At 50.3% G+C, this 72,089-nt stretch overlaps 2 protein-coding genes across 2 annotated transcripts in view; one reads left to right on the top strand and one right to left on the bottom strand.

Moving 5' to 3' along the window:
- Positions 1-20,851, top strand: part of LOC145361578 (galanin receptor 2b-like) — a 22,864-nt gene extending 2,013 nt beyond the window's left edge. Inside the window, exons 2-4 of the mRNA XM_080217417.1 lie at positions 7,093-7,350; positions 11,699-12,099; positions 19,423-20,851. Of these exons, the coding sequence (XP_080073543.1) occupies positions 11,753-12,099; positions 19,423-20,179 (1,104 nt within the window). The 5' untranslated portion in view covers positions 7,093-7,350; positions 11,699-11,752 and the 3' untranslated portion in view covers positions 20,180-20,851. The remainder of the gene's footprint in view (positions 1-7,092; positions 7,351-11,698; positions 12,100-19,422) is intronic.
- Positions 20,852-36,543: 15,692 nt separating this feature from the next.
- Positions 36,544-59,713, bottom strand: gcat (glycine C-acetyltransferase). Its single transcript, XM_080217482.1, has 9 exons — positions 59,480-59,713; positions 57,959-58,089; positions 53,694-53,795; positions 49,921-50,067; positions 49,127-49,281; positions 47,652-47,734; positions 45,505-45,676; positions 40,011-40,132; positions 36,544-37,916 (listed from the first exon to the last, which is right to left on the bottom strand). The coding sequence occupies exons 1-9, from the start codon at positions 59,697-59,699 to the stop codon at positions 37,765-37,767; spliced, it is 1,284 nt and encodes a 427-aa protein (XP_080073608.1). The 5' UTR covers positions 59,700-59,713; the 3' UTR covers positions 36,544-37,764.
- Positions 59,714-72,089: the final 12,376 nt, after the last annotated feature.

Here is a 72,089-nt window from a genome sequence, read left to right as displayed (position 1 = left end):
ACTTCATTGCAGTGTTAATGTAAGTCTTACCTGTGGCTAATAAATAAACTTTAATTTTAACTTTAAATGGCTGGCACAACATTGTGAGTTTGGTGAATCATTAGAAGATTCTCTTCAAGATTGGAAAGCCTTGTTTTGGAGACCACAAAGAAGATTTCTTATTGAACGTGGTTTGACTTTAAAGGCAGCAGTAGAAATTGCATTGTTGATGGAACTGACTGCTAAAGGGGCTTCACAATCTGGTGAAGGAGGGAAGATCCACAAGTTGGGAACCGCCCATAAGAAGTCAAAATAGCAACAAATATGTTACGGATGTGCCAAAATGGGTGATTCAATGTGTGAATGCCAGAGCAAGGATAGTCAATGCAAGAACTGTGGCAAAATGGGTCACATTGCAAAAGATTGTTGGTCTAGATGATTGTTTCTCTGCTGCTTTATGAGTGGGAATGATAGGGAATTAGTTCTAAGAGAAGAAGTGTCTACTGAAGTTTCAAATCATACCTCTGGGATCAAGAACCGTTCAATTCCAAAATGTCATTTTCAACCAAAGAGGAATAGTCAGTGTCCTGATCGACCTTCTCATTGACTGTCTATAATGATGGTGCATACTACTGTGTCTAGAGCGTTACTTCCTATGTATAACATCATAGTAATTTGTTGTCATGACCACAGAAGTGAAGGTGGGGAGGGATGTTATACGCTTAAAAGGATTGTGGTTTGCTTTCAGAGGTGATTACCTGATGTGATATCATTAGGGTGCGTGCTCAGGCTGCTGCTTTGCTTTCAGTTCTGTATTCTGATGCAAAGAACAGCTCTTCAATAAACTCCATTGTCTGTTTGTTTGAATCTACGTATGCAAATCAAGTCTGTTTCTCTGTTAGAAGCCACGGCCCCTCACATAGTTAGGACATTGCACCTTGATCTTCCACCTCGCAATCATCAACTTTTATCTGTGGACCTCATTGTCCTGGTGGATCTGTGGAAAGGAGATTGTAAATTTAGATGGGGAGGCAGATGGGATGGAAGTTTGCAGCTGAGTGATTCTTGGCTGCATCGCTGGTCTGTCACTGTGCCCCAGACGTCACCATTTCCTGTGGCAAGAGAAGAGTGGTAGCCCGTGGCCAGCTCCTCATGGGACATGAGATTGGAAATGTCCCTTTCAGCGCTCTGTCTCAAGAATTGTGCACCATTTCACCATGAGCGACTTGACTTACTAGAGACATGACGGGTGTGGGGGGCGGGGAGGAAGTAAAATAATGAGGGGTTTAATAGGGTAAAACAAAACAGAAACAATTCCATGAGAGCCGTAGAATCCCTAAAGTGTGGGAGGAGGCCATTCAGCCCATTAAGCCTGGACCAACTCTCCAAAAGAGCATCTTACCCAGGCCCATCCCTCCCCGCCCTATCCCATGCATTTAGCATGGCTAATCCCCCAACTCACACATCTTGCTACTCTAAGGGGCAATTTAGCATGGCCAATTCACCTAACCTGACTGTGGGAGGAAACCGGAACACCCGGAGGAAAGCCACACAGACATGGGGAGAACATGCGGACTCTGCACAGACAGTGACCCAAGCCGCGAATCAAACCCCGGGTCCCTGACGCTGTGAGGCAGCCGCGCTAACCACTGTGCCACCGAGTGTTGTCGATTTCTCTTTTTTATTCACTCATGGAACGTGGGCATCTCTGGCTGGGCCAGCATTAGAGAACTGAGATTTAAGATAATTGGCAAAGGTGAGGTGAGGAGAGTTGTTTTTACACAGCAAGCTGTTACGACCTGGAATGCACTGCCTGAAAGCAGTCAGCATTAATAAGAATTTATTTAGTAGGAAATTGTACGCGGCAACACCTGACTGCAATACTGATGTGTGTGAAATGATCTCTGCTGTTTCATCCTGCTTTACAGCAAGTCCATACAAAGCCAATTTACTATTGCTCCTTAGACATCATTTTACAGCCGGGATTTTTCACACACAAGTCGCTTCTGATTTAAACCATCGGTCAGGAGTGTGGAGCATTGTATTAATGAGGGGTACACAGCTACAGTTAAAAGCAGCAGACCACAGTTCGTCCACACACGTTCCTCTTTTACAGCCTGGGGCTTGTGTTCAGGCTGAGAGCAACTTGCCTGTTCTATCTCTCAACTGGGAATCGTATGTAGCCTGGTTTCAGGGAAAAGAAAATATATTTGACAATTGAGAGAGAGGATTTGATTTGATTTATTATTTTCACGTATTAACATACAGTGAGAAGTATTGTTTCTTGTGCGCTATACAGGCTAAGCATACCCTTCATAGAGAAGGAAATGGGGCCTCAGCTATTTACCATTTATATAGATGATCTGGAGGAGGGAACCGAGTGTAGGGTGTCGAAATTTGCTGATGACACCAAGATTGGGGGAAAGGCAAATTGTGCGGAGGGTGTGGAGAGTCTGCAGAAGGATCTAGATAGGCTGGGCGAATGGGCCAGGAAATGGCAAATGGAATTTAATGTTGGCAAGTGTGAGGTGGTCCACTTTGGTAGGAAGAATGGTAGGAAGGACTATTACTTACGGGGCGAAAAACTGCAGCAGGCGACGGTGCAGAGGGACCTCGGGGTCCTTGTGCATGAGTTGCAAAAACCCAGCTTGCAGGTGCAGCAGGTGGTCAGGAAGGCAAATGGGATGCTGGCCTTCATAGCGAGGGGGATTGAATATAAAAGTAGGGAGGTCTTGCTGCAGCTGTATAGGGCATTGGTGAGGCCGCAGCTGGAGTACTGTGTGCAGTTTTGGGCGCCGCACCTGCACAAGGATATTTTGGCCTTGGAGGGAGTGCAGAGGAGGTTTACTAGGCTGATACCGGAGTTGAGGGGATTGAGCTATGAGGAGAGGCTGAATAAACTAGGCTTGTACTCGTTAGAGTTTAGAAGAATGAGGGGAGATCTCATTGAGACATATAAGATGATGAATGGGATGGATAGGACAGAGGTGGAGAGACTCTTCCCGCTCAAAAAAGACAGTAGGACTAGGGGGCACAGCCTCAAGATAAAGGGGAGGCGGTTTAGAACGGAGTTGAGGAGGAACTTCTTCACTCAAAGGGTGGTGAATCTCTGGAATTCTCTGCCCGTTGAAGTGGTGGAGGCTGCCTCGCTAAATATTTTTAAGAAGCGGGTTGATGGGTTCTTGATAAGAGAGGGGATTAAGGGTTATGGGGAGAGGGCGGGAAAGTGGAACTGAGCCACGACAGATCAGCCATGATCTTATTGAATGGCGGGGCAGGCTCGAAGGGCTAGATGGCCTACTCCTGCTCCTATTGCTTATGTTCTTATGTTCTTATGAAATGAGAGGGTCCAGCGTTACAGCCATAGCTAGGGTGTAGAGAAAGATCAAATTATTGCGAGGTAGATCCACTCAAAAGTCTGATGGCAGCAGGGAAGAAGACAGTTGGTACGTGACTATGGACTTTTGTATCTTTTTTCCTGATAGAAGGTGGAAGAGAGAATGTCCGGGGTGCGTGGGATCCTTGATTTTGCTGGCTGCTTTGCTGAGGCAGTGGGAAGTGTAGACAGAGTCAATGGATGGGAGGCTGGTTTGCGTGATGGATTGGGCTACATTCACGACCTTCTGTAGTTTCTTTCTTTTTGTAGTTTCCTTGAGCAGAGCAGGAGCCCATACCAAGCTCTGATACAACCAGAAAGAATGCTTTCTATGGTGCATCTGTAAAAGTTGGTGAGAGTTGTAGCGGACATCCCAAGTTCCCTTAGTCTTCTGAGAAAATAGAGGCATTGGTGGCTTTCTTAACAATAGTGTCTGCATGGGGGGACCGGGACAATTTGTTGGTGATCTGGACACCAAGAAATTTGAACGTGGTGGATCGGACGGGAGGTGAAAAGTTGGTAAAGCTCGAACAAAATATCGTGCTGCAATTCTACTAATGGTTCCCGCTGGCAAGTGGTGCAAATGCCATTTGCATCCTCAGGAACTCTCATTAAAACAGCTGCCTGTTGGTATTCCATCAGACCTTCCAATCTTGCGTCACTCCAGCGGGAAATTATTTTGGCATCAAACTCAATTGCTAATGAGTGGAGCTGCACAGGGCAGAGACTTCACAACTTGGTGGTGCCCATGGTGCTGGGCAACTCCTGATGATGTTCACCACTCTGCTAGTTCCTGCCCTCGATCTCCGTGCCAAGCTGGTCTTCCTGAATAGCACCGTGCGGCTAGACCCATGGACACTCCTGCATCACCATTTCAGGTCAGTACTGCACCTGGGGTTGGGGGAGTACAGGGGGTCTCCCTCTCCCCCGGGTGCCGCACGCCAGTGTCTATCTGGATAGCATTGCGCTACGAGACTCATACAGCCACCGCAACAAAGATCCAAAGTTTGCCCAGTGGGTGGAAGACAAGGAAGGGCAATGTAGAGGGAGGATGAGGGATCACAAAGACAGGCAGAGGGAGAAGAAGATGGCTGAGTGAGGTGAACAGTGGAAGGCTGAAGGGGAGGGAGGCTGAAGCCTGACAAAGCCCCATGAAAAGCTCACAAACAAGGGGCTCAAAAGCATAAAAATTACAGAGCAGGTTCTCCTGACCTGCACCAACCATGCTGCCCGACTTAACTAAAATACTCTACCCTTCCGGAGGCCATATCCTTCTATTCCCATCCTATTCATGTATTTGTCCAGATGCCTCTTAAAAGTCACTACCGTATCTGCTTCCATTACCTCCCCCAATAGCGAGTTCCAGGGCCCCATCACCCTCTGTATAAAAGACTTGCCTCATACATCTCCTTTAAACCTTACCCCTCACACCTTAAACCTGTGCCCCCTAGTAATTGACTCTTCCATCCTGGAAAAAAACTTCTGACTCTCCATGTCCCTCATAATCTTGTAGACTTCTATCAGGTCTCCCCCTCAACCTCCGTCACTCCAGTGAGAACAAACCAAGTTTCTCCAACCTCTTCCTCATACCTAATGCCCTCCATTCCAGGCAACATTCTGGTAAGTCTTTTCTGTACCCTCTCTAAAGCCTCCACATCCTTCTGGTAGTGTGGCAACCAGAATTGAACACCATTTTCCAAGTGCGAATATCACATCGTTTACTGGAAGGGGATGCATAGAGGCAGTGGGAAGAGAGATCCAAGTGGTCATGGGTGCCTCACAAGTAATAGCCTCTGGTGGAAAGGGGGCTGGGTGTGAGCAGTGGTCAGCACTGCTGCCTCACAGCGACAGGGACTTGGGTTCAATTCCAGCCTTGGGTCACTGTCTGTGCAGAGGTTGCACATTCTCCCTGTGTCTGCATGGGTTTCGTCCGGGCGCTCTGGTTTCCTCCCACAGTCCAAAAAAGTGTCAGTTAGATGGATTGGCTGAGCTAGATATGTGGGGTTACAGGACTAGAGCCTGGGTAAGATACTCTGTCAGAGAATTAGTGCGGACTTGATGGCCGAATAGCTTCCTTCTGCACTGTTTGGGGTTCTCTGGATTCTAAGGTAGCTGAATCAGGGACCAGGCCTTTTCTAGAGGCTAGTAACTTTTTTTAACCATTGTGTTGGTGACATGTCGTGAGGTGGACTAAAGTAAAAATTAAAAAAGTTTATTTATTATCAGTCACAAGTAAGGCTTACATTAACACTGCAATGAAGTTACTGTGAAAACCTCCTAGTTGCCGCGCTCCGGCGCCTGTCGGGTACACTGAGGGAGAAATTAGCACGGCCAATGCACCCTAACCAGCACGTCTTTCAAACTGTGAGAACATAAGAAATAGGAGCAGGAGTTGGCCATCAAAAAAGCCCTTCGAGCCTGCCCCACCGTTCAATAAGATCATGGCTGATCTGAAGTGGATCAGTTCCACTTTCCCACTTTCTCCCCATAACCGTTAATTCCCTTGTCTATCACAAACCTATCTACCCGTGACTTAAATATATTTAGCGAGGTAGCCTCCACCACTTCAACGGGCAGAGAATGCCAGAGATTCACCACCCTTTGAGCGAAGAAGCTCCTCCTCAACTCCGTTCTAAACTGCAAACCACCCCCCCGTCCCTTATTTTGAGGCTGTGCCCTCTAGCTCTGCTATCCTTTCTAAGCGGGAAGAATCACTCTACCCGATTTAGCCCTTTCATTATCTTGTAAGTCTCTATAAGATCCCCCCTCAGCCTTCTAAACTCCAACGAGTACAGACCCAGTCTATTCAATCTCTTTTCATAGGCTAACCCCCTCATCTCCGGTATCAGCCTGGTGAATCTTCTCTGCACTCCCTCCAAGGCCAATATATCCTTTCTCAAATGCGATGACCAAAACTGCACACAGTACTCCAGCTGTGGCCTCACCAGTGCCCTGCACAGTTGCAGCAAGACCTCCCTGCTTTTATATTCTATCCCCCTCGCTATAAAAGCCAGCATCCCATTCGCCTTCTTGATCACCTGCTGCATCTGCAGACTGCGTTTTTGCGACTCATGCACAAGGACCCCCAGATCCCTCTGCACCGTAGCATGCTGCAGCTTTTTGCCTTTTAAATAATAATCCCTCCTACTATTATTTCTACCAAAGCGGATAACCTCACATTTGCTAACGTTGTACTCCATCTGCCAGGTCCTCGCCCACTCGCTCAGCCTATCCAGATCCCTCTGCAGGCTTTCCGCACCTTCCACGCAGTTTGCTTTTTTGCTGTGGGGGGGAAACTGGAGCGCCCGGAGGAAACCCACGCAGACGTGGGGAGAGCGTGTCAACTCCACACAGACAGTGACCCAAGCTGGGAATCGAGCCCAGGTCCTTGGCGCTGTGAAGCAGCAGTGTTAACCACTGTGCCACCTGTGCTGCGCTATTATTTACACATGGTGCCCTGCCAGCAGAGGACAGGCGGATGAATCAGCTGCCCACCTACGAGGTGAGTCAGAGGGCTCCAAGCGCGTGAAACCTCTATTCTGGCCACTGGGATGGGCGTCGCTGGAGACACCTGTCACTGCACTGAGTCTCAGAGTGGGAGAATTCTGTCCTGAACCCACTGGCATAGCAGACAGGGCCAGCACTAAAACAAGCTGCTGTTTGATCCTATAGATGGGCTGTGTGGTGCAATGTGCCAGTGAAGGAGTTAACTCTGATCTGCTTTCTTCTTGATTCAGCGCTCCCCCTTCCCGGCACAAGGCAAGCAGGAAAGGTGAGTGCTGCTCTTCTCTGTGGCTAATCCTCAGCCCCGCTTGGGAGAGAGCAGAGGCACCCATTCCTCCTCGTCTGAAAGTGCAGCCACTGAATGGAAGAGCAGGCAGTATTCAGTAAAGCAGGCTCTTGGGATCGAAGTGAAGGGTCTATCACACGGATTGAATATAACTTACACCATATCGACCGGCTGAATTCTAATTCGTTGAAGGACACGTCTGAATGTAAGTTAGATCCCACAGCTTGTGCCCCAGTTGTGATTCTTATCCTGGAGTATCCATCGTTTTATTCTGTAAAGGTACTGATCTGAGGGTTTGATTTACAATTTAAATTGGGCTTTTTCTGTAAAAATCATAGTTGTTTGAATTTGGAGAATTTCATAGACACCATGTACATGTATGTGTGTGTAAATGTGAGTATTCTATATGTTTCATTATAGATATACTAAATATGTATATAGACATTCTGTATCTTTCGATATATGTGTACACTATATCTGCATGTATATATCAGTGTATGTGATTCTGTATGTTTCAATGTATATTATATGTATACACTATAAATGTATATATATGTGTGTGTGTGTTTGCATGTATACCATCCTGTATTTTTCAATATATATATCTACCAAAAATGTTATTTATAGGTGTAATATGATTCAGTATTTTCAATGTATATATACACTGTATGTATGTGTATATCTATGTGTATATAATTCTGTGTGTTTCAGTATATATATTTCCTATGTGCATATGTAGGAATGTTTGTGCATGCTACCTAAATCTGTCTTTGTGGCTGTACCTACATAGATGTGTCTGTGGTTTTAACCAGAGCTATCTACTTGCCGATAGCTGTAATAGCAAAACGTAAGGCTGTGGACCTGGAGGTGGTGAGGGAACTAGAAACAGATTCACTTGAATAGTTAATAGAGAGGACAGAGCTTCCGAATACACATGTAAAAGCAATGTCACTCGTACAGGCAGGTGGAACACTGGAAGTAGTGAGACGGCCGATGTAACGTGTCCAGTAATTAGATGAAGACCAGGGGCTGAATGTAAAATCACGTTTACAGACAGAGATATAATCGTACTGAAGATGGAATAACAAAACGAGGGATTGAAAAGTAAATCTTTCCTTATTTAATTGAACACTTGGGTTTTTCTTACTGCAACTTCCACATTTATCGTTGTGGGGATGGGGTCTCACTGATATTATTAGAGGTGAAACAGCAAAATGGGACTGAATCGTTGGAGGCTGTGTATTACAGAGGAAACTCTGGTTTCAGTGTGCTGTGATTGTCACTCGTAGAATCACAGAATCTCTACAGTGCAGAAGGAGGCCATTTGGCCCATCGAGTCTGCACCGACCACAATCCCACCCACGCCCTCTCCCCATAACCACACATATTTACCCTGCTAATCCCCCTGACACTAGGGTCAACTTTGCATCAACCTAACCCACAGATCTCTCAGACTGTGGCAGGAAACTGGAGCAACCAGAGGAAACCCACGCAGACACGGGGAGACTCTGCACAGACAGTGACCCAAGCCGGGAGTCGAACCCGGGTCCCCGGCGCTGTGAGGCAGTAGTGTTAACCGTTGTGGCGCTGTGCCACCTGCTCATCACGAGCCGCTGGTGTGAAATGCCGGATGAGGTTTGACTGAAGACTGACAGTAAGCCATCAGCTCACCCTAACCAGCTACCGGCATGTGACCTAGTTTAGAAGTTCAGCATGTTTAACCAACGTCATCAGTGGTGGCACAGTGCTGGGAACTGCTGCCTCACAGCGCCAGAGACCCGGGTTCGATTCCCGGCTCGGGTCACTGTCTGTGTGGAGTTTGCACATTCTCCCCATGTCTGCGTGGGTTTCCTCCGGGTGCTCCGGTTTCCTCCCACAGTCCAGAGATGTGCGGGTTAGGTGGATTGGCCATGCTAAATTGCCCCTTAGTGTCCCGGAATGTGTAGATTAGAGGGGATTAGTTAGGTAAGTGTAGGAATTGTAGGGATAGGACCCGGGGTCGGATTGTTGTTGGTGCAGGTTTGATGGGCTGAATGGCCTCCTTCTGCACTGTAGGGATTTTATGATCTATGAACTCAAAGCTGGGCGTGGGGGCTGGTGGTCTAACACATCCTGGACTGACAGTGCAGTGTTACCCTGGTAATGACTGTTAATAATGAAATATTTAGTGGTCAATCTCTTTAGCTTTAAAAATTAAGTTCCATTGATTATAGTTTGTCGTTTCTGCTTGTTTCTTTAGACTCAATGATTAACGACATTTGAATGTGGGGAAGGGGAGGGCCAGGGAAGGAGAGGAAAATTGTCAGTCAGTGAGAAGCGGTAGCAGCAAATCAAACCACTTCCTAATCAGAGCAGCGAACAACGCCTTTCCCTAATTAAAACCAGCCGGCTGACAACTTTTGCGTTGATGTTAGTCGCCTGATGCAGAATGTCGTAAAATCGCTCTTGGCAAACACACAGAATCTTAACATTTGTGCCAGGTTGATGGTAACGTTGAAAGCTACAGTCCAGCAGAGATAATAAATACAGAGATGCTGTTGGACTGTCCGACTGCAATATTCAATATTTCTTCCTCCTTTTATCTTTACATCTGTTTCTCTCTTCTCCCGAAGGAATTCATTCTTCTTGGGTTATAATTCCACAGTCACTGCCTGCTTTCCAGTAACTCGCCATATTAGCTGCACTCTCTGATCGAGCCTGCACATTCTGTTTCAGAGAAGGATATTTGACTGGGGGAGACATCACTCTGAATCTAATCTCATCCACACACTCACACACACACACACACTCACACTCACACACACTCACACTCACACACACACACACATACACACACACACATACACACACACACATACACACACTCATACACACACACACTCAAACTCACACACAGTCACACTCACACACACATGCACACTCCCTCATTCACACACACACGCACAGTCACACATACTCACATTCACAAACTCACACTTACCCACACACACTCACACATTCATACATACACACACTCACACACACACACACAAACTTACACACACAAACACTCTTTCACACACACTCATACATACTCTCACACACACACACATACATGCACACACCCACCCTCACCCACACACACTCATATACACTCTCACACATAATCACTCACACACACACCCTCACACACACTCATATATACTCACACACATTCACTCACACACACACCTTCACACACACTCACTCACACACATTCACACTCACACACACACGCTCACTTACACACACACACATATACATACACTCACACACATGCACACACACGCAGATACTCACACAAACACATGCATAATTACACACACTCACACATATACAGTCACACACACACACCCATACTCACATACGCACTCTCACACTCATTCATGGTCTCACAGACACACACTCACTCACAAAATCACTTACCCTCACACACACTCATGCACTTTCACACGCACTCTCACACTCACACGCCCGCTCACTCAAGCATACTCACACACACATTCACTCTCACATTCACTCACACATTCACTCACAAACTCACTCATACACTCTCTCACTCACACTCACTCACACACACACACACACACACTCACTCTCACACACTCTGACTCACAACACACACTCGCCCTTAAACACACTCATTCTCACACTCTGTCACACACTCTCACACCTTCACACACACTCACGCTCTGTCTCACACGCACACACACACACTCCCTCGCACACACTCACCCTCACACTCTCATTTATACACACTCACTCACATACACTCAGTCACACACACACTCACGCACAGACAGTCAAGCATACTCACACCACATACACTCACTCTCACACACACACACTCTCATACACTCTCTCACACTCTCTCACATACACATTCACACACACTCTGGCACATATCCTCTGACACACATATCGTCACACACACTCACTCTCACACACACTCACATGTACATTCTCACACACAATCTCTCACACACACACACACTCTCTCCTGCTCTCACGCATTCTCACACACACTCACTCTCACACACACTTACATACACATTCACACACTCTCACACTAACACACATTCACTCTCACACTTAAGCACACTCACTCTCACACACACTCACTCTCAGACACATTCTCACACATTCATATACATATGCTCACACACTCTCACACTCTTTCACACACACACTCACTCTCACACACTCTCTCACTCACACAGAAACACTGTCACACCCTTGCACTTACACTCACATACGTTCACACTCACTCACACTCTCTCACACACACACTCTTTCCAATTGGGATCCAGGGGAATTCTCTCCTGTCCCTGACTGGAAGTTGTTTAACTGAATTGGATTGGGAATGACCCCTTGTACATGACCCTGTGTATAACAGACTGTCACACATCAGTGTGTGAGTTTACGCTGAGATATTAAAGATCATTTTAATTAAACACGGATGAATAAATGGGAAAATGGAATTGTGAGATAGCACTGACATTTATTTTCATTTCATTATTAAATTGTTTTTGCAGAATTCTGTTTTGGTGTTAGAGTCTCCCTCCCCTCGCAGACGACAAGCTGCCAGAATGGCAGATGACTGGAAGGTGCCTGAGAATCCGGACTTTCTACCTGCAAGCATCCTGGTTCCTGTCATCTTCTCGCTGATCTTTCTCCTGGGCACTGTGGGCAACGGCCTCGTCCTGGCAGTCTTACTGCGGAACGGGCAAATGAGCTACAACACAACCAATCTCTTCATCTTAAACCTCAGCATTGCAGATCTGTTCTTCATTCTCTTCTGTGTTCCTTTCCAAGCCACCATCTACACCCTGGATGGCTGGCTGTTTGGCTCATTCACCTGCAAAGTGGTCCACTTTTTCATTTACCTCACCATGTACGCCAGCAGCTTCACTCTGGCTGCTGTGTCTGTCGACAGGTAATTCCACTGCCAGTGCTCTTTGTATCTTGTGGATTATAACCTCTGTCAAATCAGCTGGATGTGGGTGTGTGTGTACGTGTGAGAGTATGTTTGTGTGACTGTATGTGAGAGTGTGTGTGTGTGAGTATGCTTGTGTGTGTGTGTGTTTGTGTGTGTGTGTGTGTTTGTGTTTGTGTGTTTGTGTGTGTGTGTGTGTTTGTGTTTGTGTGTGAGTGTGTGCGTGTGTTAGTGTGTGTGTGCCTGTGAGTCTGTGTGTGTGTGTGTAAGGCAAGATTAGGCTCAGCTGTGATGCCTACCCAAGTCAAATAGTCTTCTCTGAAACTGAGTGAACTGACAGTAAAGAATGCCTTGTGAATTCTTTGTTGAATTTATTGGTGACTATCTGGTCTATTTAGTCTTATAGCCTGTACAAACACACACACACACACACACACACACACACCCATACACACTCACACACATACACTCACACCCTCTCACAGTCACTCACACACACGCTCACACTCTCACACACATGCTCACACTCATGCACACACATTCACACTCTCATACACACTCAGACTCACACACACACACTCATTCACACACACACAACTCACACTCACACACATACACAATCACATTCATATACATACACACTGACACACACACACAACTCACACTCACAAACACACATTCTCACACACATGTGCACATACATTCACACTCACGCACACACTCACACACATACACAACCCACACACACATTCACACACACACTCACATACACATACACAACTCATACACATATGCACTCACACATACACATGCGCACACACACATACACATTCACACACACACACAACTCACACTCACACACATACACACTCGCACATACACACACACATGCACTCACACACTCACACATTCACACACATACACAACTCACACTCACACACACAACTCACCCATGCACGCACACACACACACACACACACACACACACGCACGCACACACACTGCACAGTGTGGGGAGCTGGTATTGTCATTTCTGCCATTCTCTGATTTTTAAAAAAATTCATTGGGATGTGACCATCACTGGCTGTGACAGAATTCTTCCCCATCCCAATGACTGAACTGAGTGGCTTTTATTCATTCATGGGCATCTCTGGCTGGCATTTATTGCCCATCCCTCGTTGCCCTTGTTCAGAGGCCAGTTGAGAGTCAATCATATTGCTGTGGCTCTGGAGTCATGTATAGGCCAGACCGGGTAAGGATGGCAGATTTCCTTCCCTAAAGAACATTAGTGAACCCGATGGGTTTTTCCTGACAATCGACAATGGTTTCACGGTCGTCAGTAGATTCTTAATTCCAGATAACGTGAATTGAATTCAAATTTCACCATCTGTCGTGGTGGGATTTGAACCTGGGTCCCCACAGGTTCCCTGGATTACTAGTCCAATGGCAATACACAGCGCCACGACATTCCCACAATGTAGAGAATGTGCTATGTTTCCATTTGTCTGAAACTGGAGAGATTGGATGGTCACTGATAAATCCAAGAAAGAATTTACAAGGCATGTCTTTACTCGAGTACATTTGGAAGGCTGAGGTTAGAGTGGAGTGATTGAGGTGAACAGCACTGTCGGAGGGAACTGGGTAAACATGTGAGGGAGAAAAGTGATAGAAAGAGAGAAGGGAATCCTGGGTATCAGGCAGGAAAGTGGAGTCAAATAGTTTAATACTGTTCCCATAGGAGTGGCACAGGGGTTAGCGCTGCTGCCTCACAGCTCCAAGGACCCGGGTTCGATTCCCGGCTCAGATCACTGCCTGGGCGGAGTCTGCACATTCTCCCCGTGTCTGCGTGGGTTTCCTCCGGATGCCCCAGTTTCCTCCCACACTCTGAAAGACCCGCTGGTTAGGTACATTGACCCGAACAGACACCGGAGTGTGACGACTGGGGGATTTTCACAGTAACTTCATTGCATTGTGAATGTAAGCCCACCCGTGACACTAATACGTGTGTGGGGTGTCAGGAGAAGGCTGGAGTGTTGGCTTGGAGCAAATGGCCTGGTTGAGTGTGGGTTTGATTGGAAACCTGCAGGGTGTGGGGTCAGTGAGTAGGTACCAGGAGGAGGAATAAACAAAATTAACAACATCAGCTTCAGCCGTGACGGAGGGATAAATTGCGAGAGCGCAGGGGACAGATCTTCTCCAACTGAGACACGGGGAACGCTGACCAGAGAGGAGTGAGAGAGAAAGAGAGATGTTCCTGTTTACACTCCAGCTGGATAGAAACCCAGTCTGGTTTCATAAAGCCATACCACACAGGAGGAGGCCACTCAGCCCATCGTGCGCGCCTTTTGAAAGAGATGTCCGATTAGCCCCCTGCTGTTTTCCCATCATCCAGCAATTTCCGGTTCCCCTTTTCCAAGCATTTATCCAATTCCCATTTGCAAGTTGCAGTCGAATCTGCTGCTCCTTGAGACGGCAGCTTCCAGAGGACTCAAATCTCAGCTCCATCCCTCTCCATCTAGTAATTACCAGCGATGTGAAAGAACAAAGAAAATTCCAGCCCAGGAACAGGCCCTTCGGCCCCTCCAAGCCTGCACCGACCACACTGCCCAACTGAACTAAACCCCCTACCCTTCCGGGGACCATATCCCTCTATTCCCATCCTATTCATGCATTTGTCAAGACGCCCCTTAAAACTCATTATCATACTTCCACTACCTCCCCCAGCAGCAAGGTCCAGGCATCCACCACCCTCTGTCAGCCTCATGTATCTCCTTTAGGGCCGAATGGCCTGTTTCCTGTGCTGTGTTGTCCTTTGTTCTTTAAACCTTGCCCCTCGCCCCTTAAACCTGTGCCCCCCCCTAGTAATGGACTCTTCCACTTTGGGAAAAAGCTTCTGACTATCCACTCTGTCCGTGCCCCTCAATCTTGTAGACTTCTACCAGCTCGCCCCTCAACCTCCATCGTTCCAGTGAGAACAAACCAAGTTTCTCCAACCTCTCCTCATACCTAATGTCCTCCACACCAGGGCAACATCCTGGTAAATCTTCTCTGTGCCCTTTCCAAAGCCTCCACTATCCTTCTGGTAGTGTGGCCACCAGAATCGTACACAATATTCCAACACTATATTGTACACTATATTCCAAGTGCAGCCTAACTAAGCTTCGATAAAGTGTGTGACTATCCTGCCTTCGGAAATCCAGCTGGATCAAAGTGATATTGAATACAATAATCTTATTGTGTTGTGTGTAGACGCAGTGTACAATTCTCAATCAGCTCAATTGCAGTGGGAGTTCTCATCAGCAGACACAAAGTGACAGCATCTCTGACTCCCCATACTGTCCCCTTCTCACCTTTGTGAGTTATCTTTAGCTGCAGAGCCTGTCTGTCTCTGACCCAGACCGTGATACTGATAGCATCTTGTTTGTGTGTTGCTGTCAGTCCCAGCTTTTACTGTGATAATAAGTAACTGTGTGCGCTGCATTTTGGTGACTTGTGATGAATCTCACACACACACACGCCAACATACATTCACTCAAACACTCACTCACGTATACATTCACAAACACACACACTCATTCACTCACATGCTCATTTTCACATGTGCATGCACACTCACACTCTCTCACACACTCTCTCACATACTCACGCACTCACACACTGTCTCATGCATTCCCACACACACACTCACACTCTCTCACACACACACACTCTCTCTCACACACATGCACTCACACACACTCACACACACACGCTCACACACTCTCTCTCACACACACACACACGCTCACACACACTCACACACACACTCTCACACACACACACTCTCACACACACACACTCTCACACACACACGCTCACACACACTCACACACACACTCTCACACACACACACTCTCACACACACACTCTCACACTCACACACTCACACTCTCACACACACACTCTCACACTCTCACACACTCACACACACACTCTCACACACTCACACTCTCACACACACACGCTCACACACACACTCTCACATACACACACTCTCACATACACACACTCTCACACACACACACTCTCACACACACACCATTTTTCATACACACATTCACACGCGCTTTCCTACATTTACACACACACTCACATTTTCACACACACACATTGACTCGCACAGAAACACACTTTGACACATACTCACACTTCCACAGACGCACACATACATACGCATTCACTAACACATTCACACTCACACACACACATTCACTATGTGCACAGATTCACTCACACACTTCACACACACACTCGCACTCAGACAATCACACACCCACAGACATACACACACATTCACTTACACTCACAGACACACAGACAAATCTTCAAACGCCATCTATTGAAGTAACGACCGGGGGTGGGGGGGGGATTGCCATTGAGCAGAAACTGAACCAGACCCAGCCATATAAACACTGTGGCTACAAGAGCAGGCCAGAGACTGGGAATCCTGCAGAGAGTAACTCATCCCCTGACTCCCCAAAGCCTGTCCACCATCTACAGGGCACTCAGGAGTGTGATGGAATACTTCCTCTTGCCTGGATGGGTGCAGCTCCAACAACAGCCAAGAAATTCGACTTCTGTTAGAATTTTATAAGTTTCTATGAGATCCCCTCTCACTCTTCTAAACTCCAGTGAATATAATCCTCACCGACTGAGTCTCTCCTCATATGACAGAGCTGCCATCCCAGGAATCAGCCTGGTAAACCTTCGCTGTGCTCCCTCTATAGCAAGGACATCCTTCCTCAGATAAGGACACCAAAACCGCTCACAATACTCCAGGTGTGGCCTCACCAACGCCCTGTACAATTGCAGCAAAACATCCCTATCCCGATACTCAAATCCTCTTGCTATGAAGGCCAACATACCATTTCCCTTCTTTACCGCCTGCTGTATCTGCGCACTTACTTTCAGCGACTGGTGCATTGAGTTAGATGGACAGGCTAAAGAAACTGGCAATGTTCTGTAGAGAGAAAGTCAACAAAGGATTTAATCAAGGTGTTCCAGAGTATTTGAAACAGTTTGATCAGAGACATTCGGCCTGAATGGGTGCAGACAATGAGCGTTAATAAAGACTATTATAGCTTGCTCTTGTAGCCACAGTGTTTAGATGGCTGGGTCCGGTTCAGTTTCTGGTCAATAGCCACCCACCAGGATGTTACTACAATAGGGCGGTACAGTGGGTTAGCACTGCTGCTTCACAGCTCCAGGGACCTGGGTTTGATTCCTGGCCTCGGGTCACTGTCTGGAGTTTGCACATTCTCCTCGTGTCTGAGTGGGTTTCCTCCGGGTGCTCCGGTTTCCTCCCACAGTCCAAAGATGTGCGGGTTAGGTTGATTGGCTGTGCTAAAGTTACCCTTAGTGTCCTGAGATGCGTAGGTTAGAGGGATTAATGAGTAAAATATTTAGGGATACGGGGAGAGGGCCTGGGTGGGATTGTAGTCGGTGCAGACTCAATGGGCCGAAGGGCCTCTTTCTGCACTGTAGGATTTCTATGATTATTTATTTGGGAGCACTGTCGCTTGGGAATGATCACAGAACATACTGCTTCTTAACAAGGATTCAGACCAATCCAGTTTGTGAATCTTCCTTGAGCATCAGGAACTCTCCACACACAAGCCCATTTTCACTTGAAATATTGAACATCTTAAAATAATTGGCAAAAGAACAGGAGGAGGAAAATAGGGGGAGTTTTTTTAATCACACACACATGCAGAGTTACGATGATCTGCCTGAACGCTGGGAGAAAATCTAACACACTCTTTCCAAACAGAATTGGGTGAATAGACAAAGGGGAAAGAACGGAGAAGGTCACAGAGAGAGTGTAATTAATCAGAGCTCCCAAATACCTACCCACACTGAACCAAACGGCTCCCTTTCCTACACTGAGTCTGATTTATGAAGGGGAGGGGGATAGGAGAGTGGGGGGAGGGATAGGTGTGGGGGAGGGGGGCGCAGTGGCAGAAGGGGGTAGGGGGTAGTTGGGAGAGTGGGGCGAAGGAGTGGTGGGGAGATGTGGGGGAGAGGGGGAGATGTGGGGGAGGTGGGGAGATGTGGGGGGAGGTGGGGAGATGTGGGGGAGGTGGGGAGATGTGGGGGAGAGGGGGAGGTGGGGAGATGTGGGGGAGGTGGGGAGATGTGGGGGAGAGGGGGAGATGTGGGGGAGAGGGGGAGATGTGGGGGGAGGTGGGGAGATGTGGGGGAGGTGGGGAGATGTGGGGGAGGTGGGGAGATGTGGGGGAGAGGGGGAGATGTGGGGGAGGTGGGGAGATGTGGGGGAGAGGGGGAGGTGGGGAGATGTGGGGGAGGTGGGGAGATGTGGGGGAGAGGGGGAGATGTGGGGGAGAGGGGGAGATGTGGGGGGAGGTGGGGAGATGTGGGGGAGGTGGGGAGATGTGGGGGAGAGGGGGAGGTGGGGAGATGTGGGGGAGGTGGGGAGATGTGGGGGAGAGGGGGAGATGTGGGGGAGGTGGGGAGATGTGGGGGAGAGGGGGAGATGTGGGGGAGGTGGGGAGATGTGGGGGAGAGGGGGAGGTGGGGAGATGTGGGGGAGAGGGGGAGATGTGGGGGAGAGGGGGAGATGTGGGGGAGGTGGGGAGATGTGGGGGAGAGGGGGAGATGTGGGGGAGGTGGGGAGATGTGGGGGAGAGGGGGAGATGTGGGGGAGGTGGGGAGATGTGGGGGAGAGGGGGAGGTGGGGAGATGTGGGGGGGAGGGGGAGGTGGGGAGATGTGGGGGAGAGGGGGAGATGTGGGGGAGAGGGGGAGATGTGGGGGAGAGGGGGAGGTGGGGAGATGTGGGGGAGGTGGGGAGATGTGGGGGAGAGGGGGAGGTGGGGAGATGTGGGGGGGAGGGGGAGGTGGGGAGATGTGGGGGAGAGGGGGAGATGTGGGGGAGGTGGGGAGATGTGGGGGAGGTGGGTTGGGAAAGTGAGGGGAGGGGGTTGGTGTCTTGGCTTCTCTCGGTGCTTTGGGGGGGTTCACTCTCTAGGCTGCATCTCTGTCTCCAGAAGTCAGAGTGCTGGTGAATGGTCCAATGGAGGCAGCAGCTCGCTGAGGGGGGAGTGGGTCTGGATCCTGGTAGAAGCTTCTGTCTTATTGGGGCTGAGATCCTGGAGTGGATCCCAGATCCTGGAGTGGATCCCATACCCTGGAGTGGATCCCATACCCTGGAGTGGATCCCAGACTCTGGAGTGGATCCCAGACTCTGGAGTGGGTTCAGATGGAATAAAGTGAGCGCTGATGACACAGTGCACCGAGTGACCGAACCCTGCTTTTCTCTTTGTAGATACCTGGCCATCCGATACCCTTTGAAATCCCGGGATCTCCGCACTGCGCGGAATGCCACAGCAGCCATCGCAGTGATCTGGGCGTTGTCCATCACCTTGGCTGGGCCGTACCTGAGTTACTATCAGATTGCCCATTACAGGGGGATACCCATCTGTGTGCCCGTCTGGGAGGACAGGAAGAGGAAAATCATGGATGTTTCCTCTTTTGTGTTTGGCTTTTTGATCCCGGTTACCATCCTGAGCCTGGCCTACACCAGAACAATCAAGTACTTGTGGACATCAGTGGATCCCATCGAAACCATCTCCGAATCCAAGAGGGCCAAACGCAAAGTGACCAAGATGATAATTATTGTTGCCGTACTCTTCTGCCTTTGCTGGTTACCCCACCATGTGGTAATCATGTGCTTCTGGTTCGGCTACTTCCCGTTCAACAAGGCGACCTACGCCTTCCGGCTTGTGTCGCACTGTCTGTCCTACGCCAACTCCTGCCTCAACCCCATCGTGTATGCCTTGATATCGAAGCATTTCCGCAAGAGGTTCAAACAGGTCTTCACTTGCCTCCTGAAGAAGCAGACAACCAATAAGGTCCACGTAGTCCAGGTGGCCAACACAGTGACCGGGTTCCAGGCAGCGACCACCGATATCTCCCAGATAAACGAGGAGAACTGCAAAGGGCGGCCGGCCCGCGTGGAGAGCTTGGCGGGACGCGACAATCCAAGAGTGCTTCTGAGAGAGGACATTCAACAATATCCCTAAATCCACCAGAGTATCGTGGCGGCTTTGATCTGTCTGTGGTTAACCCAACTGGAGTGGAGGCAGTGCCGTGCGAGAGTTGGTCAACTCGTAACCTGTTTCTCTCCTCTCTGATGGAACCAACTAAAGCCAGTTTGTTACGGTGGTTGAAGGAATACTTCCCACATTTTCAGGAACTGTTCAGCCCCCGTTGAATTTCTCACCCAGAGAACATCTGGAGGCTTTTGCGGTGTCATTTTGCGCGCGCGAATGTGTTAGCGATGTCGATACCGGTGTGAATTCGTTCTGTGTGATCCCTTCAGTACATCAGTGCCAGAGAGAGCGTCGTTCCCCCCCCACTCCCCATCCTTCAGCCTGCTTCAACATCCCCTGTGCTTGCTTCTGTCAACAGTTCAATGTGTTCTTGTGAATTGGGGCTTCAGAAATTGGACACATTGGGATTGATTTATTTGTATTTAAGATTTGAAAAATAAACCTTTCAATTTTTTAATGACGGAAGTGAAACTTTGCTCTGACAGATACCAGGAAATGTCCGTCCCTGTTTCGTTTATTTTTTTGGAATTTTACCGTGAGTTTCTTCTGAGTCTTGGGTTGCTCTGTCAGACCATTGCTACCTCCCTGCCAGTGCGATGCCTCGAAAAGATTCCTTTGTTAAAGGTGGTTTTGTGGTGTGACGTCTGTAAAGAAAGTTTTAGATTCATGTAAGAAATAAATAAATCTCTATCCTCCGTCAGGCTGGTATTCCTGTGTCCTTTGATTCTGATTTGATTCATTATTGTCACATGTATTAACATACAGTGAAAAGTATTGTTTCTTGCTCGCTGTACAAAGCATACCGTTCATAGAGAAGGAAAGGAGAGAGTGCAGAATGTAGTGTTACAGTCACAGCGAGGGTGTAGAGAAAGATCAGCTTAATGCAAGGTTGGTCCATTCAAAAGTCTGATGGCAACAGGGAAGAAGCTGTTCTTGAGTCGGTTGGTACGTGACCTCAGACTTTTGTATCTTTTTCCCGACGGAAGAAGGTGGAAGAGGGAATGTCCGGGATGCGTGGGGTCCTTAATTATGCTGGCTGCTTTTCCGAGGCAGCGGGAAGTGTAGACAGAGTCAATGGATGGGAGGCTGGTTTGCCTGATGGATTGGGCTACATTCATGACTTTCTGTAGTTCCTTGCAGCCTTGGGCAGAGCAGGAGCCCAGACCAAACTCTGATACAACCAGAGAGAACGCTTTCTATGGTAATTGGGTGCGTCTTCTGTGTAAGTCCAGCCTGACTGTCCCGTATAGTACTGAGGGAGGGCTGCACTGTTGGAGGTGCTGCCTCTTGAGTGACTATTTAAACAGAGATCCTTCCTGAACTCTCAGGTGGATGTGAAGGAAAACAGGGGCATTCGCAGCAGTACAATTAATCTTTATCTGTCTTCAACAAACGCGTGAATGCAGGTTATCTGATCGTTGACACGTTGCTGTGTCTATGAGTTCCTCTCATATAACAGCGACAACACTTCAACATTAATTCATGGAGGGGAAAGCAACCTGGGATTTCCTCAGAGCAATCAGCCCCTTATCTCGAGATCGTGCCCCCGTGTTTTAGATTCCCCCGACCAGCGGAAACAATCTCTCAGCATCCGCCCGACCAAACCCCCTTGGAATTTCAATGAGATCACCTCTCATTCTTCTAAATTGCAGAGAATATCGACCGAGTTTACTCAGCCCCACATCGTAGGACAACCCCCTCATTCTAACCTAGTGAATCTTCATTGTACCGTCTCCAACGCCAGTTCATCCTTTCTTAAGAAACTCTTGAAAACATTCTACAAATTCATCTTTCTTGCTAATCCCAGTCTATAAGAACTGCAAAATTATTATATTTCTTGTGTTATATTGTAGCTTACAGCCTTTGTGGGAGGGGAGAACTGAGCACAGCTGGGGGCGGTGGGGCTCGGTCAGGGGACCAGGAAAATTAGCAGCCCCCTCACGGTAAACTGGCTCCCTCTGCATATACATGAAATAGTCAGCGCAGACAAAAGGCTGGATGTTTTACATATCCATCAACAGGACACAGCTGAATGCCCTTGCTAAAAGCACTGAAACTGTAATAAAGACACGATTAAGTGACCATTGTCAGAAGGGACATTCCATCCATCCACCATCAAAGATTGTGACATTACTGATGGGACACGATTAAACAGCTATTGTCTCAGGCCTATCTCTTTGTGTTAAATGTAAATAATTTACCAGTGTACGTGAAGCGGAACAATTATCTTTACGACTCGTTATAAGAAGTGCTCAGTAAGAGAGGCTGACTGTACACAATTGGACTGAGGAAGCCTGAGGAATTCTCCAGTTAGCTCCTTATCGATAAGAGGGCCTTAAGGATCCATGACTCACGTTCGCTGTGTCTGAATATCTTCTTACCTCCAGCACTGCCAGTCACTACCTTCCATCATTCTATTCCTGCTTTGCTTTTGACTTTTAAGTGAACCGTCTTGGGATCTTACTTTGTAACGTTGTCCCCATAACGTCTGTCCCGAGTCCTGTCTTATGGTTATTGCGTGCCGCACACGCGTGTTGGGACAGTATGGAAGTCCCGACGCACGGTCATGCACGCTAAAAGTGCGCATGTTTAAACTTCTGGTTTAAACTTGGCGTTGGTTAGGGTGCATTGGCCGCGCTAATTGCTCCCTCGGTGTAACCCGAACAGGCGCCGGGATGTGGCAATTAGGGGATTTTCACAGTAACTTCATTGCAGTGTTAATGAAGGCCTTAGTTGTGACACTAATAAATAAATCATAGAATCCCTACAGTGCAGGAGGAGGCCATTCAGCCCATCAAGCCTGCACCAACCACAATCCCACCCAGGCCCTATTTCCGTAATCTACCCTCGCTAATCCCCCTGACACTGAGGGGCAACTTATCACGGCCAATCCACCTACGTCACACATCTTTGGACTGTGGGAGGAAACCGGAGCACTCGGAGGAAACCCACGCAGACACGGGGAGAACATGCAGACTCCACACAGACAGTCACCCGAGCCAGGCCTGTGTGGAGTTTGCACATTCTCCCCATGTCTGCGTGGGTTTGCTCCGGTTTCCTCCCATACTCTAGAGATGTGCAGGGTGGGTGGGTGGGGGTGTGGGGGGGTGTCTATCAGGGTAAATGCATGAAGCTATGGGGATAGGACCTGGGGGGATTGTGGTTGGTGCAGACTCGATGGGCTGAATGGCCTCCTTCTGGGGGTACTATGATTTTCTGGAGTTCTGCTCCTTCTCTGTTGTCTCAGTAATTTATCATTAACTTCATTTTGTAAATGTTTGCAGCTTTGTTGCATCAGACATTTCATCTTTATTTCATTCTCTTCCCCGGAGCTTTCAGGCCTCTTACTGAATCCCCTCTGTGTTCGAGAGTCCCGAGTTTCTTTTGAAGTCTTTAATTTCTGCTTTTCTTTCAGGGCCGGCCCATTCCGTTCTTGTACGTTTCACAAACGGAACCTTTCCCGCAGCCAAACTCCTTTCGGCCTCAGGTCGGTCCCTTCTCTGACTAAGGATTGACTTGTTTCCATAGAAACACAGATCCCCTACGATGCAGAAAGAGGCCATTCGGCCCATGAGCCTGTACCCACCACAATCCCACCCAGGCCCCATCCCCATAGCCCCACTTATTTACCCTAGCCAAACCCATGACTCGAAGGGGCAATTTAGCACAGCCAATCCCCCTAACCTACACATCTTTGGACACTAAGGGGCAATTTAGCATGGCCTATCCACCTAACCCACACATCTTTGGACACTAAGGGGCAATTTAGCATGGCCAATCCACCTAACCTACACATCTTTGGACACTAAGGGACAATTTAGCATGGCCAATCCACCTAACCTCACATCTTTGGACACTAAGGGACAATTTAGCATGGCCAATCCACCTAACCCCCACATCTTTGGACTGTGGGAGGAAACTGGAGGGCCTGGAAGAAACCCACGCAGACACGGGGAGAATGTACAGACTCCACACAGACAGTGACCCGAGCCGGGAATCGAACCCAGATCCCTGGCACTGTGAGGCAGCCGTGCTAACCCACTGTGCCACCCGGCTGCACCGTGCCATATTAAAGACATGTAGACTATAGAAAAACGCCACGCAAAACTTTGAGCTTTGTGGACAATTGAGGCTGGAGACCTCAGCGGAGATTCGCTGCTCGAGGCATTAATTAGAGTCAGACTCTGACCCAGTTTGAAGTTGAATCAAGATGAGTGTTCTGTTCCGCTCGGTAATTACTGCCACTGTCCTGAGGGATGTTGTGGTCTGAAATGTTCCACAGAGAAAGCTGCAGCAGGACAGAGAGCGGTGAAACCACATGAGGGAATTTCCAAACTGAACGAGTCTGGAATCCGAGCCCGTTCGCAGGAGTTAGTCCCGGGATAATAATCTATTCCTGTCCCTGTTCCCCCCGGCATTCCTGCTCCTTCCTCTGCTGTCACAGCTTGCCGCGTTGGCCAGTGTGTATTGCTGCCTTCCACAAGCTCTGTGGTCAGTCTGAGGGGCATTCGGCTATGGGAGGCATCGCTCTGCTGCCTGTACCAACACGGCCTCCAACGAGCAAATCGAACTCTGACCCACCGGCGGGGTGACTTATTGTACTGCATTTCCCTGAGTTATTTCCAGATCAAACACTCTCATTGTTCTGTCCGCGCTGATTCCCGATTCCAAACACTTGTCCCTGGGTGGAGGAAGGTTTCTCACTCGATGTTCTCCTGTGCGGAGAATTCCTTTGATGAGAACCTTTTTTGGATTTTCTGTTCTCTCTCCAACTCAGTTTCCACTGGCTGATCCCGGGTTTTATATTTCAGTCCTGTGTAGGGGAGGCTAAAGCTAGAGGTTTAAGGTGAGAGGGGAGAGATACAAAAGGATCAGGAGGGGCAGTTATTTCACACAGAGGGTTCTGAGGGTCTGGAACGAGCTGCCAGAGGCGGGTACAATTTTATCTTTGAAAAAGCGTTTAGACAGTTACATGGGTACGTTGGGTATAGAGGGATATGGGCCAAAGGTGGGAAATTGGGATTACCTTAATGGTTTAAAAGAAAAGGATAGCATGGACAAGTTGGGCCGAAGGGCCTGTTTCCCTGCTGTAAACCTCTGTGACTCTATAGGGCCTATTTTACCATTTTGATTCTTGAACCTGGGGGTGTTTCAGATCCAACTTTTAGACCTGTTCTCTGGCACCCCCAGGGTGATGTACACTCCCCCTCTCCCCCTCACCGATCTCAGGCAGGGAGCAGTCGGACACTCGACACTGTAAAGGGGGGTGGGCGTGGGTTGCACCACTCGCCTCATGCCCAAATTTACCAATTCTTTCGCGTCTGAAAACAGGCGCAACACGATGGCAAAATCGGGCCCTTTGACTCTTTGAGTTCACTTATCTCGTGACAAGTTCCTGTTTTCTGGACTCGTGCCCTTCAGAGAGACCATGACTGAGCTCCACTCCAACCCCATTTTCCTGCATCATCCCCCATCCCTTGATGTTTATAGAAAGTAGAAGCAGGAGGAGGCCATTTGGCCCTTCGAGCCTGCTCCACCATTCACCGTGATCACGGCCGATCATCAAATTCAACATCCTGAGCAACCCCACCCCCCCCCCCCCACCCCCCCCCACTTCTCCTCTGAATGCATCCATTGCCCATTCTTGGGCGCAGTTAAGAGTCAACCACCATTGCTGTGAGTCACACGTAGGCCAGACCGGGGTAAGGACAGCAGATTTCCTTCCCAGGAGGCGGATTGGTGAACCAGGTGGGTTTTTAACGACAGTCGGTTTCATGGCCATCAGTAGACTTTGAATTGAAGATTTTTTTTTATTAAATTCCAACTGCACCATTGGCGGTGGTGGGATTCGAACCCGGATCCCCACAGCATTAACGCTGGGTCGCTAGTCCAGTGACAATACCACAAGGCCTCCTGGGCTCCTATTCACAATCTTATGTTCAAGAAACCACCAATTCTTACTTCCCCGCGTGTGGAATGGGTGCTGGCTGATTCCGATATTCGGATAAGGTTTGAAGGAATTGTGATAATTATTGAGGGTGGATCGGGGAGAGTTATTTTAGACACTGAGACAGAGTCAGCATTGTGAAGAATGTGACTTGCTTCAGAATCCACAGTGTTCCTGGCAGTGAGCCAAGGATCTGCTTCCCTCTCCATTGACCCAGAACATCTCTGCGGGAGAATGTGAAAAGCTCCCTCAAGCATTCCAACAGGCGATGGATAGACAGCTGAAGCTGAACGCTGCTGATATCTCCCTGAACCGAGGACGGAGATCCGCTGGTGTAAAGCCAAGGCCTGCGGTCCGACTGCCTGGTGCGTTAACACGGATTCCAGACAGGCTTCCCGCAGCTCCCATTCCCATTCCCCCCTCGCACGTGGCCTCAATGGGACAGCCTCACGTTGTTGGGATTCTCTTGTTCTTTCCTGGAACATGGGTGTCACTGGCTGGCCAGCATTTATTGCCCATCCCTGCTTATCCTTCGACTGATGTGGAGATGCTGGCGTTGGACTGGGGCGGGCACAGTAAGAGGTCACATAACACTGGGTTAAAGTCCAACAGGTTTATTTGGAATCACGAGCTTTTGGAGTGCTGCCCCTTCATCAGGTAGACACTAAGGGGCAATTTAGCATGGCCAATCCACCTAACCTCCACATCTTTGGACACTAAGGGGCAATTTAGCATGGCCAATCCACCTAACCTCCACATCTTTGGACACTAAGGGGCAATTTAGCACGGCCAATCCACCTAACCCACACATCTTTGGACACTAAGGGGCAATTTAGCATGGCCAATCCACCTAACCTACGCATCTTACCTAACCTACGCATCTTTGGACAATAAGGGCAATTTAGCATGGCCCAATCCACCTAATCTACACATCTTTGGACACTAAGGAACAATTTAGCATGGCCAATCCACCTAATCTACACATCTTGACACTAAGGAACAATTTAGCATGGCCAATCCACCTAATCTACACATCTTTGGACACTAAGGAACAATTTAGCATGGCCAATCCACTAATCTACACATCTTTGGACACTAAGGAACAATTTAGCAGGGCCAATCCACCTAATCTACACATCTTTGGACACTAAGGAACAATTTAGCATGGCCAATCCACTAACCTACACATCTTTGGACAATAAGGGGCAATTTAGCATGGCCAATCCACCTAACCCACACATCTTTGGACAATAAGGGGCAATTTAGCATGGCCAATCCACCTAACCTGCACATCTTTGGAGTGTGGGAAAAAACCAGAGCACCCAGAGGAAACCCACGCAGACATGGGGAGAATGTGCAACTCTGCACAGGCAGTGACCCGAGCCGGGAATCGAACCCAGGATCCTGACACCCATCCGCAAAGTGGCTGTTGTTGAGTGAAACTTGAGGGACTGTGGAACTGAGGTCAGGAACGTGTCCTGTGAAGGGAGTGCAAGGATGGAATGAGGATTAACTTCAACACGGGCTAAAGGGGGGAACGGAGGGATAGCAGCGAGCACAGAATATTCCAGAGCTATTAACAGTGTAAGCAGATTAAATTATACAGAATACAGCCTGTGACAGGCAGGGGAGAGGGTGGACAGAGAGAGTTTACTGGGGTTGTGGCACAGTGGGTTAGCACAGCTGCCTCTCAGCGGCAGGGACCCGGGTTCGATTCCCGGCTCGGGTCACTGTCTGTGTGGAGTCTGCACATTCTCCCCATGTCTGCGTGGGTTTCCTCCTGGGTGCTCCGGTTTCCTCCCACAGTCTGAAAGTTGTGTGGGATTAGATGGATTGGCCGTGCTAAATTGCCCCTTAGTGTCAGGGGGACCAGCTCGGGTAAATATGCAGGGTTACGGAGATAGGGCCACAATGGGTCAGTGCAGACTCGATGGGCCAAATGGCCTCATCTGCACTGTAGGGAGGCTACAAATAGCCTAGGAAGGGAGAGAGGCCCAGGGAGAGAGAGAGAGGCGCAGGAGAGGGAGAGAGAGGCACGGGGAGAGGGAGAGAGGCGCGGGGAGAGAGAGAGAGGCGCGGGGAGAGAGAGAGAGGCCAGGGGAGAGGGAGAGAGAGGCGCGGGAGAGGGAGAGAGGCGCAGGGAGAGAGAGAGAGGCGCGGGGAGAGGGAGAGAGGCGCGGGGAGAGGGAGAGAGGTGCGGGGAGAGAGAGAGAGGCGCAGGGAGAGGGAGAGAGGCGCGGGAGAGAGGAGAGAGAGGCCGGGGAGAGAGAGAGAGGCGCGGGGAGAGAGAGAGAGGCGCGGGGAGAGAGAGAGAGAGGCGCGGGGAGAGAGAGAGAGGGAGAGGAGAGAGAGAGAGAGAGGCGCGGGGAGAGGGAGAAGAGAGGCGCGGGGAGAGGGAGAGAGGCGCGGGGAGAGGGAGAGAGCCGCGGGGAGAGGGAGAGAGGGCGCGGGAGAGAGAGAGAGGCGCAGGGAGAGGGAGAGAGAGGCGCGGGAGAGGGAGAGAGGCGCGGGGAGAGGGAGAGAGGTGCGGGGAGAGAGAGAGAGGGCGCGGGGAGAGGGAGAGAGGTGCGGGGAGAGAGAGAGAGGCGCGGGAGAGGGAGAGAGGCGCGGGGAGAGAGAGAGAGGCGCGGGGAGAGGAGAGAGGTGCGGGGAGAGAGAGAGAGGCGCGGGGAGAGGGAGAGAGGCGCGGGGAGAGAGAGAGAGGTGCGGGGAGAGGGAGAGAGGCGCGGGGAGAGAGAGAGAGCGCGGGAGAGAGAGAGAGGCGCGGGGAGAGGGAGAGAGGCGCGGGGAGAGGGAGAGAAGGCGCGGGGAGAGAGAGAGAGTGCGGGGAGAGGGAGAGAGGCGCGGGAGAGAGAGAGAGGCGCGGAGAGGAGAGAGGCGCGGGGAGAGGGAGAGAGAGGCGTGGGAGAGGGAGAGAGGCGCGGGGAGAGGGAGAGAGAGGCGCGGAGAGGGAGAGAGAGGCGCGGGGAGAGGGAGAGAGGCGCGGGGAGAGGGAGAGAGGCGCGGGGAGAGGGAGAGAGGCGTGGGGAGAGAGAGAGAGAGGCGCGGGGAGAGGGAGAGAGGCGCGGGAAAGGGAGAGGGAGGCGCGGGAGAGGGAGAGAGGCACGGGGAGAGGGAGAGAAGCGCGGGAGAGAGAGAGAGAGAGGCGCGGGGAGAGGGAGAGAGGCGCGGGGAGAGAGAGAGAGAGGCGCGGGGAGAGGAGAGAGGCGCGGGGAGAGGGAGAGAGGCACGGGAGAGGGAGAGAGGCGCGGGGAGAGGGAGAGGGAGGGAGGCACAGGGAGAGGCCATTAGACCCACTGCAGGTTTTGGAAAATCTTCATTATCTCTATTGTGAAGACTGAGGCTGAATATCGGTTTAGTGCCTCCGCCATCTCTCTGATCCCTGTTATAACCTCACCAGCATCACCCCCTAACCATAAAGGGCCAACTTTAACTAATCTCCTCCTCCTGATATCGATCTATTTGTGGATAAGTTGGTCAATTTCATAGAATCCCAACATTGCAGAAGGAGGCCATTCGGCCCATCGAGCCTGTACCCACTCTCTGACAGCGTGTCCCACCCAGGCCTTATCCCTGTAATGTATTTACCCCCTAATCCACTGAAACCCCCCCCCCCGCCACATTCTTGATCAATTTACAGATCCGTTGATCAAGGTGGCAGTTGGTCAATTTGTTGATGGGGTTATTACCCCGGGGGCAGCACTGGGGCAATGTTCTATCGGTGGAGGGGGGGGGGCCGGGGGGATTGCGTGGAGATTTAGGTGTTTTGCAGCGTGGGGGGTTATTTTTGAGCTGCTGGGATCAGTGGACCCGCCCTTCATATTATTGGGGTTCAGTGCTGGTCAATATGGCGGAACGCTGCCCTCGGGGCTCACTCCCCGTCACTCGGTCTGTTTCCGAGGGCACTCCACCCTCGGTCTCTGGGGTGAAGGCTCTGAGCTACATGGTTAGAGTGATGACTCCCACAGTCGAGCTGCCTCAGGATTGGTAACCAGCTCAACACCAACAGAACCAAATGTTCAGACCTGGTCACCCTCGAGTCTGAAACTGGTAACCAGGTTAATCCAGTAACCAAGGGAACGCAGTAACCAGGATAACCCAGTAACCAGGTTAACCCAGTAACCCAGCATAACCAGTAACCAGGTTAACCCAGTAACCAGGGTAACCCAGGAACCAGCATAACCAGTAACCAGGTTAACCCAGTAACCAGGGTAACCCAATAACCAGGATAACCCAGTAACCAGGGTAACCCAGTAACCAGCATAACCAGTAACCAAGGTAACCCAGTAACCAGGTTAACCCAGTAACCAGCATAACCAGTAACCAGGTTAACCCAGTAACCAGGGTAACCCAATAACCAGGATAACCCAGTAACCAGGGTAACCCAGTAACCAGCATAACCAGTAACCAAGGTAACCAGTAACCAGGTTAACCCAGTAACCAAGGGAACCCAGTAACTAGGATAACCCAGGAACCAGGTTAACCCAGTAACCATGGTAACCTGGTAACCAGGGTAACCCAAACAAGCCAAAAACTTTCCAAAACAGCTCAGCTTCCACCTCTGTTCCCCTGATCCCCCCAACCCATGTCCCCTCCTTCCCAACCTCCTCCACCCCTCACTCCATCCTCACCCCAAACCCTCTCAGCCCTCTCCCCCTCATCCTGTCTCCCTCGCTCCTCCTCCCCATTCACCTCCCTATCTCCCTCCCTTCTCCCCTGTCCTCTCCCCCTCCCACACTCCCCTCCCATATCTCCTCCTCCTGCCCTCTCAGCTCCCCCCCCTCTTCCTCAGCCCCTTTCCTCACCTCCCTCTCCCCCTCCACCTCTCCCTCTCCTTCCCTCTCCCCCTCCCTCCTCTCACTCTCTCCCCCTCTCCCTCCATTTCACCCTCCTCTCCCCCTCACCCCCTTCTCCCCCTCACTCCCCTCCCCCCCCCCCCCCCCCCACCACTCTGAGTCAGGGTCTTGTTCAGTCCTTTCAGTGACAGTGAGCATTGCTGCCACCTGGTGACCGCGCCGAGCGACAGCAGCGGGGAGTCACCCTAAAGACCCCGGGTTACAGAGCGGCGCGCCACGGCCCCAGCACTGGCCCCTTCCCCACCGGCACCCCCCCCTCCGCGGGGCAGGTTCAATGGCGGGTGGGAGGGAGAGAACTCAGCCGGAGGCCCGTGTTTAAGGCAGCGTTAATCCCCTCCGGGATCTTCCACTGGGGCCCGCCGTGTCCAGATGGGAATCAAGAAGCGACGTCGCTACGAATGCTTGGCCGCCACGAGCCAGTTGTCCCGGTGGTAACGTTTCTGACACCTCCTGTTTCAAACCCAAAAGATCAGAAGGATCGTCAGGCCACGGTCCGGATTCGTACTGAAAATAAAGACCAGGCGAGCTTTTGTCCCTGCCCAAAGACTGATTAGTTTCCCGTTAATGGGATACAGGTCATATGTAGTGGAAAATTTCTTGTTTTCCGAGCTGTGATAGTAAAGCAAAGTTTGCTTTGCAAAAACAACCAGCTTTTATTATCACAAAACTGCATGCAGTACGTGGCAGAGTCTTGGAGACGAGAACAGTCCGCACTAATTGCTGATTCTATCACAAGACTGCGCCCGCTACCAGAATCAGTTCCATAATTATACCTTTTTCCTTATCAGTGTACACGTCCAATTAGTAGTACAAACAGTTAATACATCATCAATTGTATTAGGATCCGGTGACCTCCGAGGCATCTTTGTCTCATCAATAATATCATTGATCAAGAAGGCGAATGGGATGCTGGCCTTTATAGCGAGGGGGATAGAATATAAAAGTAGGGAGGTCTTGCTGCTGCTGTACAGGGTACTGGTGAGGCCGCAGCTGGAGTACTGTGTGCAGTTTTGGTCGCCGCACTTACGCAAGGATATATTGGCCTTGGAGGGAGTGCAGAGGAGGTTCACTAGGCTGATACTGGAGATGAGGGGGTTGGACTATGAAGAGAGATTGAATAGACTGGGTCTGTACTCGTTGGAGCTTAGAAGGATGAGGGGGGATCTTATAGAGATGTGTAAGATAATGAAGAAGATGGATAGGGTAGAGGTAGAGAGATTCTTCCCGCTCAGAAAGGACAGCAGGACTAGAGGGTACAGCCTCAAGATAAAGGGGGCGGGGGGCAGTTTAGATCAAAGTTGAGGAGGAACTTCTTCACTCAAAGGGTGGTGAATCTCTGGAATTCTCTGCCCATTAAAGTGGTGGAGGCTACCTCACTAAATATATTTAAGTCACGGGTAGATAGGTTTGTGTTAGACAAGGGAATTAAGGGTTATGGGGAGAAAGTGGGAAAGTGGAACTGATCCACTTCAGATCAGCCATGATCTTATTGAATGGCGGGGCAGGCTCGAAGGGCTAGATGGCCTACTCCTGCTCCTATTTCTTATGTTCTTATTATCTTGTCCTTTTGGTAAAACAGAAGGAGGCCGATGACTTTGTCATTTCTGACCTTATCTCGCCTCAACTCATCCAGCCCTAAGTTACGTGGAGTCAACCTTCACTTGGCCTCTCTGATGTTTGTCGTGTCTTGGGTTATTCAGAGTCAGTTTTCCAGGGGTCTGGCAATTTGGAACAGCTTGGTCAGCTCTCCTTTACTTTATACCAATTACTTGACCATTTTCCCATCATGCCACTGCTTCATTCGTACACTATCACACTCAGGGCCTGGCCGGTATCTCCCTCCCTGCCTCCCCCACCTCCCTGCCACCATGTCCAATCACCCCCAGTGGGGAAACACATCAACACCGGCCCAGAACAAGACAAGGGAGTATTTAATGACCGGTGTTACACCGGGAGGCTCACGCATCCCTGCAGTAGAGAGAGCAGCTGAACAGGGCAGTGAAGAAGGCAAATGGGACACTTATCTTCATCAGTGGTGGTGTAGAGTATAAGAGCGAGGAGGTGATGTCGGGGTTGTACAGAGTGTTGGTGAGGCCACAGCTGGAGTACGGTGTACAGTTCTGGTCACCTCACTATAGGAAGGATGTGATTGTATTAGAGAGGGTACGGAGGAGATTCACCAGGATGCTGCCTGGGAATGGAGTGTTTGACCTACAAGGAGAGGCTGGATAAGCTTGGATTCATTCTTGGAATTGTAATTTTAAATCCATGAGCCTCCCAGGAATAGGCCATTCAGTCCAGCTGTGCTCCCAGGAATCTGTGAGCTCAGCGTTGGCACGTGTGGGCAAGAGACAATATCGTGGGCAGAGCCACCATCCACAAGAGGGTCAGGGTGGCACAGTGGTTAGCACTGCTGCCTTACAGTGCCAGGGACCTGGGTTCGATTCCCGATTTGGGTCACTTTGTGTGCAGAGTCTGCACGTTCTCCCCGTGTTTGCGTGGGTTTCCTCCGGATGCTCCAGTTTCCTCCCACAGTCCAACCGATGTGCTGGTTAGGAGCTTTGGTCATGCTAAATTCTCCCTTGGTGTTCCTGAACAGGTCCCTGAAGTGTGGTGACTTGGGGATCTTCACAATAACTTCATTGCAGTGTTAATATCATATACTTGTAGCACTAATAAATAAACTTTATGAGGCAGTGTTCCAGAAAGTAACCATCAGGAGCGTTGTATTTATATAGTGCTGTTCACTATATTACAGCCAATTTGTGCACAGCAAGCTCCCACTAAGAGAATTATAATGACCAAATAATCTGTGGTAATAGGGGAGAGAGCAGTACGGACCAGGATCATTCCCTGTTCTTCTTTGGAACAGTTTCACGGAATCTCTTCCGACCAGAAGTGAGGCAGCAGATGAGACCTCAATTTAATTTTTTAAATTCACGAGTGGGACATGGGCATCGCTGGCTGAGCCAGCATTTACTGCCCATCCCTAGTTGCCCTTGAGAAGGTGGTGCTGAGCTGCCTTCCTGGAATTCCAGGATTTTGGCCCAGTAACTGCAAAGGAACAGTGATATATTTCCACGTCAGGGAGGTGAGTGACTTGGAGGGGAACTTGCAGTTGGTGGTGTTCCCATGTATCTGCTGCCCTTGTCCTTCTAGATGGAAGTGGTCAGGGGTTTGAAAGGTGCTGTCTAAGGATCTTTGGTGAATTGCTGCAGTGTATCTTGTAGATGGTCCACACTGCTGCTACTGAGTGTTGGTAGTAAGAATGTTTGTAGATGTGGTACCAATCAAACAGGGCTGCTTTGGCCTGGATAGTGTCAAGCTCCTTGATGATGTTGGAGCTACACCCATTCAGGCAAGTGGAGAGTATTCCATCACACTCCTGACTTGTGCCTTGTAGATGGTGGATAGATTCTGGGGAGTCAGGAAGTGAGTCACTCACTGTAGCATTCTTAGTCTTTGATCTGCTCTTGTAACCATTGTGTTTATGTGATGAGTCTAGTTGAGTTTCTGGTCAATGGTAAACCCAAGGATGTTGACAGTAGAGGGTTGTGGGTACCATTGGGCAATGCCAACATTTGCAACCCATCCCTAGTTGCCCTTAAGGTGGCAGTCAGCCACTGGGCCATCACTGTAGTTCCACATTTTACTGTGGCACAGTGGTTAGCGCTGTTGCCTCACAATGCCAGTGACCCAGGTTTAATTCCTGCCTCAGGTGACTGTGTGCGTGTTTGTGTGGATTTTGCACATTCTCCCCCTATCTGCATGCATTTCCTCCAGATGCTCCTGTTTCCTCCCACAGTCCAGATGTGTGGATTAGGTTAACTGGCTGTCATAAATTGACCCTAGTGTCAGGGGTTTATCAGGGTAAATATGTGGGGTCGGGGGATAGGGCCTGGGTGGAGCTGCTGTCAGTACAGACTCGTAGGGCTGAATGGCCTCCTTCTGCACTGTAGGGATTCTATTTTGTGACGCCTGAACTAGTTAGGAGCCGAGCCTGCTTCTACCCACCTTCCAGAATTTTAAATATATTATTGTGTTCTTTTGACCGCAAAAAAACTAAAAATCGTAAATGAAGCCCAATCCATCACTCAAACCAGCCTCCCATTTATTAACTGTCTACACTTCCCACTGCCTCGGGAAAAGCTGCCAGCGTAATCAAGGACCCCCACGCACCCTGTACATTCACTCTTCCATCGGGAAAAATATACAAAAGTCTGACGTCACGTACAACCGACTCAAGAACAGCTTCTTTCCTCCTGCCATCAGACTTTTGAATGGACCTACCTCACAATCAGCTGATCTTTCTCCACACTCTATGACTGTAACACTACATTCTGCACTCTCTCCTTCTCCTCTATGAATGGTATGCTTTGTCTGCTTGAGTTATTTAAGAGTAACTTAGATGGGCACGAGTGGGTTGGAGATGGGAGGATAGAGGAGATTGTTTTAAATAAGGTTCATTACCAGGGACGTCCCAATGCTAATGTAAAAGGATGTGGTATGATAATAACGTTTTTTTTTTAATTCACATGTTTTAAGTCGGTCCACCTTGTTGTCCAACGAGGGGCATACACGCGATGGGTCGTACTTGGGCTGCTCTTGGTTGTTCGAGATTGGCCTAGTGCTTCACGTCGTTAGTGTGTGCTTAAACTGGACCAGATGCTGGGCAACACAACAGCTCAGTGACTCTCACTGTTTGCTGTGCAGACACATGGATTTGGGCCAGTGTCTGTGGGAGTTTGCGCATTCTCCCCGTGCTTGCATGGGTTTCCTCCCACACCCCAAAGATGTGCTCTTAGGCTGACTGGAGGTAATAAATTGTCCCTAAATTAGTTTCCCTCAATGTGGAATGCCATAAAACAATAGATATGGGGCCATGGGTGGAGGGGGATGGGCTGGTAATGTTAAAATGGCAGTGCGGGATCGTTTCCCGGGCTGTTTTTGTTCTTTGTTCAGCATGCTACAATCAATACTTCCCACTCTGTATTGATACAAGTGACAATAATGAATCAAATCAAATGAAAATACACCCAATTTTCAAGCGTCTCTCTAACAAGGAAGTATTCTCATAAATCGCTCTGTAGTCTGTAAAGTGCTTATCAATTGTTCATCCTGTAGTGAGTGTGGAGACCAAAGCTGCAGTTTTCTAACAGAGTTCTTGGGTTGTATCAGTTTAATGTTGAACTGTAATTTTTAATATTCTTGTCTCAAGGTTAAACAAAATCCCATTCCAGCCCCTTGCTATCCAGAGCTGCTGTCTTAGAAGTTCTTTAGAATACTTTATAGAATCCCTACAGTGCAGAAGGAGGCCACTCAGCCCATCGAGTCTGCACCGACCACAATCCCATGCAGGCCCTTTTTCCATTAGGGGCAGCACGGTGGTTAGCACTGCTGCCTCACAGTGCCAGGGACCCGGGTTCAATGCTGGCCTCGGGTGACTGTGGGGTTTATCTCTGGGTGTGAATGTTACCTGTGCGGGCGCAATATCCTCCTTCGGCGTATGGTATTATCACTCAGCAACTCAATTCACCACATCCAACAAAAACACTGGAAAATCTCAGCAGATCCGACAGCATCGGTGGACACAGAGAGAGACTCGAAACGTTGGCTCTATTCTCACTCCGCAGATGCTGTCAGCCTTGCTGAGATTTTTCCCAGTGTCTCCTGTTTTTATTTCAGATTCCAACACCTGCAGTGCTCTGCTTTTAACCAAATCTTACAACTGATTCACGACAGAAGAACCAATAGATGGATTCGTTTGCCAATAGAAAAAGGAGGCTCGTGTGGAACATGTAACAGTTTAGAATCATAGCACACTACAGTGCAGAAAGAGGCCCTTCGGCCCATCGAGTCTGCACCAAACACAATCCCACCCAGGCCCTATCCCCATATCCCTACATATTATACCCACTAATCCCTCTAACCTACACATCCCTGGACACTAAGGGGTGATTTCTTAGCATGGCCAATCAAGCTAACCCGCACATCTTTGGACTGTGGGAGGAAACCGGAGCACCCGGAGGAAACCCACATAGACACGAGGAGAATGTGCAAACTCCACACAGACAGTGACCTGAGCCAGGAATCGAACCCAGGACCCCGGAGCTGTGAAGCAGCAGTGCTAACCCACTGTGCTACCGTGCCGCCCAGTTTATTAATTCATGGGATGCAGGAGTCGCTGCTTAGTTTAGCAACGGCTTCCCATTCCCTTACTGTCCCCTGAGGTGTCAATGTCACTGGTGAGGCCACCACTTACTCCCCATCCCTAACTGCCCTTGACGTAACTGAGCTGCCTTCTTGAATCGCTGCAGTCACAACGAGGTTAGAGGGAGTTCCAGGATTTTCACTCAGCAACAGCCCATATATTTCCAACTCGGGATGCTGTGGGACTCGGGGAGGCTTTATCAAATAAATATATCCAACTGGCGAAGGTCTGACCTCCCCAGGACTGACTGCTCTCACACAAGCTTCAGCTTTCTCAGAATATCAGAGAGAGAAATCTCGGGATTTGATTAAATGTAACATCTATCAATATGGGGGGGGGGGGGGTGCTACAATACTTTGGGGTTTTATACAAAAGCACGCTGATTTCATATTGGGCTGATACATCCTTTCAGTAAGCAGAAAGGCACTAGAGGTTGAACTAGATATCTCAAACTTTGGTTGGATTAGATTCACGGTATTAGTGTTCGGAATCCGTGTTTTTGGGAGGTTTGGCATTGGGGCCACGAGGCTTCCGCTGCCTTTCAGGGAATCACTCCGTGCTTGCGCCCAACCTCCACGAAGGCCGCCACACACCGGTCGATATCCTCATCGCTGTGGGCAGCGGAAATCTGCACCCGGATTCGCGCTTTGCCCTTGGGCACCACGGGGTAGCTGAAGCCAATCACGTATATTCCTGTGACAAAGCAAGACACACACACAACATTAGAACATAGAACATTACAGCGCAGTACAGGCCCTTCGGCCCTCAATGTTGTGCCGACCAGTGGAACCAATCTAATGACCCTCTAACCTAAACTATTCCAATAGAGCACAGGACAAGGTGAGCGAGAGGACGGAGAAACACTATAGTCGCACGAGAATTCCCGCAAACACATCCGGCAACGCCTAACCTGGAACACAAAACCCTGGAATACATTATAGAATCTCTCCAGTGCCGTTTGGCCCATCGAGTCTGCACCAACAGCAATCCCAGCCAGACTCTAACCCCGGCACGGGCACAGTGGGTCAGCACTGCTACCTCTCAGCGCCAGGGACCCGGGTTCGAATCCCGGCTGGGGTCACTGTCTGTGTGGAGTCTGCACGTTCTCCCCGTGTCTGCGTGGGTTTCCTCCCACACTTCAAAGATGTGCAGATTAGGTGGATTAGCAGGGTAAACGACTAGGATTACAGGGAGGGCCTGGGTAAAACACAGTCTCCCAAGTCGGCGCAGACTCACTGGGCCGAATGGCCACCGCAGGAATTCTATGAAGTGTTTGGGAAATACGGCAGCCAATTTGTGCACAGCAAGCTCCCACAAACTGCACTGTGATTGTGACTAAATAATTTTGTTATAGTGGATGAGTTTGGGTGGCACAGTGGGTTAGCACTGCTGTCTCACAGCGCCAGGGACCCAGGTTCAATTCCCAGTTTGGGTCACTGTCTGTGTGGAGTTTGCACATTCTCCCCATGTCTGCGTGGGTTTCCTCCAGGTGCTCCCGTTTCCTCCCACAATCTGAAAGACGTGCAGGTTAGGGGGATTGGCCAGGCTAAATTGCCCCTTGGTGTCAGGAGGCCTAGATAGAGTCGATGCATGGGGTTATGGGGATAGGGCCTGGGTGGGATTGCAGTCGGTGCAGACTCGAGGGGCCAAATGGCCTCCTTCTGCACTACAGGGATTTTACGATGATTCTATGGATAGATGGCGGTCAGATCATCAGGGAGAACTCACCTGCTATTTGGAATAGTGCCCTGGGGAATCATTTACATCCAGCCAAGAGGACAGCACTTCAATCGAAAGACAGCATCGCCAACAGTGCTGCACTCCCTCGGCACTGCACAGGAGTGGGCCTTGAACTGACCACTCTCCCACTCAGGGCCCAGAGTGCTGCCACTAGTAATATTCAATCATTCAGTGAACTGAGGGGCATGCGAGATATTTCAGAGGGCATTTAAGAGTCAACCACATTGCTGTAGATCTGGAGTCAATATAAGGAAGGAGAGGCGGGCTTTATGGCAATGGTTTCACGGTCGTGGTTAGAGCTCTTCATTCCAAACTTTTACTGAATTCAAACTTTCGGATTATTAGCCCCGTGACAATACCATCTCCCCTTCAAGACCAGCGTCAAGAGAACATGGGCAGAGAATGTTCCACAGAGAGAATGGTTTTCAGGGCAGTATTTCAGTCAGAGTAGGTGCTGAAGGCGGGAGGGGTAGTCAGTCATTGATTCCAACCGGAAAACCAAGATAAACCAAATTTCCCACCACATTTAGAGCTCCCTAAAGCGTCCATTCTGTGGCAATTAAAAAGCAGATCCTTGTGCATTTGATATTTCAGTAGGAAGTCTCACAACACCAGGTTAAAGTCCAACAGGGTTATTTGGAATCACGAGCTTTTGGAGCGCTGCCCCTTCATCAGGTGGGTGGGGTAATTCTTCCATTTGTCTCATCTGAGGAAGGAGCGGCGCTCCGAAAGTTCGGCATCCAAATTAAACCTGTTGGGCTTTAACCTGGTGTTGTGAGACTTCTTACTGTGCCCACCCCAATCCACTGCCCGCATCTCCACATCTTTGATATTTTAATATTGCCAGTGGGTACAACACAGGATACTGACACCATCAACAATGAAATATTTAAAAATAAACCTCAGGAGCGGGACAGCTGCCGTGGTCTCTCACACCCACCCAGGATCAGAGGAGAGGAAGTATAGGGTAAAATCCAACAACTCAGCAAGCAGCTGCCCTGAAAGCTGGGGCACGCGGATACTGGGGACACTTGCTCTGCAGGTTACCTCGTTTCAACATGTCGTCTGCCATAGCCGAGGCCAACCGTGCATCTCCCAGCATCACCGGACAAATGGGATGGTCCATTCCACCAATGGTGAAGCCCGCGGCGGTCATCTGACTGCGGAAGCTGCACAGGAACAGACCAATCAAATCAATCCAGAGTCCATTCAAATCATAGAATCACCACAGTGCATTCGGCCTATCATCAGAACCAGGAGCAGGAGTGGGCCACCCCGTCCCTCGAGCCTGCTCTGCCATTCGATAAAATCATGGCTGATCTTATCGTGGACTCAGCTCCACTTGCCTGCCCGCTCACCATAACCCTTAATTCCTTTACTGTTCAAAAATTTAATCTATCCTTGCCTTAAAAACATTCAATGAGGTAGCCTCAACCACTTCACTGGGCAGGGAATTCCACAGATTCACAACCCTGTGTGTGAAGAAGTTCCTCCTCAACTCATTCCCAAATCTGCTTCCCCTTATTTTGAGGCTGTGCCCCCTAGTTCTAGTTTCACCTGCCAGTGGAAACAACTTCCCTGCTTCTATCTTAACTATTCCCTTGATAATCTTATTTGTTTCTATAAGATTTGCCCTCGTTATTTTGAATTCCAATGAGTATAGCCCCAGTCTACTCAGTCTCTCCTCATAAGTCAACTCTAGAATCAACCTAGTGAATCTCCTCTGTACCCCCTCCAGTGCCAGCCACCAGACATCACTACTGGAAATGGAGAGAGACTCGGAAACAAGGGTGAAAGTTGCTAAACAGTCGAATCGATGTAGGATGGGGGGGGCATGGGGGTGAGCATAGTGCTGATGGATGAATGGGACTCCGTGAGAGTTAGTATATGTGGTGCAGAGTTTTGGATAAGGTGAATGTAATGAGGGTGGTAGAGCGTAAGATATAGGAACAGAATTAGGCCATTTGGCCCACTGAGTCTGCTCCAAGTAGGTGGGAAGCTGGTCAGGGAAACACCGGAATGGTCAGAGAGGTAACAATGGATCAGGATTTCACCACACACAGAGATCAGCCTGAAAAACAACACCGAGCTTTCAACACCTTCCACATTTACCTGCCCCACAGCCTGCCTCAAAGTCAAAGTCGGCCAGGCAGGGTGTATTCCATTCACAGCCAAAAAGCCAACGTGAATCTTCTCAATGGCTAGAAGAGCCCCGTGTAGTGGTTACCACGCTGCCTCTGTTTAGCTCAAACCCAGTCAGCTATGGCAGGGTGAAAGTGACCATAGAGAATTCACCTCAGGCCTATACCCACACTCAACACTTCATGGGGTGGCACAGTGGGTTAGCACTGCTGCCTCACAGTGCCAGGGACCCGGGTTCAATGCCTGGCTTGAGTCACTGTCTGTGTGGAGTCTGCATGTTCTCCCCGTGCCTGCATGGGTTTCCCCCAGATGGTCCGGTTTCCTTCCACAACCTGAAAGACCTGCTGGTTAGGGTGCATTGACCTGAGCAGGCGCTGGACTGTGGCGACAAGGCGAATTTCACAGTAACTTCATTGCAGTGTTAATGTAAGCCTTACTTGTAACTAATAAATAAACTTTACTTCACCAGCGATCTGTACAGCAATTGTAACAGCAGTGAGAAGGTGGTCACCTCACTAGATTAGCAATCCAGAGGTCCTGACTACTGCTCTGGGGGACATCGGTTCAAAACCCACAATGGCAGCTGGTGGAATTTAAATTCAATGTTAGCGGAATCCCCTTCTCCCAGAGATCAGGGGATAAGGATCATTGAACGCTGGGGTAGATAGAGGCCGGACTGGGAAAGGAGTGTAGGGATAGACAGGAACAAAGAGGCCGATGTCAGAGCAGCCATTATGTGAATGACGGGACAGGCTTGAGGGGCCGAATGGCCTGCTGTGAATTTATAAGCTCAGAGTTGAAGTCTTTGGAAATGTTGGTCTTGCCATTGGATATACTGTAGGCAGGTTCTTTGCGAGTCAGACAGTCTGTGTTTGAGCCTTAAAGAGAGGACCCAGACATCTCTCCCTGCCCCGGGAATGACTGGGAGCCCGGTGTGAAGTAGCAGGTTGCAGTGTCTCCGACTCTGCTCCGACACTCAGACTGACTGCTGAGAGAAACAGAGACACATCAAACTGACATGTCGAGGAATCCATCAACCTTTGTTTCCTGTTACTGAGCCAACCTTTGATCCAATTGGCCACATTACCCTGTATCCCAGGGCTTTTACTTTTCTGACCAATCTGCCGTGTGGGACCGTGTCAAACACCCTGGTAAAATCCAATGTACACAACATCCACCGCACTACCTTCATCAACCCTTCTGGACACTTCCTCAAATTTGAGAGGCAAGACCTTCCTCTAATAAATCCACGTGGACCATCCCAGACTAGTCCATGCCTTTACACGTGACAGTTAATCCTCTCAGGATTGATTCTACTAACCCACCCACCACCGACTAACTGGCCTATAATTGTTTGCCAGTTCCTTCATTTCCTTTCTAAACAATGGTTTGCGTTCCTCTAATCCTCCAGTACCTCCCCTGTATCCAGTGAGGATTAGAAAATCATCCTCAGAGTATCTGCTATCTCCTCCTAGGCGTGTTTGGAAGGATTTTGCAGGTTGACACTCAATCTGTTTGGCCGCGTTACGAACGCACCTTCCTTGGCCATCAAGTCCTGGGCTGGGACTCAAACCCGGAGCTTCTGGTTCACAGGCAGGGGCGCTAACCCGCTGGGCCACAGAACCTCTGTTGGCTATCACCTCCAGGCTTTTGAAGACATTGTTCGAGTGTTAAGTTACTGTCCATTAGGAGGGACCAAGCCATTGGAGGAAGAGACTACAAAGATATGGTCTAATATGTTAGTTAACTCTGCAATAAAACACATCTTCTCTTTCCTTCCTATCCCCACTCACGAGGTGAACGAGTCGCCAACTTTCCAGCTCATTTCTGGGAAGGGAAACAAAAATCTCCCGTCTTCTCAAAGGCTGCGAAATAAAACCCATCCACAGTCTGAATCACAGCTTGACCTTGCTTTACACTTAGTGGGTGTCTGAGAGGGTGGCGTTCCCCGATGGCCAAATACTTCACCAGGTTCAATTCTGAGTCTGTGTTAATTGTCAAATCAGCATTTCACAAGCAGAGAGGGGAGGAACTAACCCCCAGGGTTGCTGCTTCTGATATTAGATGAGAACATGAGCAAGTGCTCTCAGGATGAGTTAGCTACCAGCTTCTATTTTATAGAGAACACTCCACACAGACAGCTCATTTCTGCTCCACTTCAGCCTCTGCCCAAACGCCTCCAACATGGTAGTGAGTGGGTGGCACAGTGGTTAGCACTGCTGCCTCTCAGCACCAGGTTCGATTCCTGGCTTAGGTCACTGTCTGTGCGGAGTCTGCGCATTCTCCCCGTGTCTGCGTGGGTTTCCTCCCACAGTCCGAAAGACCTGCGGGTTAGGGTGCATTGACCCGAACAGGCACTGAAGGGTGACAACAAGGGGAATTTCAGTGTTAATGTAAGTCTACTTATGACTAATAAATAAACTTTACTTCACCTGTGACCAGTGCAGCAATTGTAACGAGCAGTGAGAAGGTGGGGCAACGGTCACCTCACTAGATTAGCAATCCAGAGACCCCAGCTACTGCTCTGAGGGACATGGGTTCAAATCCCACAATGGCAGCTGGTGGAATTTAAATTCAACGTCAGCAGAATCCCCTTCCCCCAGAGATCAGGAGACAGGATAATTGAATATTTACAATGCTGGGGTAGATAGATGCTGGACTGAGAAAGAAGTAGTGTAGGGATAGGCAGGAACAAAGAGACCGTAGTCAGCGCAGCCATTATGTGAATGACGGGACAGGCTTGAGGGGCGGAATGGCCTGCTGTGAATTTATAAGCTCAGAGTTGAAGTCTTTGGAAATGTTGGTCTTGCCACTGGATATACTGTAGGCAGGTTCTTTACAAGTCAGACAGTCTGTGTTTAACCCTTAAAGAGAGGATCCAGACACATCTCTCTCTGCCCCAGGAATGACTGGGATCTCAGCCCGGTGTGAAGTAGCAGATTGCAGTGTCTCCGACTCTGCTCCGACACTCAGACTGACTGCTGAGAGAAACAGAGACACATCAAACTGACATGTCGAGGAATCCATCAACCTTTGTTTCCTGTTACTGAGCCAACCTTTGATCCAATTGGCCACATTACCCTGTATCCCAGGGCTTTTACTTTCTGACCAATCGGCCGTGTGGGACCTTGTCAAACACCCTGGTAAAATCCAATGTACACAACATCCACCGCACTACCTTCATCAACCCTTCTGGTCACTTCCTCAAGTTTGAGAGGCTAGTCTGTGCCTTTACACGTGACAGTTAATCCTCTCAGGATTGATTCTACTAACCCGCCCACCACCGACTAACTGGCCTATAATTGTTTAATGTTTACTTTAATTCCTTTTTAAACAATGGTTTGTGTTCCTCCAATCCGTTCTCTGTATCGAGTGAGGATGAGGAAATCATCCTCGGAGCATCTGCCATCTCCTCCTAGGCGCGTTTGGATGGATTTTGCGGGTTGACACTCAACCAGTTTGGCTGCAATGTGTACGCACCTTCCTTGGACATCAAGTCCGGGGGTGGGACTTGACCCCAGAACTTCTGGCTCAGAGGCAGCAATGCTAACCCTCACTTCTGTTGGTCATTGCCTCTAGGTTTTTGAATGCATTGTTCGAGTGTTATATTACTATCCGTTAGGAGGGACCAAGGCATTGAAGGAAGAAGAGACCACAAAGACAGTTAACTCTCCTTCCTTCAAATCCCTACTCACGAGGTGAATGAGTCACCAAATTTCTAGCTAATTTCTGGGAAGTGAAGAATTCACATCTTTTCAAAGGCTGCAACATAAATCTGGTCTACAGTTTGAATCATCGCTTGACCTTGCTTTATACTCAGTGGGTGTGTGAGAGGGCGGCGTTCCCCGATGGCCAAATATTTTACCAAGTTCAATTCCAAGGGACTTGAAGGTGAGATGGTGGGAGGTCAGCAAGGAGAATTTTAGAACAGTGACCCCCAAATGGGGCAAGAAGATGAAATGAGGGGTTGAGCAGTGATGGCCTGAACCAAGGTGATGGTGAAGTGGGCGGAACACTGTGCGAACATACCATGAGAAGCTGTGTCTCTAACAGGCCCTGAATCTCCATCCCCACACCCGAAGCCAGAAGCTTGCCAACATACTGAGAGGGACTGACCTCCTAGACTGATACAACTGAACGAGACAGAGTCAAACCAGGAAAAGACATGAAAAATCAGCTGGCTATTTAATAATTGCAGCCGGATGCAACTCAAATATTCCACAGTTCTTCACCTTGAAAGACATGCTGAGAACGTGGGCCACTTCCAGTTCTTGCTTCTTTTGTTTTGCTTAAAGTGAAATGTACCGGCAAAGACAGCGACTAAACATGTTTAACTGTCTCCTCAGAGCAGAGGGTGGAAGTGAGGGCGACACACAAGGCTCACTCCTGCATCACTCACCTTTTAGTTTTGGAGGCCATGGTTTGAGCGATTGCGTTGCTGTCCATCAGGAGGTCGAGGGCTTTGGCCGCACAGCTGACCACAGGCGGGGGCAGGGTGTTGGAGAAGAGGTAGGGTCTGGATCGCTGTCGCAGGAGGGTAACCAGCGCTTTAGGCCCGGTGGTGTATCCACCTTCGAGAGAAGACACGTTAAGAGCTTCAGTTCTTCGTTAAATCAGAGAATGATGCAGCATAAGAGGTGGCCATTCAGCCCATTGATCCTGTGCTTGCTCTTTGAAAGAGCTGTCCAGGGAGTCCCCCTCCTCAGCTCTTTCTCTCTCCAGATATTGCCCAAGGGAAAGACTGATCCCATTTCCTTTTGAAAGTTCCTCTCGCCACTGCATGCCATGCCTAACAACTCATTCAATGAAAGAAATATCCCCTCCTTGCCCCTCTGGGACATTGGCCAAAAATCTCTGCTGTATGGTGACGTCCACGAGGCAGCAAGTTCCACATTCTATCCAGTTTTTAAAGAACTGGCTCAGCCGTTTCTCTAACGTAATCCTTTAGAAATAACAAAAAAAAAAGTGCTGGATAAACTCAGCAGCTCCTGCAGCGTCTGTGGAGAGAGAGAAACAGAGTTAACATTTCAAATCCATACGACTCTTCCTCAGAGCCTTTCGCTATTCTGAAGAGGAGTTCTACTGGACTCGAAATGTTACAGGAGTTGGGATGTCTTGTTGAAGTTGTACAAGACATTGGTAAGGCCACAGTTGAACACTGTGTACAGTTCTGGCATCCTATTATAGAAAGGATACGATTAAACTAGAAAGACTGCAAAGAGATTTACTAGGATACTACCAGAACTTGATGGTTTGAGTTAGAGAGAGAAGCTGGATAGACTAGGATGTTTTTCTCTAGAGCGTAGGAGGCTGAGGGGTGATTTTATAGAGAGCTATAAAATAATCAGGGGCATAGATCAGCTAGATAGGCAACATCTTTTTCCAAAGGTAGGGGAGTCTAAAACTAGAAGGCGTAGGTTTAAGGTGAGAGGGGAAAGAGACCCGAGGGCCACCTTTTTCACACAGAGGGTGGTATGTGTGTGGGATATGATCTTGTATGAATATGAGCTGGAGGTGATAGAGACGGAAATAATTACAACATTTAGAAGACATTTAGACAGGTAAATGGATGGGAAAGGTTTAGAGGGATATGGGCCAAACACAGGCAAACGGGACGAGTTCAGTTTAGGAAACCTGGCTGGCATGGACAAGTTGGGCCGAAGGGCCTGTTTCCCTACTGTGTATCTCTATGGCTCTATGACCTATCTAAAAAGCGGCACCCTGGATTGGACACACGACCCCAGCAGATTCCAAACCAACAATTTATAAAGGTTTGATTTTACTTCCTTGCCCTTGGTGTGCACGTGCAGTCTTTATCTATAAAACCAAAGTCACTTTTATTTGGAAAGATAAGCAGCCTTGCTCTGCCACACCTATCAATGTGTATGTGTGTGTGAACTCACTCGGGTCTCCTTATTCTTGAGCCTCCCTTTTAAACTTTTAAAGTTAATTTTTACTTATTAGTCACCAATAGGCTTACATTAACACAGCAATGAAGTTACTGTGAAAATCCCCTAGTCACCACACTCCAGCGCTTGTCCAGATACACTGAGGGAAAATTCAGCACGGCTAATGGAAGGGAGGAGAGTAAGCGAAGGCAACGTAAGTTTTATTTTTATTCATCATAGGATTCGGGAGTCAGTTGTTGCCCTTGAACTGGCTCAGCCAATTCAGGGGGCATTCATGGGGTCTGGTGTCACGTGTGGGTCAGGCCAGGCCAGGCAGAATTGGCAGATTTCCTTCCCCAGAGGGGGTTAATGAACAAAATGGGTTTATCCCAATCAACAATGGTCAGAATTAGACTTTTAATTCAAGATTCTTGTGGAATTCAAATTTCACTACCTGCTACGGGATTCAAAGTCAGGATCCCAGGACATTGTCTCTGCATTATGAATCTAGTGACAATACCACTTTGTCTCCCCAAGCTGGCCCAGGTCAGAGACAGGAGCTGACTGCCCGGGAGCCAGCTCGGTTTTAACATGAAGCTCTTTGCCTTTCAGTGCTGTCTCTCTAGAAATGAAACCCCAGGGCTTTGTCTGCACTCACCTGCTGCTCCACCCAACGCCTTTCCGAGAGTAGAGTTTATAATGTGAACCCGCTCCATCACTCCCAGCAACTCATCTGTGCCCCTGTCCCAGAGGGAGAAAGAGGAAAAAAACACAACTATATCATCACTTACTTTCTCACAGAATCCCTACAGTGCAGAAGGTCATTCAGCCCATTGAGTCTGCACCGACACAATACCAACCAGATCCTAGTCCCCTAACCCCTCATCTTGCTAATTCCCCTATTCTAGGGTCACTTCAGCATGGCCTATCCACCACACGTCTTTGATCTATCTGGAATTCCCAATATTTTTTAAATTGGATTGGGGGCGGGGGTGGTGGTGAGGGGGCACAAAAGGAGATAATTTACCATAATTCATAGAATCAGCGTTCAGCGTCAACGACAATCGCAGACAACCACACGAGCTTTCCGTTGGCCGGTCAGGTTTGACCCAATGTTAAGCTCTCCCTGCTCTGCCCCAACAATAATTCAGAGCCCCACGCTGCTCTGGTAACATGCCCAAACTTACCCGCTACTGTGCCCCCGAACAATGTGCCAGCCACAGTCAACACCTGGCATTAGCACCACCTGCTGACTCTTCATATCAACAATGCAATGGAGGGGTGGCTGGGGAGCAAATAACCCTTCCAATTGTTTACTTATTCATTAGTCACAAAGGTAGCACAGTGGTTAGCACTGCTGCCTCACTGCTCCAGGGCTCTGGGTGCGATTCCCAGCTCGGGTTATCGTTTGTGTGCAGCTTGCACATTCTCCTCGCGAGGGTTTCCTCCGAGTGCTCCAGCTTTCTCCCACAGTCCAAAGATGTGCGGGTTAGGTTGATTGGCCATGCTAAAATTGTCCCTTAGTGTCCTGAGATGCATAGGTTAGAGGGATTAGTGGGTAAATGCAGAGGGATATGGGGCTAGGGCCTGGGTGGGATTGTGGTCAGTGCAGACTCGATGGGCCGAAGGGCCTCTTTCTGCATTGTAAGGTTCTATGAAAAACTTGCGTTAACACTGCAATGAAGTTACTGTGAAAATCCTCTAGTCACCACAGTCCAGTGCCTGTTCAGGTCAATCCATCTAACCAGCACATCATCTGGACTGTGGGAGGGTACCGGAGGAAACCCACACAGACACGGGGAGAATGTGCAAACTCCACGTAGATGGTGACCCAAGCTGGGAATCGAACCCAGGTCTCTGGGCGCAGTGAGGCAGCAGTGCTCACCCCTGTGCTACCTTTGTGACTAATGAATGAATAAATAATTGGAAGGGTTATTTGCTCCCCAGCCACACCTCCATTGCACAAGATGATCTTTCTCTACACCCTAGCTACGACTGCAACACTAAATTTTCCTTTCCTTCTCTACGAACAGTATGCTTTGTCTGTATCGTGCACAAGAAACAATACTTTCACTGTGTATTAATACACATGACAATAATAAATCAAATCGGCCTCTCAGCCTGGCTCCCTACCGTCCATTAGGTCCGATAAACCCGGTGGCATGACACTCATCGATGAAAACCAAAGCATCGTATTTCTCCGCCAGATCACAAATCCCTCTCAGCGGAGCCACGTCACCGTCCATGGAGAAAACACCGTCTGTAACAATCAGACGTAACCGGTGCTTCTGGAAGAGAATCCCACAGAGTTTACAGCACTTCCTGTCTGATTACTCGACAGTACTCTACTCTTTAGTAAAGCTCATTTATTAGTCACATGTAAGGCTTACATTAACACTGCAACGAAGTTAGTGAAAATCCCCTAGTTGCCACACTCCAGCAGCTGTTCGGGTTACACCGAGGGAGAATTTAGCACGGCCAATGCACCTTAACCAGCACATCTCTCGGACTGTGGGAGAAAACCGGAGCACCCAGAGGAAACCCACACAGACACGGGTAGAATGTGCAGAGTCCACATCGACAGTGACCCAAGCTGGGAATCGAACCAGTGTCCCTGGTGCCGAGAGGCAGCAGTGCTAACCATTGTGCCACCCATAACTGCACTACTTGGTCCACAATGTTTGTTATTCTGCTCTGAGGAGGTTTTATAAAGATCTACTTGGCACCGCACACCCTCCCCCAGTGAAGGTTCAGGACTCCCAACACATCAGGAAAGCTGTGGTTACAGGACGGGAAAATAAAGAAAAGGATTTAATCAGAATGAAGATACGGGCACTCTAAACGGAGCCAATCACTGGCTGGCCCTTTGTTACAATGATAAGTGTGAGCTGTGGCAGAGGCAGCTAAAGCAGTGCTGTTAAACATACCTGCGATTCCTTCAGCTTGGCCTCCAGGTCACTGAGATCCAGGTGTTTGTAGCGGTATTTGTTGGCCTTGCACAGCCGAACTCCATCGATGATCGATGCGTGGTTGAGTTCGTCCGAGAGAACGGCATCTTCAGCAGTTAACAGCACCTGGAAGAGACAATGCACGGAAGCTAGACCGGGTGGGAGGTAGGCTAGACTGGGCTGAGGGGCCAGGCCAGGTCAGACCAGGCTGACAGGAATTGTGGACTTGGATGGTTTTATGAGGGCAGGCTGGGCTCTCAGCACTGACGCTGGGTTTCAGCTCGGTCCTGACACAACATGCTGGGTCTGCACAGCTGGTTCCCATCGGGTAGCAGTGCCAAGAGGAAGCCCAGTGTCACTGGGAGGAGATGTCGAGGGCACTGCCCTTGCTCATTAAGCCATGGCATTGCCCTCCCATCATTTAGAGTTAGCATCTTATCAACATTAGCGGAGTGCCTCAGGGGTCGGTGCTGGGGCCTCAGCTATTTACCATTTATATAGATGATCTGGAGGAGGGAACCGAGTGTAGGGTGTCGAAATTTGCTGATGACACCAAAATTGGTGGAAAGGCAAATTGTGCGGAGGGTGGGGAGAGTCTACAGAAGGATCTAGATAGGCTGGGCGAATGGGCCAGGAAATGGCAAATGGAATTTAATGTTGGCAAGTGCGAGGTGGTCCACTTTGGTAGGAATAATGGTAGGAAGGATTACTACTTACATGGCGAAAAACTGCAGCAGGCGACGGTGCAGAGGGACCTCGGGGTCCTTGTGCATGAGTCACAAAAACCCAGCTTGCAGGTGCAGCAGGTGGTCAGGAAGGCGAATGGGATGCTGGCCTTCATAGCGAGGGGGATTGAATATAAAAGTAGGGAGGTCTTGCTGCGGCTGTATAGGGCATTGGTGAGGCCGCAGCTGGAGTAGTGTGTGCAGTTTTGGGCGCCGTACTTAGGCAAGGATATTTTGGCCTTGGAGGGAGTGCAGAGGAGGTTTACTAGGCTGATGCCGGATTTGAGGGGGTTGAGCTATGAGGAGAGGCTGAATAGATTAGGCTTGTACTCGTTAGAGTTTAGAAGAATGAGGGGAGATCTCATTGAGAGGTATAAGATGATGAATGGGATGGATAGGATAGAGGTGGAGAGACTCTTCCCGCTCAGAAAGGATAGTAGGACTAGGGGGCATAGCCTCAAGATAAAGGGGGGGCGGTTTAGAACAGAGTTGAGGAGGAACTTCTTCACTCAAAGGGTGGTGAATCTCTGGAATTCTCTGCCCGTTGAAGTGGTGGAGGCTGCCTCGCTAAATATTTTTAAGACGCGGGTTGATGGGTTTTTGATAAGAGAGGGGATTAAGGGTTATGGGGAGAGGGCGGGAATGAGGAACTGAGCCACGACAGATCAGCCATGATCTTACTGAATGGCGGGACAGGCTCGAAGGGCTAGTTGGCCTACTCCTGCTCCTACTTCTTATGTTCTTATAACATGACTGCTGAATCCGTTCATCTTTCTGTCCAGGATAGGGTCAATCTGGAGCCAGACCTTTCCTGAATCCAGGTACACTTCTGCGATGAGAGTGTAACGCATGGATTCCTCCAGTTCCCCCGACACCGATAACGAACTGGCTTTACACCCTTGCAATAAATCTCAAATCTTTCCGCAGTCGCTGTTAATGTACGCGCGAGCGTGATTCCCACATGAAGGGAAACCACTCGCTACCTTTCACACTGCACCATTCTATATTCTCACAACCTGACAATCAGTGTGAGGCAATGAGACAGAATTTCACCAACTAAATCAAGTTCAGATCTAGTGATCGCAAGAATGCCGATTTAGAAACAGCAACCAGAGCCCTGAATAACAGAGGTAATATCTTCCCAACCTCCTGTACATCCTTTTTCTAATATTTAATCTAATTTAAAATTACTAAAATTGAATCTGCTTCCACCCTCCCTGCCAGGCAATATGTTCCAGCTCGGAAAAGCAGCCAGCATGAAATAATCAAGGACCCCACGCACCCCAGACATTCTCTCTTCCAACTTTGTCCATCGGGGGGAAAAAAATACTAAAGTCTGAGGTCACGTACCAACCGACTCAAGAACATCATCTTCCCTGCTGCCATCTGACTTTTGAATGGACCAACCTCGCATTAAGCAGACCTTCCTCGTCACCCTATCTGTAACTGTAACACTACATTTTACCCTCTCTCCTTTCCTTCTCACCTAATTACTCTATGAACACCATGTTTTGTCTGCAAAAAACAATACTTCTCACTGTATCCCAGTACGTGACAACAATAAATCAAATCAGAATAACTCCTTGTGTCAAATCCCTCCTCCTGGGTGAAAACCCTCCTCACATTTCCGAGAGGCAATGTTAGAGCGCAAGAGGACGATGGAGAGATGTCTGGCAGTATGCTGTTTCATTTGGACGACAACCCAGATCCTTGATGAATACCCCAGTGCCAGAAGTGACAAGGAACACTGAGCAGATGCTGTGTCTCATTGTGGATTACTGTATCTCCTTAAAAACACTTCCCATTTTCCTCCAGCCATGAGATTTGATTTAATTTATTATTGCCCCATGTATTAGAATACAGTGAAATCTACTGTTTCTTGCGCACTATACAAAGCATACCGTTCATAGAGAAAGAAATGAGAGCGTGCAGAATGTAGAGCCATAGCTAGGGTGTAGAGAAAGATCAACTTAATACGAGGTAGGTCCATTCAGAAGTCTGACGGCAGCAGGGAAGAAGCTGTTCTTGAGTTGGTTGGTATGTGACCTCAGACTTTTGTATCTTTTTTCCCAACGGAAGAAGTGGAAGAGAGAATTTCCGGGGTGTGTGGGGTCTTTAATTATGCTGCTGCTTTGCCAAGGCAGCGGGAAGTATAGACAGAATCAATGGATGGAAGGCTGGTTTGTGGGATGGATTGGGCTTCATTCATGACTTTTTGTAGTTTCTTGCGGTCTTGGACAGAGCAGGAGCCCATACCAAGCTGTGATACAACCAGAAAGAATGCTTTCTGTGTTGCATCTGTAAAAGTTGGTGAGAGTCGTAGCTGACATGCCAAATTTCCTTAGTCTTCTGAGAAAGCAGAGGCATTGGTGGGGCTTTCTTAACTATAGTGTCAGCATGAGGGGGACCAGGACAGGTTGTTGGTGATCTGGACACCTAAAAAATTTGAAGCTCTCGACCCTTTCTACTTCATCCATGTTAATATAGACAGGCGCATGGTCTCCACTACAATCTCTGAAATCAATGACTACCTTCTTTGTTTTGGTCACATTGAGGAAGATTTTTGACTGCAAGAGGCTGCCTAGCAATCACCTCGCTCCAGTGTGGGATAGAGGGAACCGGTGAGACTACAGGGACAGGGCATCATGTGGGAACAAGCCATGAGAGGCTAGGGAAGTTAACCACACCTTAGTCCAATCAGGAGGCCTCAATGGACTGGCGCACAGTCACTGTGAAGGAGATGGCAAAGGAGTTCAGAGGGAATCGTGGGCATTATATTCTGCAGGACATCCATCCGCTAATGTGCTCCGGACACCTGCAGGTCCACTAGATCTCCCTCTCTCTGGCTTAGAATTGTGACTGTGTGGATTCCAGCGTCAGGGTGCTACTGTTCATTAATAATTCCGTCTGGTGCCTAGCCCTGGGACAGGACGTGAATACTGGAAGCAAAGGAGAGAGTGCCTGCTGTGACGGGTATTTCATATTATCAGACATGGGAGAAAAAACACTTCGACCCATTCGACTCACCTCGAAAATCCCAGCGTTAGCATCAAAACAGCTGGCATAGAGGATGGCATCCTCTCTCTGGTGGAACTTGGCAATCTTCGCCTCCAAGTCCTTGTGCAGATTCTAGGGGCACAAGCAGGGAGAGGTTAGATCCTCAATCTCACAGCAACACTGGGCACATCGCTTACACGCTACCCAGCCAATTCAGCTGCAAAACAAAACCACAAAATACTTTCCAAATCAGTCTGCAACGATCCTTGCCCACATGCAGACGGGGTCACCGCTGTACCATGGGTCAAAGTTAAGAGCTTCCAGCTGGACGGCGAGTGCAACAGACATGTGGGACGAGGAGAATGGGGGCGTATAGAGACTAGGAGGGTGAGAACGTGGGTGTGTAGATGCTGGGAGGGTGAGAACGGGGGCGTGTAGCAGTTGGGACAGAGAGAACAGGGATATGTAGAGGCCGGGACAGTGTGAACGAGGGTGCGTAGAAGCTGGGAGGGTGTGAACAGGGGGACTGTAGCACCCAGGGCGGTGTGAATGAGGCTGTGAAGGTGAGAATGGAGGTGTGTAGAGGCTGGGAGGGTGAGATCGTGCAGGGGAATGGGGGGTGTAGTGGCTGGGATGGTGTGAACAAGGGTGTGTAGAGGCTGGGAGAGTGACAACGGGGCTGTGTAGAGATTGAGAGGAGAGGTGTAGGAGCTGGGAGGATTGAGGGAGCATAGTTGAAGTACACAATCTTGTGATTTTGCATTCAAAGCAGTTCAGAGAAGGTTCACTAAGTCGATTTCTTGTGCACGGAAGCAGTTTCTGGAGAAAACGGAAGGGCATTCTCCCTCCCGAGGTGTTTTTTTTTGAAGGCTGCCAGATTAATTTGGCGGTTGGAATACACCAGGCTTACAAGAATAATAGCTGGACTTCAGGGGTTAAGTTACGAGGAGAGAATTGACAAATCAGGCCTTTGTTCTCCCGAATTCAGAAGGTTGAAGGGATAGAAAATTATGGGGTATTTACAGGGAAGGACAGAGTGGATAAAGGATAAACTGTTTCCACTAGTTGATGTGTCTAGAACCAGGGACCATAATCTAAAAATTAGGGCCAAGCCATTCAGGAGAGAGGCTGGAAAACACTTCCACGCACAGTGAATGGCGGAGGTTTGGAATCTCCTCTCAAACGACGATGGATGCTGATTCCATTGAGAGGTTTAAGTCTGAAATAGACACATTTCTATTAAGCAGGGGTATTGAGGGATATGGGCCTAGGGCAGCTACATGGAACTAGGCCACAGATCAGCCACAATCTTACTGAATGGCGGAGTGGGCTTGAGGGGCTGAACGGCCTGCTCCTATGTTCCTAAACCACGGCCCAACAGATAGAGGTCCAACAGGGCACATTTGGAATGAGGAGTATATCTAAAGTAACAAAAAATGATTGTTGTTTTTTTAAAATTCATTCATGGGTGGTGCCGGCTAGCCAGCATTTATTGCCCATCCCTAGTTGCCCTTGTTCAGAGGGCAGTTGACAGTCAACCACATTGCTGTGGTTCTGTAGTCACATGTAGGCCAGGCCAGGTAAAGATGGCAGATTTCCTTCTCTAAAGGACATTAGTGAACCAGATGGGTTTTTCTGTGTTATACACAGCCTGGAGTGAGTTAGCCTTTCTATCAGAATCATCCCATCAGAATAACCTTTATTGAAAGCCTGCAAAGCTGTGATAAATAATAGCCCCAAGGAGAGTTGCACCATCAGAAAGAACTTCCAAATCTTTTGTGACCAGAATTCTATCAGATCAATGGCATCAAGATCCTTTCAAGTTTTATCCTTTTATGAGACACATTCCTGCTCTCTAGCCTCTGCAGAGGACTGCGTTTTGTATATAATAGGGATCAGGTGATAGAGTGGTTAGCGCTGTTTGCTGTCGCAGCGCCAGAGACACAGGTTCAATTCCCGGCTTGGGTCAATGTCTGTGGAGTCTGCACATTCTCCCTGTGTCTGTGTGGGTTTCCTTTGGGTGCTCCAGTTTCCTCCCACAGTCTGAAAGACGCGCTGGTTAGGTGCATTGGCCGTGCTAAATTTTCCCTCAATGTACCCGAACAGGCACCAGAGTGGAGCAACTAGGGGATTTTCACAGTGACTTCATTGCAGTGTGATTTATTAGCCACAAGCCTCGTTATGACTAATAAGTAAACTTTTAATATTTAATATTCCAATAACTTCTTCTTTAAAAAAGGACAAAGGTCAGTACAGATCTCAACTATAACTTTTACGTTAACTAGTTTTATAAAAAGTTTGTTTTACAATTAATCAATTTTTTTTGTGTTTACTGAATGCGGTCCAGCTGGACTCTTTTTAAAATGGGAATAGAAGAGATCAATTGGTCAGTTTTATGGGTGAGGGAGACATTTAAACATTTGTTATGACCTGTGGAACTTGAGATGGCCTCACACGCTCCCATCACGGTCTGTAACACCAGGAGCAAGGGGTTGTCTTATGAGGAAAGGGTGAGCCTACACTCATTAACGATTAGGAGAGGAGATCTTATCCAAACACACAAGATTCTGCTAATAAATAAGCTTCACCTAACCCGCATATGTCTGGACTGCGGGAGGAAACCGGAGCACCTGGAGAAAACCCACGCAGACACGAGAAGAACGTACAAACTCCGCACAAACAGCAACCCAAGCCGAGAATCGAACCCAGGTCCCTGACGCTGGGAGGCAGCAGCGCCAACCACCACACCACCCATTCTAAAGGAGTTTGACAGGGTAAATGCTGGGAGGGTGTTTGAAGATAGGTGCTGAGAGGATGTTACCCCCTTGTGGGTGAATCTAGAGCTGGGGAGTGTGGGGGGTGGGGGATAGTTGTAAAGCATGGCGCCTCCCATTTAAGACAGAGAAAGAGGAATTTCATTTCTCTGAGGGACATTAGTCTTTGGAATTCTCCCCGCCCCCAGACAGCAGTGGGGGCTGGGTCACTGAACATATGCAAGTCTGTGTTAGACAGGTTTCCAATCGACAAGGGGGGGTCGAGGCTTATGGGGAGCAGGCAAGACCACAGTGAGATCAGCTGTGATCTGACTGACTGGCGGGCCAGGCTTGAGGGACCAATCCAGCTCCTCTAAGTTCACACTTGGGGCCCACACACTGGCACCCGCCTCTCAGCTCAGTGTTGAGAAGGGAATGTGGTGGTGGGTGGGTGGGTTGATGGGTTGGGTCAATTGTGAAATTGCAGGAGGAGTTGGGCCAAAGATACCTCCGTTTAGTCATTAAATTCTTTGAAGATGTAACTAGTAGAGTTGACAAGGGGGAGGCCAGTCAATGTGATATATTTGGACTTTCAGAAAGCATTTGTTTAATAAAACCCCGCACAAGAGATTATTGTGCAAGATTAAAGCGCATGGGATTGGGGGGAGTGTATTGAGATGGATACAAAACTGGTTGGCAGAGAGGAAACAAAGAGTAGGAATTAACGGGTGCTTTTCAAATTCACAGGCTTTTCAAATTCGCAACACAAGGCGGCAGATTTCTACCTGAATGGCTGTAAATTGGGAGAGGGGAGTGTGCAGAGGGATCTGGGTGTCCTTGTGCACCAGTTACTGAAGGTAAGCATGCAGTTGCAGCAGGCGATAAAGAAGGTAAATGGTATGTTGGCCTTCATTGTGAGAAGTTTCGAGTACAGGAGCAGGGATGTGTTGTTGCAATTACACAGGGGTCTTGGTGAGGCCACACCTAGAATATTGTGTGCAGTTTTGGTCTCCTTTTCTGGGGAAGGATGTTCTTGCTCTCAGGGGAGTGAAGGTTTACCAGGCTGATTCCGGGGATGGTGGGACTGATGGATGAGGAGAGATTGACTAGGTTAGGATTGTTTTTGCTGGAGTTCAGACAAATGAGAGGAGGATCTCAAACACTTAAAATTCTAACAGGACTAGACAGGGTAGATGGAGGGAGGATGTTCCCGGTGGTGGGGGGAGTCCAGAACCAGGGCTCACAGTCTGAGGATTTAGGGTAGACCATTTAGGACGGATATAAGGAGACATTTCTTCACCCAAAGAGTGGTGAGCCTATGGAATTCATCACCAGAGGAAACAATTGATGCCAAAACATTGAATGTATTCAAGAGGCAGCTGGATATGGGGCGAATGGGATCAAAGGTTATAGGAAGAAAGCAGAATTAGGTTATGGGTTGGATGATCAGCCACAATCGTAATGAATGGCAGAGCAGGCTCGAAGGGCTGAATGGCCTCCTCCTATCTTCTATGCTGGTCCAAGGTAGCCTCGTGAACTGACCTGGGTGCCGCAGATGAAACGGACAGAGCTAAGCCCTGCTCCATATTGATCCAATGCTTGGATTCCCGACTGGATCACTTCAGGGTGACTTGACAGACCCAGGTAGTTGTTCGCACAGAAATTCAGAATGCCTACAGGACACAGAGAGAGAGAGAGAGAGAGAGAGATCATTCCCAAGGCAGCAGATGACCCAACTCCCAGCCACAACATGACACACACTCAGGCTGGCACTAATCCTATCCAGCAACTGCTTTCAATGCACTGAAATCTGACCTTCACCACCACCTTGGGAAGCTTTGGGAAATTACGAAATTTCACTCAAAAACAATTTCAATTGTGATAAAACAAAACAAGTCTCCAAATTGAAGGCAGAATCTAGCATCTCGACAGTGCAGAAAGGGGCCATTCAGCCCATCGAGTCTGCACCAACTCACCAAAACAGCATCTCATCCAGGGCCAGGCAACTCTGCCCAACCCCTGTAACCCCACACGTTTAGCACGGCTAATCAACCTAATCGGCACACCTTTGGACTCCGGGAGGAAACCGGAGGAAACCCATGCAGATACGGGGAGAAAGTGCAGACCACACACAGACAGTGACAGTCAGCCCGGGGCGCGGACCCCGGCCGTCAGCGTGTCACCGCCCGGGGCGCGGACCCCGGCCGTCAGCGTGTGCTCTGGTTACAGAATCCCTTGATTTACACTCTGGACTGTGTAAACAGGATTGGTTCAGACAGGCTGGTCCCAGTTCTGGGTTGGAGTTTAACTTTTCAGATGAATTTGAGCAGCTGAGAGTATATTTCTAAGCTGAGAGGGATTTCTCTTACCGGGATTATGGTCTGGATACTGACTGATGCAACTCTTGCAGACGGGGCGGGTTCACTGCCAACTCAACAAAACTCCAAGCTCGCTCTGGGGCCGAGAGAGAGCTCAACCCCAGAGCCCATTCTCTCCCTCACACACAGGGCAGCACGATGGCACAGTAGGTTAGCACGGCTGCCTCACAGCGCCAGTGACCCGGGTTCAATTCCTGGCCTGGGTCTCTGTCTGCGAGGAGTCTGCACGTTCTCACGTCTGCACGGGTTTCCTCCGACAGTCTGAAAGCTGTGCTGGTTAGGTGCATTACCCGTGCTAAATTCCCCCTCAGTGTACCCGAACAGGAGTGTGGCAAATAGGGGGTTTTCACAGTAACTTCATTGCAGTGTTAATGTAAGCTGAGTTGTGACACTAATAAATAAACTTTAAACACACACACCCCCTTTTACCCCTCCCCCCCTCCCTCAGTCCCTCACCCCCCCCTCAGTCCCTCACCCCCCTCTCCCTCGGTCCCTCACCCCCCCCCTCAGTCCCTCGGTCCCTCACCCCCCTCCCCCTCGGTCCCTCACCCCCCTCCCCCTCGGTCCCTCACCCCCCTCCCCCTCGGTCCCTCACCCCCCCTCCCCCTCGGTCCCTCACCCCCCCTCTCCCTCGGTCCCTCACCCCCCTCTCCCTCACCCCCCTCAGTCCCTCTCCCTCTCCTACCTCCGCTGCTGCCCTCCACGCTGATGTGGGCTCCCTGTTTAGAGGTGATGACCCTCTCGCTTTTCCAGGTGCCGGCGCCGCGGATGGTTTCCAGCTCGGCCTCCAGCAGCGAGTTGAGGCGGGACAAGGCGCTGTTGGCCCGGGAGGGAGCCGGGCACAGAGGCCGGGACAGGGAGCGGGACAGCGGGGCTCGGGCGGCGGAGAGAGCGCGGCGCAGCATGGCGGCCCGACGTTAGAGAAAAAGGGCGGGGTTAGTGACGTTGAGGAGGGGGCGGGGCAGCGATGTCGGAGGGGAGGGGCACTGACACCTGATAGAGGGCGGGTTACTGACGTCAGAAGAGGGGCGGGGGCAGCGCCGTTGGAGGGGAGGGCCGGGGCAGCGGCCCCAGACAGAGGGCGGGGATAGTGACGTCAGATGAGGGGGGCGGGGATGACGGTGACGTCACATAGAGGGCGGGATAGTGGCGTCAGAGGAGAGGGCGGGGCACCGACGCCGGAGGGGAGGGACAACACCCTGACATGATTCCACCAATCAAGCTCAGGATTGCCCTCTTAAAGGGACAGTCCCCTTCACCAGCTCCAATGGAAACCCTCCATCCTTCCTAATTGGACCAATCCAGATGAGCTTCCATTGACCCTGTCACTCAACATAAATAACAGATTAAACCAAACTTCTGAAAGCCACAAGTGACAGAGACAGGAGGAGGCCATTCAGCCCTTCCAGCCCACAGGCCGATGTCCCTTCACCAGGTTCCCTCTACGTCCAACCTAAAAGAGGCCAAACTCTATTCCACTCCTCAGAGTGCTTCAAGTACAAAGTCAGAATCCGGAGGCTGGGAAGCCCTGACACTTCAGTATACGTATGTGGAGATGCCGGGTGGGCACAGTGAGGAGTCGCACAGCACCAGGTTAAAGTCCAACAGGTTTATTTGGAATCACGAGCTTTCAGGGCACTGCCTCTTCATCAGGTGAGTCCTCAGGCTCAGAAGGAAACATATGGAGGGTGGAGTTTGGACACACAGTGCTGGTGGCTTAAGAAAAGTACTGAAAAGACGGATGAGGTTAAACAGGATAAGCCAGTGGGGGGGGGGGGGTTTGTTAAATTGACAAAGGAAACTATATTGAAGCTGAAGAGGTACAAAATAATGTCCAGCCTGCTCAGAGGTTGGTTTATAAACTGGTTTCAGATCTTTTGAAATACTTTATTTGTTTGGGTAAGATTTAGTCATGTGTACAAGGTGGAGTAGGTAAAGACATTATGATCTTAAGGTATACAGGAGCAAGTTAATTTTACATGGTGAGAGATGAGGAGAAACGTAGTTTGGAAGGATTATTGCCAGAAAAGGCAGTAATATCTACAATTAATGGTGAAGGGAGTAGTTATGTTTTGAATTTGATTTGATTTATTATTGTCACATGTATTAACATTGAAAAGCATTGTTTCTTGCGTGCTATACAAAGCAAACTGTTAATGAAGAAGGAAAGGAGAGAGTGCACAATGTAGTGTTATAGTCATAGCCAGGGTGTAGAGAAAGATCAACTTAATGCGAGTTGGTGTAGGGTAAGGTTAGAGAGTCCGGTGACAAGTGGTAGAAGGGTAATAGAGAGGTTACGTTTTCCAGTTGGGCAGTTTATACTAGGTAATGATATAGCTGATGGGTTTGCTGCCTACTGTGGCTGAAAAGTGACGTGTTGCAGGAAACATATCCTGGGATGTTTCCCGAATGTGTGGCAACAGAATCACAAAGCCACAGGTTGAGACAGGGGGAGGAGATATCAAAGAGTAAAGGTAAGGTGGCTAAGCTTCGGTTATCAGGAACAATCTTTGACCAGATGGTTGATGAAGAGTAAGAACAGATGGAGGATGAAGTGGGTATCTTCAGCTCAGGAAAGTTACAACAGAAAGATGCAGAGATAAAGTAGCTGTATCAGAGAGTGCAGAAGGAGAATCTGAGTGTATACTGGAGTGTTGTTACATTAAAAATGATATTTTGATGAGGAAGTAGAGATCTTTACATATTCAGGTAATGGAAAATAGGCAGAAGTTCATCAAGTTGTATTACCAATGAGTTATAGAAAGGATTTGATTTGATTTATTATTGTCACATGTATTGGGGTACTGTGAAAAGTATTGTTTATTGTGCATCGTATAGACAAAGCATACCATTCATAGAGAAGGAAAGGAGAGGGTGCAGAATATAGTGTAACATTCATAGCTAGGGTGTAGATAAAGATCAACTTAATGCAAGGTAGGTCCATTCAAAAGTCTGATGGCAGCAGGGAAGAAGCTGTTCTTGCACCATAGAGAGCATTCTTTCTGGTTGTATCACAGCTTGGTCTGGGCTCCTGCTCAGCCCAAGACCACAAGGAGCTACAAAATATCATGAATGTAGCCCAATCCATCACACAAACCAGCCTCCCATCCATTGACTCTGTCTACACTTCCCGCTGTCTTGGAAAAGCAGCCAACATAATTAAGGACCCCACGCACCCCGGACATTCTCTCTTCCACCTTCTTCCTTCGGAAAAATGATACAAAAGTCTGAGGTCACATAACGACTGATTCAAGAACAGCTTCTTCCCTGCTGTTGTCAGAATTTTGAATGGACCTACGTTGCATTAAATTGATCTTTCTCTATACCCTTGCTGTGACTGTAACACTACATTCTGCACTCTCTCCTTTCCTTCTCTATGAACGGTATGCTTGGTCTGTATAACAGGCAAGAAACAATACTTTTCATTGTGTACTGATACATGTGACAATAATAAATCAAATCAAGTCAAAGAGTTGATCAGCAACTTTCTCTGCACCCTAGCTTTGACTGGAACACTAATTCTGCACTCTCTCGTTTCCTTCTCTATGAACGGTATGTTTTGTCTGTATAGCGCGCAAGAGACAATACTTTTCACTGTATGTTAACATATGTGACAATAATAAATCAAATCAAATCAAACTCAAACCTTGAGACGGTTGGTGTGTGACCTCAGACTTTTGTAGGAGGTACATAGGGGCGGTAGGAGATCATATAGTGATAAGGAAAACTCAAGTGAAAACGCAAGGAGATTTTTATAGCCCATTAACCTGGACTGCAGAAGGATGTGGCTGGTACACGTCAGGTAATAGGAAAACTTCAAGCAGTGATTTAACCAGCACACTTAATATTTGAGGAATCTTTTACTGGGGTCCTGATTGATTGCGTGGGACTCCATGCAATTAAATTAGAAGCGGGAGCCAGTATCTGCTGTCTATGTTGGACGTGTCTGTTAGATTTCCGGAGACCATTCCATGATATAATATTACAGCTAAGACAATCGTAGAGGAGTTACTTAAATTTTTAAACTAGATATGGAACTACCCACAGAAATACAATCGGATCAAGGATCCAAATTGACATCAAAGTTATTCAGCGATTGAAGTGAGGAAAAGCTGAATGCATTTTGTACCTGAAGGGAAAGGGTTAATGGATTTTGTACCTAGAATATGTCACAAACATCACCCTTCATCCTGGCTGATCTTCTCAAGCTTATGCTGTTCCTGGCAGTAATATAAGTTGTTTGTTCATGTTTCACATACTTTAACTCTCGTTTTTGTAACAGCTGATAGTTAAATGTGACTGTTAATTTGTAGACTTTGCAAATCTTACCTGTTTGTGCGAGTGGGAATCGTTACACAGATGGTAGTTTACAATCCCGGCTTTTAACAGGAAGAGTCCTGCTGGGACAGCCACGATCGCACAAGTAACTTCAAAGACAGGGATACCGGTACTGCCGCAGAGGGGGTTTTCCTGTGTCCTGCCCGCAGGACTGTAATTCCTGATTGACTCTGGGGCTGCATCACAACCCAGGAAGGAAGAACTGGAAGTCTGGCAGGAATTGGACCTTTGAATCGTGATTCCTGCTGGAGCCCATAATGTGTAAATGTCCGCTTGTATCTGTGTTCCAGGAGAAGTCTGGTAAGCCTTAATCGGAGCCAGTTTCTCCCCAAAGCTTTGGAATAAAAACCACTGTATTTTGACTCACTAACAGTCCTCGAGGTATTATTTTACCTACAACAGCCATGTTATGGATAGCTTAGGAGTAAGGCGATTTAAATCAACCATCCAGAAACACAGGCAGTGTTAGAGCAGTGGCATCAGACTATAAAGAGGGGCTATAGTCAGGATTATCCAGAGGATTGGGATAAAGCAATTCCATTTGTACTCTTGGCAATTAGGGATGCACCGAATGAATCGACTAAATTCAGTCTGTTTGAATTGATTTTTGGTCGCGAGGGCCACATATATTGAGCGTGGAGAAATTGGTGGGTCAGCGTTCTGACACTACGTTGCTGGGCCATGTATCGAACCTTAGGGAGAGATTAACTGGGGCTGGTGAATTAGCATTTAAATGCGGCACGGCATGCAATGAAAAGAGAAGCGGATAAGAGATCAAGAATTTGCAGAGGGGAGAAAGTTTTTAGCCTAATTACCAGCGGCAAGAGAACGGTTAAAAGCAAGGTTCAGAGGGCCTCACCAAATAGGTGCGGACCTGATGGGCTGAAGGGCCTCTCTCTGCACCGTCGGGTTCTATGATTCTATGAAAGAAATGAAGCAAGAGGAATTAATCGGTAAGAACACCAGATAGAAGGAAAACGCACCGCATTTCATGTTAATCTGCAGGGAAGGAGAGCAGGAGGAGGATGTGTTGGTTATTACAACACAGAAATGAAGTGGAAATTCCAGATGATTCAGGATTCCCTCAGATTAGATTGGACAATGAGGAAGAAATCAGAAGTAGGAAATAAATTATTGAATAAAAGCAAATCACTGCGGATACTGGAATCTGAAACCAAGAGAGAAAACGCTGGAAAATCTCAGCAGGTCTGGCAGCATCTGTAAGGAGAGAAAAGACTCTTTGACAAAGGGTCATCTGGACTCGAAACGTCAGCTCTTTTCTCTCCTTCCAGATGCTGCCAGACCCGCTGAGATTTTCCAACGTTTTTTGGAATAAATGACTGGGTTCCCTTTCAGAGGAAAATCATAATGACCTGGAAGTGTTATTACAATCACATGGATGCGGGAACAGACTGGGAAGTAACAAAATAATCGCTCGGGATGGAGGTGTAGGAAATTCTGTTCCAATTAAACAACATCCATATGGACTGAAATGACTAAAGTTAGCACAGGTTCAAAAAGGGAGGATGAAAGCATGTTTAAGGGTAATATGGAAGTGAGTAGGGCTCCACCCATCGCAATGGTACCAAAACCAGATAGTACACAATGATTATGTGTGGGCGATGGAAAGGTCAGATTCATATCCCGTCCCTCAGTTGGATGACTATATTGAAAAAGTGGGATGAATAAATTTTATTACCAAACTTGAGTTAAAAGATACTGGCAAGCACCTTTATCAGAAAGGGTGAAGGATGCTGTGCCTTTTGTGACACCGAATATCCTGTATCAGTTTAAAGTCATTTGGAATGATCTCAAGCAGAGTGACAGCGGACCCCCCCCTTCCCCCCTCACTGATCTCAGGCAGAGTGGCAGCGGACCCCCCCCCTTCCCCCCTCACTGATCTCAGGCAGAGTGGCAGCGGACCCCCCCTTCCCAATCACTGATCTCAGGCAAAGTGACAGCGGACCCCCCCCTTCCCAATCATTGATCTCAGACAGAGTGACAGCGGACCCCCCCCTTCCCCCTCACTGATCTCAGGCAGAGTGGCAGCGGACCCCCCCCTTCCCAATCACTGATCTTAGGCTGAGTGACAGCAGACCCCCCACTTCCCCAATCACTGATCTCAGACAGAGTGACAGCGGACCCCCCCCTTCCCCAATCACTGATCTCAGGCAGAGTGACAGCGGACCCCCCCCCTTCCCCAATCACTGATCTCAGACAGAGTGACAGCGGACCCCCCTCCCTTCCCCCTCACTGATCTCAGACAGAGTGACAGCGGACCCCCCCCTTCCCAATCACTGATCTCAGACAGAGTGACAGCGGACCCCCCCCTTCCCCCTCACTGATCTCAGACAGAGTGACAGCGGACCCCCCCCTTCCCCAATCACTGATCTCAGGCAGAGTGACAGCGGACCCCCCCCTTCCCAATCACTGATCTCAGACAGAGTGACAGCGGACCCCCCTCTTCCCCCTCACTGATCTCAGACAGAGTGACAGCGGACCCCCCCCCTTCCCCAATCACTGATCTCAGACAGAGTGACAGCGGACCCCCCCTCCCTTCCCCCTCACTGATCTCAGGCAGAGTGACAGCGGACCCCCCCCTTCCCCAATCACTGATCTCAGACAAAGTGACAGCGGACCCCCCCTCCCTTCCCCCTCACTGATCTCAGACAGAGTGACAGCGGACCCCCCCCTTCCCCAATCACTGATCTCAGGCAGAGTGACAGCGGACCCCCCCCCTTCCCCAATCACTGATCACAGACAGAGTGACAGCGGACCCCCCCTTCCCCCTCACTGATCACAGACAGAGTGACAGCGGACCCCCCCCTTCCCCAATCACTGATCTCAGACAAAGTGACAGCGGGACCCCCCCTCCCTTCCCCCTCACTGATCTCAGACAGAGTGACAGCGGACCCCCCCCTTCCCAATCACTGATCTCAGACAAAGTGACAGCGGGACCCCCCCTTCCCCCTCACTGATCACAGACAGAGTGACAGCGGACCCCCCCCTCCCCCTCACTGATCACAGACAGAGTGACAGCGGACCCCCCCCTTCCCCCTCACTGATCACAGACAGAGTGACAGCGGACCCCCCCCTTCCCCCCCACTGATCACAGACAGAGTGACAGCGGACCCCCCCCTTCCCCCTCACTGATCTCAGGCAGAGTGGCAGCGGACCCCCCCTTCCCCCTCACTGATCACAGACAGAGTGACAGCGGACCCCCCCCTCCCCCTCACTGATCACAGACAGAGTGACAGCGGACCCCCCCCTTGCCCCTCACTGATCTCAGGCAGAGTGGCAGCGGACCCCCCCCTTCCCAATCACTGATCTCAGACAGAGTGACAGCGGACCCCCCCTTCCCCCTCACTGATCTCAGGCAGAGTGGCAGCGGACCCCCCCCTTCCCAATCACTGATCTCAGACAGAGTGACAGCGGACCCCCCCCTTCCCCAATCACTGATCTCAGGCAGAGTGACAGCGGACCCCCCCCCTTCCCCCCTCACTGATCTCAGGCAGAGTGGCAGCGGACCCCCCCCTTCCCAATCACTGATCTTAGGCTGAGTGACAGCAAACCCCCCCCTTCCCCAATCACTGATCTCAGACAGAGTGACAGCGGACCCCCCCCTTCCCCAATCACTGATCTCAGGCAGAGTGACAGCGGACCCCCCCCCTTCCCCAATCACTGATCTCAGACAGAGTGACAGCGGACCCCCCTCCCTTCCCCCTCACTGATCTCAGACAGAGTGACAGCGGACCCCCCCCTTCCCAATCACTGATCTCAGACAGAGTGACAGCGGACCCCCCCCTTCCCCCTCACTGATCTCAGACAGAGTGACAGCGGACCCCCCCCTTCCCCAATCACTGATCTCAGGCAGAGTGACTGCGGACCCCCCCCTTCCCAATCACTGATCTCAGACAGAGTGACAGCGGACCCCCCTCTTCCCCCTCACTGATCTCAGACAGAGTGACAGCGGACCCCCCCCCTTCCCCAATCACTGATCTCAGACAGAGTGACAGCGGACCCCCCCTCCCTTCCCCCTCACTGATCTCAGGCAGAGTGACAGCGGACCCCCCCCTTCCCCAATCACTGATCTCAGACAAAGTGACAGCGGACCCCCCCTCCCTTCCCCCTCACTGATCTCAGACAGAGTGACAGCGGACCCCCCCCTTCCCCAATCACTGATCTCAGGCAGAGTGACAGCGGACCCCCCCCCTTCCCCAATCACTGATCACAGACAGAGTGACAGCGGACCCCCCCTTCCCCCTCACTGATCACAGACAGAGTGACAGCGGACCCCCCCTTCCCCAATCACTGATCTCAGACAAAGTGACAGCGGGACCCCCCCTCCCTTCCCCCTCACTGATCTCAGACAGAGTGACAGCGGACCCCCCCCTTCCCAATCACTGATCTCAGACAGAGTGACAGCGGACCCCCCCCTTCCCAATCACTGATCTCAGACAAAGTGACAGCGGACCCCCCCTTCCCCAATCACTGATCTCAGACAAAGTGACAGCGGGACCCCCCCTCCCTTCCCCCTCACTGATCTCAGACAGAGTGACAGCGGACCCCCCCCTTCCCAATCACTGATCTCAGACAAAGTGACAGCGGGACCCCCCCTTCCCCCTCACTGATCACAGACAGAGTGACAGCGGACCCCCCCCTCCCCCTCACTGATCACAGACAGAGTGACAGCGGACCCCCCCCTTCCCCCTCACTGATCACAGACAGAGTGACAGCGGACCCCCCCCTTCCCCCCCACTGATCACAGACAGAGTGACAGCGGACCCCCCCCTTCCCCCTCACTGATCTCAGGCAGAGTGGCAGCGGACCCCCCCCTTCCCCCTCACTGATCACAGACAGAGTGACAGCGGACCCCCCCCTTCCCCCCCACTGATCACAGACAGAGTGACAGCGGACCCCCCCCTTCCCCCTCACTGATCTCAGGCAGAGTGGCAGCGGACCCCCCCCTCCCCCTCACTGATCACAGACAGAGTGACAGCGGACCCCCCCCTTCCCCCTCACTGATCTCAGGCAGAGTGGCAGCGGACCCCCCCCTTCCCAATCACTGATCTCAGACAGAGTGACAGCGGACCCCCCCTTCCCCCTCACTGATCTCAGGCAGAGTGGCAGCGGACCCCCCCCTTCCCAATCACTGATCTCAGACAGAGTGACAGCGGACCCCCCCCTTCCCCAATCACTGATCTCAGGCAGAGTGACAGCGGACCCCCCCCCTTCCCCCCTCACTGATCTCAGACAGAGTGACAGCGGACCCCCCCCTTCCCAATCACTGATCTTAGGCTGAGTGACAGCAGACCCCCCCCTTCCCCAATCACTGATCTCAGACAGAGTGACAGCGGACCCCCGCCTTCCCCAATCACTGATCTCAGGCAGAGTGACAGCGGACCCCCCCTTCCCCAATCACTGATCTCAGACAGAGTGACAGCGGACCCCCCTCCCTTCCCCCTCACTGATCTCAGGCAGAGTGACAGCGGACCCCCCCCTTCCCCCTCACTGATCTCAGACAGAGTGACAGCGGACCCCCCCTCCCTTCCCCTCACTGATCTCAGACAGAGTGACAGCAGACCCCCCCCTTCCCCAATCACTGATCTCAGACAGAGTGACAGCGGACCCCCCCCCTTCCCCCTCACTGATCTCAGACAGAGTGACAGCGGACCCCCCCCTTCCCCAATCACTGATCTCAGACAGAGTGACAGCGGACCCCCCCTCCCTTCCCCCTCACTGATCTCAGACAGAGTGACAGCGGACCCCCCCTCCCTTCCCCCTCACTGATCTCAGACAGAGTGACAGCGGACCCCCCCCCTTCCCCAATCACTGATCTCAGGCAGAGTGACAGCGGACCCCCCCCCTTCCCCAATCACTGATCACAGACAGAGTGACAGCGGACCCCCCCCTTCCCCCTCACTGATCACAGACAGAGTGACAGCGGACCCCCCCTTCCCCCCCACTGATCACAGACAGAGTGACAGCGGACCCCCCCCTTCCCCCTCACTGATCTCAGGCAGAGTGGCAGCGGACCCCCCCCTCCCCCTCACTGATCACAGACAGAGTGACAGCGGACCCCCCCCTTCCCCCTCACTGATCTCAGGCAGAGTGACAGCGGACCCCCCCCTTCCCCCTCACTGATCTCAGGCAGAGTGACAGCGGACCCCCCCTTCCCCCCCACTGATCTCAGGCAGAGTGGCAGCGGACCCCCCCCTTCCCCCTCACTGATCTCAGGCAGAGTGACAGCGGACCCCCCCCTTCCCCCTCACTGATCTCAGGCAGAGTGACAGCAGACCCCCCCCTTCCCCAATCACTGATCTCAGACAGAGTGACAGCGGACCCCCCCTCCCTTCCCCCTCACTGATCTCAGGCAGAGTGACAGCGGACCCCCCCCTTCCCCAATCACTGATCTCAGGCAGAGTGACAGCGGACCCCCCCCCTTCCCCCTCACTGATCTCAGGCAGAGTGACAGCGGACCCCCCCCTTCCCCAATCACTGATCTCAGACAAAGTGACAGCGGACCCCCCCTCCCTTCCCCCTCACTGATCTCAGACAGAGTGACAGCGGACCCCCCCCCTTCCCCAATCACTGATCTCAGGCAGAGTGACAGCGGACCCCCCCCTTCCCCCTCACTGATCTCAGACAGAGTGACAGCGGACCCTCCCCTTCCCCCTCACTGATCACAGACAGAGTGGCAGCGGACCCCCCCCTCCCCCTCACTGATCACAGACAGAGTGACAGCGGACCCCCCCCTTCCCCCTCACTGATCTCAGGCAGAGTGGCAGCGGACCCCCCCTTCCCCGCCACTGATCTCAGGCAGAGTGACAGCGGACCCCCCCCTTCCCCCTCACTGATCTCAGGCAGAGTGGCAGCGGACCCCCCCCTTCCCCGCCACTGATCTCAGGCAGAGTGACAGCGGACCCCCCCCCTTCCCAATCACTGATCTCAGGCAGAGTGACAGCGGACCCCCCCCTTCCCCCCCACTGATCTCAGGCAGAGTGACAGCGGACCCCCCCCTTCCCCCTCACTGATCTCAGGCAGAGTGACAGCGGACCCCCCCCTTCCCCCCCACTGATCTCAGGCAGAGTGACAGCGGACCCCCCCCTTCCCCCTCACTGATCTCAGGCAGAGTGACAGCGGACCCCCCCCTTCCCCCCCACTGATCTCAGGCAGAGTGGCAGCGGACCCCCCCCTTCCCCAATCATTGATCTCAGACAGAGTGACAGTGGACCCCCCCCTCCCCCTCACTGATCTCAGGCAGAGTGGCAGCGGACCCCCCCCTTCCCAATCACTGATCTTAGGCTGAGTGACAGCGGACCCCCCCCTTCCCCAATCACTGATCTCAGGCAGAGTGACAGCGGACCCCCCCTTCCCCCTCACTGATCTCAGGCAGAGTGACAGCGGACCCCCCCCTTCCCAATCACTGATCTCAGACAGAGTGACAGCAGACCCCCCCCTTCCCCAATCACTGATCTCAGACAGAGTGACAGCGGACCCCCCCCCTTCCCCCTCACTGATCTCAGACAGAGTGACAGCGGACCCCCCCCTTCCCCAATCACTGATCTCAGACAAAGTGACAGCGGACCCCCCCTCCCTTCCCCCTCACTGATCTCAGACAGAGTGACAGCGGACCCCCCCCCTTCCCCAATCACTGATCTCAGGCAGAGTGACAGCGGACCCCCCCCCTTCCCCAATCACTGATCTCAGACAGAGTGACAGCGGACCCCCCCCTTCCCCAATCACTGATCTCAGACAAAGTGACAGCGGGACCCCCCCTTCCCCCTCACTGATCACAGACAGAGTGACAGCGGACCCCCCCCTTCCCCCTCACTGATCACAGACAGAGTGACAGCGGACCCCCCCCTTCCCCCCCACTGATCACAGACAGAGTGACAGCGGACCCCCCCCTTCCCCCTCACTGATCTCAGGCAGAGTGGCAGCGGACCCCCCCCTCCCCCTCACTGATCACAGACAGAGTGACAGCGGACCCCCCCCTTCCCCCTCACTGATCTCAGGCAGAGTGACAGCGGACCCCCCCCTTCCCCCTCACTGATCTCAGGCAGAGTGACAGCGGACCCCCCCTTCCCCCTCACTGATCTCAGACAGAGTGACAGCGGACCCCCCCCTTCCCCCTCACTGATCTCAGGCAGAGTGACAGCGGACCCCCCCTTCCCCCTCACTGATCTCAGGCAGAGTGGCAGCGGACCCCCCCCCTTCCCAATCACTGATCTCAGGCAGAGTGACAGCGGACCCCCCCCTTCCCCCCCACTGATCTCAGACAGAGTGACAGCGGACCCCCCCCTTCCCCCTCACTGATCTCAGGCAGAGTGACAGCAGACCCCCCCCTTCCCCAATCACTGATCTCAGACAGAGTGACAGCGGACCCCCCTCTTCCCCCTCACTGATCTCAGACAGAGTGACAGCGGACCCCCCCCCTTCCCCAATCACTGATCTCAGACAAAGTGACAGCGGACCCCCCCTCCCTTCCCCCTCACTGATCTCAGGCAGAGTGACAGCGGACCCCCCCCTTCCCCAATCACTGATCTCAGGCAGAGTGACAGCGGACCCCCCCCCTTCCCCCTCACTGATCTCAGGCAGAGTGACAGCGGACCCCCCCCTTCCCCAATCACTGATCTCAGACAAAGTGACAGCGGACCCCCCCTCCCTTCCCCCTCACTGATCTCAGACAGAGTGACAGCGGACCCCCCCCCTTCCCCAATCACTGATCTCAGGCAGAGTGACAGCGGACCCCCCCCTTCCCCCTCACTGATCTCAGACAGAGTGACAGCGGACCCTCCCCTTCCCCCTCACTGATCACAGACAGAGTGACAGCGGACCCCTCCCTTCCCCCTCACTGATCACAGACACAGTGACAGCGGACCCCGCCCTTCCTCCTCACTGATCTCAGGCAGAGTGGCAGCGGACCCCCCCCTCCCCCTCACTGATCACAGACA

Source organism: Carcharhinus amblyrhynchos, chromosome 35 (assembly GCF_965287045.1).
Source record: "Carcharhinus amblyrhynchos chromosome 35, sCarAmb.v2.hapA, whole genome shotgun sequence".
In the NCBI taxonomy this organism is placed as follows: domain Eukaryota; kingdom Metazoa; phylum Chordata; class Chondrichthyes; order Carcharhiniformes; family Carcharhinidae; genus Carcharhinus; species Carcharhinus amblyrhynchos.
The sequence above is the reverse complement of the archived record's forward strand: the minus strand, read 5'-3'. Positions and strand labels throughout refer to the sequence as shown.

Excerpts from the sequence above, each read along its gene's own strand:
- gcat (XM_080217482.1), bottom strand. The coding sequence starts at position 59,699 with ATGCTGCGCCGCGCTCTCTCCGCCGCCCGAGCCCCGCTGTCCCGCTCC. Across the intron at positions 50,068-53,693 it reads CTAACGCTGGGATTTTCGAG|GTGCTGTTAACTGCTGAAGA; the intron begins GTGAGTCGAATG and ends TGTCTCTTCCAG. Across the intron at positions 40,133-45,504 it reads ATGGCCTCCAAAACTAAAAG|CTTCCGCAGTCAGATGACCG; the intron begins GTGAGTGATGCA and ends GTTCCTGTGCAG.